Source organism: Nicotiana tabacum, chromosome 21, assembly GCF_000715075.1.
Source record: "Nicotiana tabacum cultivar K326 chromosome 21, ASM71507v2, whole genome shotgun sequence".
Taxonomy (NCBI): Eukaryota; Viridiplantae; Streptophyta; class Magnoliopsida; order Solanales; family Solanaceae; genus Nicotiana; species Nicotiana tabacum.
The window spans coordinates 33864936-33937024 of NC_134100.1; the positions used below are offsets into that span (position 1 = coordinate 33864936).

A 72089-nucleotide genomic window follows, 5' to 3' on the forward strand; every position below is an offset into this window, starting at 1 on the left:
AATTCAAGCTTAATGAACTCATGAACTCCTAACTTCTACATTCGACGCTGAAACCTATTAAATCAAGTTTGATTGACCTCCAATTTTGCACACAAGTCATAAATGACACAACGGACCTATTCCAACTTCCAAAACCAAAATTCTAGCCCAGTAACCATAAAGTCAACTCTCGGTCAAACTTCTCAATTTTCAAAATTCTAATTTTCCAACTTTCGCCATTTCAAGCCAAAATCAACTACGGACCTCCAAATCACTATCTGAACATACTCCTAAGTCCAAAATTACCCAACAGAGATATCAGAACCATCAAAACTCCATTCCGGAGCCATTTACACATAAGTCAACATTCGGTCAACTTTTTCAACTTAGGCTTCCAACCTTGAGACTAGGTGTCTCATCTCATTCCGAAATATCTCCGGAACCAAACCAACTACTCCGGCAAGTCACATATCAATAATTGAGCATAAAATAAGTAGTAAATGGGGGAACGAGACTACAACACTCCTATAGCAATAGTATAAACCTTATTAATTATAAATCAAAACCCTTTTAAAATATTATTGTCTATAGATACCATTTAATTTTTATAGAAAAATAGGTATTTATGGTATACACTACCATTAAGGTGTTAAATATGCTATTTATGTTTTTCTCTCTCACTCCTTCAGTTATTTTCTATCAAAATCTCAGCAAAATACTTCTTCATCTCTTCACGGTCTCTCTCTCTCATAGCAAGATTTTGCCGATTGTTAAAGCACGATTCTCTCATAGCACGATACTCTCTCTCACTTTTAACGTTTTTGGTCCAAAAATTGGTGGTAAGTGTTAAAGTTCTTGGGTTTTTGGTCGGTTCACGCTTCTTCTTTTTCTCTTCACACTTATTTTTAAATTTTTGCCATTGTTAGGTTTTCAGCATAAAACTTCAAATTTCCTCTTCAATGGATTATTCAACAACTCTGAAGAGGGTTACAAGAGGTATACCCACTAAAACACTCAATTTTGATGGGCCATCTTTTGATTTGCAAATCACTCAAGAGGAACCTGTATTTCCAGGTTCATCAGCAATAATGGAAGCCGAAAGGCGAACAAAAATATGCAATGACCCTATGAAACAACGTCAATGTCACGACCTTAATTTTCCTCTAAAGGATGTTGTGATGGCACCTAGTCTCTATGACTAGGTAAGCCTAACAAATAATAACAACTGAACAGATATATATATATATATATATATATATATATATATATATATATTAACAATAAATTAAAAGCGACTGAATAATAGATAAAACCATCTGAAAATAGAATCTCACAATACACACCCCAAAACTGGTGGAACTAAGTCATAAGTTCTACAGAATACAACCAGAGTACTACTACATCACAGTCCGAAAGAAAATGCAACAAAAAGTAAAATAGGGAAGGTGACTCTGAGGCCTGTAGACGTGGAGCAATGTATACCTTGAAGTCTCCCAAGTAGCAGTTATAACGACCGGTACGAGCAAACGTACCTAGATATGTACAAAAAGATGTGCAGAAGTATAGTATGGGTACACCACAACAGTACCCAGTAAGTATCAAGCCTAACCTCAGTAGAGTAGTGATGAGGCCATGTCAAGACACCTACTAATATATAAAATAGATAATATGAAATTGTAATACGGATATGCAATGGAAAACGAAGAAATAACTGATACGGAAAGATAATAGCAAGAACTAGTACCGAAAATCAACAATGGAAATAACATGAAAGAAGAAACTAAAGTACTACAATGATTATGTACGGACAACAACTGCTAAAACAAATAAGGAATGATACAGTAAGATATATCTTCCACCAAAACACCTTGCAACATGAAACGAATAGCAAGAATCACAACGAGGTGCCGCCTCGTGTATAATGAGATCAAAACCGAGGTACCGCCTCGTTTAATCAAGAATCACAACTGAAGTACCGCCTCGTATTCACTTTGCTCAATTTCAATCACAATCTTTCCTTATACCGTCGCATGAGTCTTACATTTGAAAATAGGTTTCGAAAACAGTTTTCCCGAAATAGCTACATGAACTTTATCCCACCTTATGATGTCGCGTGGCTTCATGTAGTTCCCCTTCAAGCAACATGTACATAAGTCCCACCTTATACCGCCGCATGCACTTCAACCCAAGCCTTATACCACCGCATGCGCGTCAATATCATATCACAATAATAATTCGCACCACAAGTACCCACATATCACAACTTGCCAACAACAATAATATCAATGTTTCCACAATAATAGCTCATGGCTCCACCACAATGTATACAAGAATATCAACAACAACAACAACAACAACAACAATGGATGAAAAATGCTCAATAAGATAGATGTTTCAATAATAACCAACATCGCCTCAACGTATTAGACTTCCACAACTTCAATACCAAATAACTCAACAATAAGAGAAATAATGTATAACCACAATATTAGATAAGACTAACTTCACAATAAAAGAGATAATATTCAGCAATGAGTCTCAAATAATAGAAATCAACAAGTAAAGGGATAACATGAACAATTACTTCAAGTAACGAAAATTAATATGGAAAGAGATAAAACGAACAATAAATTCAATAATGATAATTAACAGTGAAGATATAGCATGTGAAAATAAGGGAGACCACATGTTCAACTAAAGCATGGGAGCAATTTAGCAAGTAGGATGTAGAACAAATACTAAACAAGTCAACGAAGGCATTTAAGGATAGTCTACCACAGTTAAGGATAATTTGACTATGAGAATTTAGAACATAATATGACATTTCAATTAAAGCATGAAAATAGTCTATGTAGCCTAAGCCGGTCAAATACTATGTACAACCTGTGTACCCACTCGTCACCTTGCGTACACGGATTTCACTTAGCACAATTGAATCAATGTAACTACCCGGCCGGTCGGTTTGAGTATCATAGCCCCGTTCTCCCATTTACTGCTCACTTTATGTTTTACAGTGGTTGTGTGACTTATCGGGGTAATTGGTTCGGGTCTGGAAGGATTTCGAAAAGAAATAAGACACTAAGTCTCATAATTGAAAACTTAAGTTGGAAACATTAGTCGGATGTTGACTTATGTGTAAACGGCCTCGGATTTGAATTTTGATAATTCCAATAGCTTCGTATGGTAATTTTGGACTTAAGATCGTGTCCGAAAATTTATTTGGAGGTCCGTAGTGGAATTAGGCTTGAAATGGAAAAAGTTGAATTTTTGGAAAGTTTGACCGGGGGTTGACTTTTTGATATAGGGTAGGTATCCGATTCTGGAAATTGGAATAGCTCGGTTATGTCATTTATGACTTGTGTACAAAATTTGAAGTCATTCCGTATTGGTTTGCTATGTTTCGGCACGAGTTATTGAATTTGAAAGCTCAAAGTTCATAGATATCGATTTGAGGTGTGATTCATCATTTTGATGTTGTTATGTGTGTTTTGAGGCCTCAAGTAGGTTCGTACTGTATTATGGAACTTGTTGGTATATTCGGACGGGGTCCCTAGGGGCTCGGGTGAGTTTTAGACGGGGTTCAGATCATTTTCATTTCATGTTGCATTGCTAAAGATTTCTGGTTCTGGTGTTTCCACATCTGCGGAAAAATGGGCGCATATGCGAGTACGCATATGCGGACAATTGGCCACATAAGCGTAGCAGGCTTGGCTGGAGGTCATCGCAGATGCGGAGGAGGAGTCGCACCTGCGAATGCGCAGAAGCGGAAATTGTTGCGCATGTGCGAGGGGCCAGCTGGTTAGTTCTGGTCGTAGAAGCGAAATAGTTACCGCATATGCGGTGGTCGTATATGAGACTATATGTCCGCAAATGTGGAAAGTGCTGGGCAGAGGCTATAGAATCGAGGGTTTTGGTCTTTCTCCATATTTTGAGATGAGGGACTCGGATGGAGGCGATTCTTGGAGCAATTTTCATCACAAGATTGGGGTAAGTGTTCTTTACTCAGTTTTGGTTATATTCCATGAATTTATCTTCGATTTTAGCTTTTGGTTGATGAATTTTAAAGAGGAAATTGGGGGTTTAGGCCTAAAGTTTTATAATATGAATTTTTGAGTTTTGAACATAAAATTGGAGTCTGATTTGAGTAAAACTAGTATAGTTGGACTCGTAATTGAATGGGTTGTTGTATTTTATATATTTATTTGGGTTTCGAGATGCGGGCCCGTGTTGGGCTTTTGGCCGATTTTGGACCTTTGATTTAAGATTTGATCTTTTTCGATCGGGATTGGTTCTTTTAGCATTATTTGATGTATTAAAGTTATTTTTGGTTAGTTTCGAGCCGTTCGGAGGTCAGAACGCGCGGGATGGCATTTTGGAGCATTGCTTGGCTTGCTAGGAGTTGGAATTGGCTTGTTCGAGGTAAGTAACTCTTCAAATCTTGGAGCTGAGGGTATGAAACCCCGAAATACGTGTTATAAGATTAGTATTTAGGTGACGCACATGCTAGGTCACGGGCGTGTGGGCATGTACCGTGTAAGTTGTAATTCTATTATTTTTGTGGTAATGTGTAGCTACTTGATCATATCTATAACCATGAAATTTATGTACTAGAGCTATTGAGCTGTTATTCATGTTAGAAACCATGTCTAGGCTACGTGCTTATCCTGTTGGGACCCACTGAGGTCATTTCTGTTGTTGAGTAATCTGCTTTCATTGCATTACATACTCAGTCATACGCATTCACATGCATATCATATCTCAGTCTCTGTGGTTATTTATTCATACATCATATCATTATTGTCGGGCTAGTTTCATGACATTGTTAGCCTGTGAGTGAGACTGGAGAGATTAATGACTGGGTGAGGCCGAGGGCCTGAGTGAGAGTGATATTTTGGGATCGGACTACACGTCGCAACATGTTATATTGATTACATTTTTGGGATCGGGCTGCATGCTGCAGCGATATATTGATTATATTTATGGGATCGGGTTGCATGCCGCAACAAGCCTTAGGGTTGTATATATATATGGATCGGGTTGCACGCCGCAATGAGCCTTATGTATAGTTATATATTATGGGATCGGGTTGCACGCCACAATGATATAGCGCTTGGGCTGAAGGATCCCCTTCGGAGTCTGCACATCCCTAGTGAGCACAGTCAACTATAAATACGGATCAGGTTGCACGCCGCAGCAGGTATTGTACAGCGCTGAGTGATTGAGTGTGCTAAGAATAGTGAGAGAGAATCTAAGACAGTGAGATTGAGTACTCGTATAGTGTGAGTACATGAGCTCATCATCGAGATGCATTGCATTTGACATGCATACTTGAGATACATGCATAGAGGTGCATTTCCTTCTGCTACCTAGTTTTGGGAACATTATGATTTTACCTGTATCTTGACATGTAGGCATAGAGAAGTACTTTCCTCATGCTATCTGAAAGTGAGATATCTTACTATTTGTTGAATGGAGTTTTGGGAAAAATCATAGTTTTCAAACTTACTCGTATTTTGGCTTTTTCGATAAAAGATTTGGATTTTCATTGAGGTACTTGAAAAGAAATGCCTATTTTTATGGAACTGTGAACGGACTGAGATTTTTATTTTGAGATACTTCTTTTGTTAATTGTACTATGCTGTTATGAACTGTCGTGAAATATTTGTGTTGGACCCGACCCTTTTGTTAGCTCGTCACTACTTTCAACCTAAGGTTAGGTTTGTTATTTATTGAGTACATGGGGTCGGTTGTACTCACACTATACTTCTGCACCTTGTGTGCCGATGTTGGCTATTGATGTTGTTGTGTTCGATAGGTGCTGGATTTGAATATGTACCTGCATCCCGGTTGTAGCTGCCTCTTGTTCGTGGTAGCCTTAGATCTATAAAACTTTGTTTATGTACTTTTCAAACATACGATGTATTTATTTCATTTTCGCTTTGTAAACTCTATTCTTAGAAGCTCGTGATTTGTACTACCAGTTCTTGGGGAAAGTATCATATTCAGATATTTCTTTACTTAATTGCTTTATAAATTATTATTGGAATTGGTTAGTGGTTAACTAGCCTACCTAACGGGTTGGATTAGGTTCCATCGGACTAGTTGGATTTTTGGGTCGTGACAAGGTGGTATCAGAGCTCTAGGTTCATAGGTTCTACAAGTCATGAGCAAATATCTAGTAGAGTCTTGCGGATCGGTATGATGACGTCCATACCTATCTTCGAGAGCCTACGGGGCATTTAGGATATACTTCCCATCTTTCTTTCCTTATCATACGGCATTGATTCATCTTGAAGCGCAACTCTTTGAATTCCTTCCACGCATTTGTATGCGCATGTGAGCGCTCAGTATCGGTTGTGTGTCGGCGGCTTATGATTCTATGAACGAGGTTCGAGATGTGTATTCTATGTTTTGGTAATGGTCCAGTCTGGGGGACTTGAGGACATGGTTAGACCGCAACTTGAGCTTGGTAGCTTCAATGTTAACTTGTATAATTGGACTCATATGTCTGGTAATGTCCCTACGAGTGGAATTTGTGGCTCGATGAGCAGTGAAATGACTAGGTGGTAAGTATGGTGTGACTATGAGATGTGTTCAGATTGTTTGAATGTGACGAGAAGGATTTATTTGAAATGGAAAGGAAAGGACATTGGGTGCTTGATTTTTTGTTTTGATGTGGCGTACAGTCTCGAGTATTAATATTTTGAAGGATCTTTCACGTTGTTAAATTTTGGGACAAATTAAATTCTCATGTCTGGTTAATGAGTTTGGACTCAGAAAGATTAAGTGATTTCATAGTAATTGTAACTGTGAAAGAGTATAACAAGGTATTAATCTAAGGTTAAGCAGGTGGGTTATCCCCTGCGGAGTAATCTACATATGTGTATTCCTTATGATGTGAGTAGAGAGTTTTTTTTTTCTGCTGACGGGATGTATGTGTTGGGATTTAAATTTGAATCTGGTAGAGGAAGTTTACTGGAGTATTAAGAGAATGAATGCGAGCTTAGCGGACGATTGAGGAATTTTTATGGTTGGCGTTATATGAGCTTGAGAAAAAAATTTGTTGTTCAGATTGCAGTATTATGGAAGTAACAAAGTATGGGTATTGTGAATTATGGAGTGTTTTGATTTATGGCTTTGAGCCAAGTGGGGGAGCCTACTATTGACAATTTGATTTCATGGTTATGTGTTAAATTTTAATTTGGTCTGAGGCATACTTGTGGATTAGTTATGACTTGCAGAGGTTGAGTCGAGAATGACTCGAGTAAGGAAATTTTTGGATACGGGTTATGGTACTTTAGGAGTATATGAAAATCATGGGAATCATAAAATAATTGAGTGGTTATTCGCGAAGGAGGTAGTGTACACAGAGTATGAATTTGATCGGTGGTATTAAGGCGGGGTTACTTCTTTGGGTATTGTTGTGCTAGTGTGGCACGTGTCTTTCAGCCCATTTGGGGCAGTGCAATATAGATTTGAGCAAAGTGGATGACTCTCGAGAATGGTTTTAATGGATTCAAGATTTATATGTAGCGATTGGAAATTTTCAAAATATGCATATGGCTAGAAACTGAGAGTTACATTGGATGGTGACGAGACTTACGATAATTTTGTATGACTATGGATTTTACATTTTAGTATAAGAAAAGGGAAGAGCAGCAATTTTAAATTCACATAAGGTCTTTCGGAGTGGATGTCTGAGTTGCGGTGCTTTTGGGGTACTTAAAAGGGAGCTCGGCGGCTTATGGGCCTTAGGGCGCTGTGGTTTTATACTAGGGGCTCTTGTGTGGTGAATTTTGGTTAAGGATCGTGGTGTTCTAGCAAGGAGAAGTATCAATTTGAAGGAAATTTGGAAGGGACTTGGAGAAATAGGACAGCGTGGTAGAAGGTTGGATCAGCACAGTAACAGATATAATCGGTCCTTTGGGTACTTATGATGTGGCTAGCCTCCACAGGTGTTTCGTGGCAATGCTCTTGGGTTTGGTGACCTGCGTGGCTAGGTTGAGTTAGGGAGATTCGGTTCTGATAGCTTGGTTGTGCACAAATGGATTTTGAAGAGTTCTCAATGGTTTTTACCACGGTTCGAGGAGTATATTTCCTACCGGCGTGAGGAACATGTTATGTATTGGGATTTCCTCCTAGGTGAGATCAAATGGAAGGTTTCTGACTGATCGCGTATGTATTCTGCTTGTGACTTAGAATGATTATGAGGTTCTCGTATTTTTCATATGACGACATAATAGATGCGGTGTGTTGTGGGGGATTGAGATTTGCATGTCCAAGGTCACAGTTCAGTTTTGCATGGAAGGACATAAATTCGTAGGCAACATGGACGGTTTCACATGACTAGGTAAATGATATTACTAATCGGTATGGCCTGATGAGAGTATACATTTCAGAAGGGGCAATGTGTTTTGATTTATGGATACTTCATTGGTATTGCGGCACTCTCCTGGTTGATCGACTACTGATATTCAAATTTTTCTATGTGGCACGGAAGAATTTTAAGAGTATTCCTCGTGGGATGATCATGTGTGAGAGATGTGTTAGATAGTCTGGCGGTAGAGTTGGGATCAGATATCGTGATTCGTGTGTTCTATGGATTTGGAGACTGGAAGTTCTCAAAAGCATGTTGTTTTCAAGGTTGTGAACGGTGAAGTCATGGCCGAAGCTAGCTAGACGATAGTATGTGTTATGATTCAGTCATTGTGGGATTTCGGAGGGTTATTTGTCCATGTTTGGGTGCCCGGAGTTGATTTAGGGGTCCATTGGTAGGCCCAATTAGGATGTGTATTTTATACAGAGTCGGGTTGGTTGGCTCCATACTGTTATTATTGAGGGATGTGCCATTCGGTTGTTGTGGAGCTTATTCGTGTTCTGATATGTTCGGTGAGTTACTCTTCTATGCTACGAGGGGTTGTGATTCGTTGGTTGTATGCACCACGGTGCAGTTCTATTAGGTCCTTATAGAGAAATTTGCGCGTGGTTATTGATTTTGAGCATGGTGGCTGAGGTATTTCATATGGATCAATGTTTGGATGGGGTCGCGCATTTGCGGCAGAGTTATGTTGAGATATGATCCTTTGTGTTGTGTTAGATTCGTGTGTTATGGTTCTACGGTGTGTGATGGGTTCTTAGCATTGCGTTGGGGTGGTACTCATCGAGCTTGCGGGACGATTCTCTTGTTGAGTCATTTTCGTGATTGAGTACAATTGGAATGTTGCTTATTGGTGCACGGATTGCACAGTTTGTGGCTTTAGATAGTATTGGTGTGGCATGTCAGTAGAGTACCTAGTATTTGATAAAATGAAGTCTTCGGATCTAGGATGGGTGTTATCAGATTTGATTGTGGTATATCTGGGAGGATAATATCAAAAGTCGGCTTAGAAATTTGCTAAGGTTCTTGTCGAAGGAGATGGAGCTCCATGACTGGTGGATCTGATGAATGATTATGTGTTTCTGCGTATTTCTTTCGTCATCAGTAGTGTACGAAGGTTTTAGAATGGAGTCTTGTTTGATATGAGGTTTATTACTGGCATTGGGTTATTTTGAGCAGCTACTGTGATTAGAAATCGTTGCTTCGAGCATTTGAGCTATGTGGTATTTGAGTTTTGAGTATTTGAGTTATAGTTACGCCTTTTGGTACAGCTTGTTTAGACTTATGCAGTGTGTAGGTTGCGGGATTCAGATCTTATAAGAAATTCCGGATGGTGGAAATTGGGTTCTAAGGCTTGTGGTCTAGGTTGAATTAAGAAATTTCAGTTATGTGGTGTTATCAAACCTATGTGGGATAGGGTAACGTGAGATCACCCCCGTGCACGTGCGTGGTAAGATGGAATAGTTATTTGGTGGCTTGGAAACAAATCTTGGCACGTTTGAGGACGAACATATGTTTAAGTGGGGGAGGATGTAACGACTCGGCCGGTCGTTTCGAGTATTATAGCCTCGTTCCCCCATTTACTGCTCACTTTATGCTTTACAGTGGTTGTGTCACTTGTCGGGGTAATTGGTTTGGGTCCGAAAGGATTTCGGATAGAATTGAGACACTAAGTCTCATAATTGAAAACCTAAGTTGGAAAAATTGACCGGATGTTGACTTATGTGTAAACGACCTCGGATTTGAATTCTGATGATTCCAATAGCTCCGTATGGTGATTTTGGACTTAGGAGAATGTCCGAAAAATTATTTGGAGGTCCATAGTAGAATTAGGCTTAAAATGGCGAAAGTTTAATTTTTGGGAAGTTTGATCGGGGGGTGACTTTTTGATATCGGAGTCGAAATCTGATTTAGGAAATTGGAATAGCTCCATTATGTCATTTATGATTTGTGTGCAAAATTTGAATTCATTCTCGATTTGTTTGTTATGTTTCGGCACGAGTTATTAAATTTGAAAGCTCAAGTTCATAGATTTCAATTTGAGGTGTGATTCGTCATTTTGATGTTGCTATGTGTGTTTTGAGGCCTCGAGTAAGTCCATACTGTGTTATGGAACTTCTTGGTATATTCGGCCGGGGTCTCGAGGGGCTCGAGTGAGTTTCGGATGGGGTTCGGATCATTTTCATTTCATGTTGCATTGCTGAAGATTTCTAATTCTGGTGTTTCCACATCTGCGGAAGAATGGGAGCAGATGCGTGTCTGCAGATGCGGACAATTGGCCACAGAAGCATAGCAGGCTTGGTTGGAGGTCATCGCAGATGCGGAGGAGGAGTCGCAACTGCGAGTACGCAGAAGCAGAAATTGTTCCGCAGGTGTGAGGGGCCAGCTGGTTAGTTGTGGTCGCATAAACGAAACAGTTACCGCAAATGTGGTGGTCGCAGATGCGACTATTTGTCCGCAAATGCGGAATATGCTGGGCAAAGGCTATAGAATCGAGGGTTTTGGTCTTTCTCAATATTTTGAGATGAGGGACTCGGATTGAGGCAATTCTTGGAGAAAGTTTCATCACAAGGATTGGGGTAAGTGTTCTCTACTCGGTTTTGGTTATATTCCGTGAATCTATATTCGATTTTAGCTTTTGGTTGATGAATTTTAAAGAGGAAGTTGGGGGTTTTGGCCTAAAGTTTCATAATATGAATTTACGAGTTTTGAACATCGAATTGGAGTCGGATTTGAGTCAAACTGGTATGGTTGAACTCGTAATTGAATGGGTTATTGAATTTTGTAAATTTTGTCGGGTTCCGAGGTGTGGGCCTAGGTTGGGCTTTTGATTCAAGATTTGATCTTTTTCGATCGGGATTGGTTCCTTTAGCATTGTTTGATGTATTTGAGTTATTTTTGGTTAGTTTCGAGCCGTTCGGAGGTCAGAACGCGCGGGATGGCATTTTAGAGCATCGCTTGGCTTGCTCAGTGTTGGAATTGGCTTGTTCGAGGTAAGTTACTCTTCAAATCTTGGAGCTGAGGGTATGAAACCCCGAAATACATGTTATGTGATTAGTATTGAGGTGACACACATGCTAGGTGATGGGCGTGTGGGCGTATACCGTGTAAGTTGTAATTCTGTTATTTCTGTGGTACTGTGTAGCTAACTGATCATATTTGTAACCATGAAATTTATGTACTAGAGCTATTGAGCTGTGATTCATGTTAGAAACCATGTCCAAGCTACGTGCTTATCCTTTTGGGACCCACTGAGGTCATTTCCATTGTTGAGTAATCTGCTTTCATTGCATTACATACTCAGTCATACGCATTCACATGCATATCATATCTCAGTCTCTATGGTTATTTATTGATACATCATATCATTGTTTCTGACTAGTTTTCATGACATTGTGAGCCTGTGAGTGAGATTGGAGAGATTAATGACTGAGTGAGGTCGAGAGACTAATTATGAGTGACATTTATGGGATCGGGATGCATGCCGCAACGGTTATACTAATTTGTGATAGCGCTTGGACTGTAGGAGTATATATATATATATATATATATATATATATATATATATATATATATATATATATATATATATATATATATATATATATATATATATATATATATATATATATATATATATATATATATATATATATATATATATATATATATATATATATATATATATATATATATATATATATATATATATATATATATATATATATATATATATATATGAGTCTTATGGCTATTTATATATTATGGGATTAGGTTGCACGCCACAGCGATAAAGCGCTTGGGCTGAAGGATCCCCTTCGGAGTCTGCACACCCCTAGTTAGCGCAATCAACTATAAATACGGATCGGGTTGCACGTCGCAGCGGGTATTGTACAGCACTGAGTGATTGAGTGTGCTGAGCATAGTGAGAAAGAATGCAAGACAGTGAGATTGAGTACTCGTATAGTATGAGTACATGAGCTCATCATCGAGATGCATTGCATTTGACATGCGTACTTGAGATACATGCATAGAGGTGCATTTCCTTCTGCTACCTAGTTTTGGGAACATTATGATTTTACCTGTATCTTGACATGTAGGCATAGAGAAGTATTTTCCTCATGCTATCTGAAAATGAGATATCTTACTATTTGATGAAAGGAGTTTTGGAAAAAATCACAGTTTTCAAACTTACTCGTATTTTGGCTTTTTCGGTAAAAGATTTGGATTTTCATTGAGGTACTTGAAAAGAAATGCCTATTTTTATGGAACTGTGAACGGACTGAGCTTTTTATTTTGAGATACTTCTTTTGTTAATTGTAGTATGATGTTATGAACTGTCGTGAAATATTTGTGTTGGACCCGACCTTTTTGTTAGCTCGTAACTACTTTAAACCTAAGGTTAGGTTTGTTACTTATTGAGTACATGGGGTCGGTTGTACTCATACTACACTTCTGCACCTTGCGTGCAGATGTTGGCTGCTGATATTATGTGTTCGATGGGTGCTGGATTTGAATATGTACCTGCATCCCGGTTTTAGCTACCTCTTGTTCAGGGTAGCCTTAGATCTATAAAATTCTGTTTATGTAGTTTTCAAACAGATGATGTATTTATTTCATTTCCGCTTTGTAAACTCTATTCTTAGAAGCTCATGATTTGTACTATCAGTTCTTGGAGAATATATCAGATTGAGATATTTCTTTACTTAATTGCTTTATAATTTGTTATTGGAATTGGTTAGTGGTTAACTGGCTTACCTAACGGGTTGGATTAGGTGTCATCACGACTAGTTGGATTTTGGGTCGCGAGAATCAAACAATACCAATCCTAAGGGGTAGTTTCCCCATACGAAGTTAGGTAAGAAACTTATCTCAACTACGCCAATTCAACACTCGGAAATAGCTTTTCCCTTAAAATACGCTTCCACACGGCTTAAATCTAACCAAAATCGACTCAATATCATCAAACAATGCTAGGGAACTCAATTACAATAGATAAAGTTAAGAACTTTACACTTTTTTCAAAAAGTCAACAAAAGTCAACCTAGGGCTCGCCCGGTCAAAACCCGAGTCCAATGGTAGATTCCGTATACCCATGACCCCATGTGTTCATATATGTGATTAGTTTCAAAATCCTAGTCCAAATCGACTCTCAAAACTCAATTTTTTATTTTTCAAAAACATGACAAAGTTTCACAAATTTCTACTTTGATTCACATGATTTTGATGTTAAAATATAAGATATGTTGATGGGATATGATTAGAAATAGATTAGAATCACTTACCCAAGGTTTGTAGATGAAACTCCCCTCTCCAAATCGCCTCCTACCGAGTCTAGGGTTCAAAAATGTGAGAATGAGTTCAAAATCTCGTCCCTCAGCTATTTATCCAGTCACAGATGTCGCAAATGCGACCTGGGGTTCGCAACACAAATGCGAAGAATCACTCACAAAAGCGAAGACCCTTCCATCTCTGTTGTCATCGCAATTGCGATAAAAAGTTCACAATTGCGAACCTTGGACCTCCGCAAATGAGACCTTGTAGATCGCAAATGCGAACAAGCTCTCCCCAGGTGCTTATCGCAAATGTGAACCCAACAGAGTTGGCCTACCTTCCCAACTGCGAACCAAAAACTCGCAAATGCGAGATCTGAGGCCTATGCAGAAACACCAGCAACCTTTAATTCCAACAACACTCCGCTAAGCGTACAAAATTCACCCGAGCCCTCAGGGATCCAAACTAAACATCCACACAAGTTTAAAAATATCATACAAACTCCCTCGCGCAATCAAAACACAAAAATAACATCCTAAACTACGAATTGAGCTCTAAAACGCATGAATTTCAAAGAAATTTTCAAGAACTTCAAGAATTACAACTAAACGTCCGAATCCTATCAATTCAGCTTCAAACGGCACCAAATTTTGTAAACACGTTTTTAATGCCATAACGGACCTATTCCAAGTCCCAAAATTCAATTCCAAGTTAGATAGCTAAAATTCGACCTACTGTCAAATTTTTCAACTTTAAATTGCCAAATTTTGGCAAATCAACACAAATCAACATACGGACTTCCAAAATCAATTTCGGGCACACGCCCAAGTCCGAAATCACGATTCAAAGCTATCAGAGTCATAAAAACACAGTTCTGGGGTCATGTTTTCACAAAAATCAAAGTTTGGTCAACTTTTTCAAATTTAAACTTCTAACTCAAGAATCAAGGTCCAAATCAATCCGAAAGCTCCCCGGAACGAGACTAATCAACCCTGCAAGCCGTAAAAGCATAAACACTCATATGTGAAGAAATAAAAGGTAAAATGGGGTTCAATGACACAAAATGACCGATCGGGTCGTTACAGTCAAGATGAGAAATCTTCGAAAATTTCAACAATTCCTGATGTTCCTCAAGTTTCTGTACAAAACATAAATGTGGAAAAGAGAAGAAAACTTATTGATGTTGCTTCTTGGAGCAAGGTAAAATAGGTCGCTAAAGGAAGTAGCTCGGAAACACGGATGGACAAGGTATTCTTAGATGTATTTATATGTATTTGATTCTGCATACAATGATTTTAGTTTGTACAATGATTTTTATTTTTTGTATTTAGATGTTTTTATATGTATTTGAGTTCATAAAACAACAATTTTAAATACATCAACAGTTCTATCATTATTTCCAAAACTCAAAGTTATTTTTTGTCATTATCAGTATTTTTTATGTATTCATGTCTTAGTTCTATATTCATATATTCACTGTTTTGTATGTATTGTATTTTGTATACAATGAAAATAATGTATTTAATATATAAATGTATTTATACGTATTTGAACTCATAAACAACCTACATTAAAAATAATTAAAGTAATGTACCAACCTAACTGTATTCATCTGTATTTTCAAGCATGTACTTATCTTTTTAGTTGTGTTTGTATGCAGGAAATAAAATTCTTTGTTAAACACCCGCCTACTTTATCGTCGCATATCAGTTCCTACACTAACACCGACATAATCTCTGATCTCAAAGAAAAACTTAGTCAAGAGCAGTACAAACTATTTGGTACTACTTGTTTTGGTATATTCCTCGGTATGAAGCATTGTGAGGTTCAATATCAATTGTTTAGGTGCTTCATGGTTCTAGAGCTTGAAGAAAGTTCTATGGACTCATTTTTAATTTACTCCGGCTAAGATATGGTGCACTCCTTTGGGACTATGCTACACGGAAGATAGACGTCAATGCGATAAGCGACAATAGAGCACCGGCAAAGATTGTTAGGCAAATCACAGAATCGGATACTTCTCTGAAGATAGTTATAGAATAGTTTTCTGTTTTATGGATTGTATTTTCAGTTTATTAATGAATTGGTCATGGTTTTACACAACCTTTTTGTTTAGAATATGAATGTATTTTTTTGTCTTAATGCAACTGTTGATATGAATACATTCGTTTTTTTATATACTTCTGTATTCAAATTCTCATGATTCAAGAATCCATTTTAACATTACTGTTTTTTTAAAAGTGCTGAAAATAATGTAATCAAATATAGTTATATTAACAGTATTTTAGTTATGCTTAATACATGAATTTTTTTAGACCTTTATGTAATCAATGTATTCATATTTAGTTGTATTTATCTATTTTTGAAGTCTAGTAAAATCTTTAATTAAATACACTGAATGTAAAGGAACCACTTACAGTATATACATGTTCCATGTATGTATTTTGTTGTATTTCTGTATGTATTTAGTCATCTACCTTTAAAAAATTCATCCAGGTGTAATCAAATACATGTAGAAACCAATAACTAATAGAAAATCTTACAAATCCAAAAACAATGATTGAAGGAATTAAAATCAAAACATCAACTAATTCCTACGTGGGGCATTTCTACAAGTACGCTTATTATGTCCACCCTCCCCACATATACTACACAAATGTTGACTCTTATTCTAAAGCAATTCACTTAATGGCTTATCGCGCTTCTTTTTTGGCCTTCCAGGAGGTTTCTTCCATTTGGGTGGTAAGACAACTTCCTCTGATATATGTGCTAGTATATTCCATTCACTTCGGTCAGGGAGAGGATACACAGAGACCTCGTATGTCATTACAAAAGACCTTGAATGTAATAGTCCGAGCAATAATCATCTGGCATTAGAAACTTGCTTTTCAAGACAGCTCAGGCATGTGGGCATGGTAGCTCGTTCACTTGGAACCTTCCACAACTATAATTTTTCTTTTGGAGGAAAACGGTGTAATGCCTTCTTTCATCATTCACCATGTGCAAGTGTTCCGTCCATGGTACAATCTACATTAAACGGAGAAACATAATTTTAGACATATGTACAAAATATGTATTTGTCCATGAATACATGGAGTACATATAGTATGCATGAATACATGATATAAATATTGAAATACACTGAATACAAACACTGAAATAAACATAATATAAACAGTGAATATATTTAATTTTGAAATATATTGAATATAGTAAAATACACTAAATATAAATAGAAATACAGTAAAGTCAACCAATGAAATATATTTAATACAGTAATAATAACATGTATTATGAATAACTAAAATCTTATTAATACAAATACAATTTAATACACTGAATACAAAATAGTAAATACAGTGAATACAAACATTGAATATAATGAATGCAACAGTAAAAAATAAATATTGAAACACATTGAATACAACAGTTAAATACATTGAATACAAGAAGTAGGTTGATTACATACCTTATGCATGAATATATGCTTTCAATAAATATTCATATTACAGGCTATATTCATACATGTATTAAGGTATCACATTGTAACTTTCTTATACATTACACAATAATTTAAAATAACATATATATTATACTGATTGAATACATGTTTTCAATAAATAGGGAATATTCGATTTACTTTATACTTTCAATATCCTCTCAATTGAATAATCGACATAACAATTTTTATTGTTCCACTTCCCATAATGACAAATTAGCATTGTTAAGCTTGCCATATAGTAAATCGAATTACTAAATATTTTGTAAATAATTGTATCAATGAATGTCGGGCAAAAAAAATTCCTATCAATGACGGTCAAATCAAAACCTCAAACTATACCAGAAATAAAAATTGACTGAATCTCTGAAGCTCTGCAGATTGTGTTATGTTGAAGCTGAATTGACAATGCTTTGTTTTTTGTGCTTAGCGTCTGAAAAATCATTATAATTAATTGTGTTGATAATGAGACGAGTTAGAATTAATTTTGTTGAGTTATATTAGGAGTGTAAAACATTAATTGATACTCTTTCCATTATTAGACAGCTGAACATACTTATTTTTAAGGTGATTGTCGTTACTGTATTCATGAATGCATGGCGTGAATACATCTGAATACAGTCTCTTACAGCTGGAATCCTCTATTTTTAGGCGATTTTTGCTACTGTATTCAGTAGCACGAATAGAGCGAATACACTACCGTAATAACTGAATAGTAGCTATAGGAAGCAATTATGTATATGTTAGCTATATGTCACGACCCAAAATTCACTAGTCGTGATGGAACCTAACTCGTCCCGCTAGGTAAGCCAACTAACAGTCAATACAATACAAATGAGATTTATAGGAAAATAGTGACGAATTATCTGAACATTTATATATTAATCCAAGGACTGGTAGTACGAATCATGAGCTTCTAAGAATTTGAAATTTACAAAGGTGGTACAATTAAACACATCATCTGTTTGAAAGTTTACATAAGCAGATTAGCAAGATCTAAAGCTACCAAGGATAAGTGGCAGCCATAATTGGAACGCAGGTACATCTTTAATGCCAGCTCCCGACATACACAGCAACACCAGCTCCAAAATCTACACGCAAGGTGCAGAAGTGTAATATGAGTACAACCGATCACATGTACTCAGTAAGTATATTGTCTAACCTCGTCGACATAGTGACGAGAATTTTTAGTTTAAAAAGATACTCACTATTATAACCTGTACAGTAGACTAATAGTAGAAACAGTTATAGAACATAATAGATAAGGGTACCATAAACAACTATGCGAGACAGTAAACGATTACTAGGAGAAATCTCAGTAGTAAATCCATAATTTTCCTAGTGTGAGAAGTATATTCAAGATATCAAATCAAATGGCAAGGGAACACTATTCGTTCTTTTATCTCTTCCTCACCATATATATAAATATGTGTAAACTCAATTAGCACGGTAACACCCTTCATGTATTTATCTCATCCTTGCCAAATGTGCATGTAGCAGTACCAATCAGGTAGAATAATTTACAATATTAATGTCTACTAAGTAGAGAGTACCTAGGTAGTAACAAATAACAAGTCGGAAACATATAGAAAATAGAAATAGACGAGATAGAGGGCACAAAAGTAATGACAGCAAGTATGGTAGAAGAACATAAATTTCACTAACTAACATGATGGAAGGCTTAGATGTAAATAAAACAAACAAGAAGAAAGAGCTTGATATTTATAAGCTAACAAGTAAAGGTATGAATGACAAGCATGGTATAAGTTTTGTACTAAAGTGCAACAAAATAGTTACGACATGGATGTAAATATAACAACAGGAAGTAGGCATGATATTTCCAAGTTAAGCAAGTAGAAGGCATGGGCAACACAATAACAATTGAGATAGAGAATAAAAGATAGGACAATAATGATAAGTCACATAGGAAACATAGGTACGACAATGACAACTCAATATAAAGGCATGAACGTATACACGAAGAAAGGATATCACAACATAATGCATGCCCCCATCCTCGCCTGCACGGAAACACCCATCGTGCTGTGAACTCATGATAATATAAAATCATGATAATATAAATGAAATGGCACGGCATCACCCTTCATGCTTTTACTCTCAAATGAAATGGCACAGCATCAGCCTTTGTGCTTTACACTCAAATGAAATGGTACGGCATCACCCTTCGTGCTTTATGTTTTCCTTCACATGATAAAATATATGAAAAGGAACGGTATCACCTTTCATGATTTACACTCTCCCTCACATGATAATATATATATACAATGGCACGGCATCACCCTTCGTGCTTTACACTCTCCCTCACATAATAATATATATATGCAATGGCACGGCATCACCCTCCATGCTTTACACTCTTCCTCACCAAGTATATGTATATCAAAGACAAGCAAAGTAGGATGCATAAATAACATCAAACACCCCAAAATAAGCCCCAAAGGCTATTTATCAAAATGGGATCGGGTTATAAAAATAGAAAAATTAACCCTCCGAAATTAGGTCTGCGGTCTCATAATGGACAGCAGAATGAGTATGCGGGTCGCACAATTGACCATGAAACTGGTGCCCAAAACTGGGCTGCACTGGTCCATTCTGCATCAAGTTTTGCGGTCCGCAGACCACTTCTGCACAATTGATAGCCTTCTTGTAGGAGAGTCCAAATGATGAACGGTTTGAAGCTTTAGAAACTAGACTCGAAGATCTTTAATTTTATAGGTCATCCATCACATAACTCCTCACATATACGTAGATATGCTCGTCTAAAATTTGGTCTTGTGCATACCCATTCGAAATTTTAGTCTATCATGAAATTTCCAACTTGACTTGGACTTAGGGATCTCCTTAGACCCCACATCACTTATAATATGCTCCGTACACTTATTAACATATCCAATTGATATCATCATATTAATAGTCCTTGTTTGCACACAAAATAATATAATTAGCGCACATCAACTTTCTTACTAGAGCTAAAGCAATTCAAAAATTTTCGGGGTGTTACAGCGAGGTAGGCTAATATGTTTGGTCATGGTGCGGTACTGACATTTTGGGTCGAACAGTGAGCTAGGGAGTTAAAGTAAAATGTTGGCAGAAAAAGACATTTATGCGGCCCACTATATGGTCGCAGAATGACCACAGAGTGAAGCAGGAACTTGAGCAAAATTTGTGGGCCATTGTGTAGTCCATTATGCGGCCGCAAAATTTCTTTGCGGGATGTAGATTGCATCGCAGGATCGACATGAGGAATTTTGGGAGGAGATTTTACGGTCCGCTTTGCGACCGCATAATCGATATGCGGACCGCATAACGGCCGCATACCCGGGCAGGGCTACCCAGTTCCGAAGGGACATTTCGCGGCTCCTTTTGCGGATCACAGAAGCATTATGTGGTCACATATGCGACTGCATATTGGGTTCCGGAGCTTCATTTTTCTGGTTTTTATAACCCGTCCATATTCCATTATATAGATGTTATGGACCATTGCTTAAGTAAAAACCTAGTATTTTGAGAGTGAGAGAGTGCTCTAGAGTGGGAGAGGGTTCCTCAACAATTTGTTATTCAATTCTTGCTCAAATCTTGGAAGATTAACAAGGGAAAATCACTAGGTCTTCATCCTATAGGTAACATTCTATACCCTAACTCTCAATTTCGAAATTCAACTAAAAATAGGTAATTAGTAAGGAAATTCTTGGGTATGGAAGTTGTTCATTTTGCATGCATGTGTTATCAAGGGGTGTAGGAAAATTATTGAGCTAAAAATGGTAGATAGTGGCTTGTGGGATTATGGAATCCACCATAGGAGGAACTTTAAACCTTAATGCGCACCTAGTGTTTGATAAAATACTCAAATGAGCTGGAACCATAATCATCCTCCTAATTTTTGGTTCAATTTGTTATATTTCTGAAATAGATCGAAGTTGCAAAGATTTATGAAATATTATAGAGTTTAAGAAATCTCAAGCGATGTATGAAGGCTAAACTCTTCTTCTAGTATCGAAATTCCTGAACACTTGTAAAATGCTATCATGTGTAGTCAAAATTGAAACGCTATTGATGTGGGGTGTTCAAGCTAGTAAATTGATTCTCAAGTTTCATAACGTGTCTGAACCCTAAATGCTATCATGTGTAGTCAAAATTGAAACGCTATTGATGTGGGGTGTTCAAGCTAGTAAATTGATTCTCAAGTTTCATAACGTGTCTGAACCCTCATGTGTTAAAGATTGTATATTGTGACTTAATTATGTTATACCCTTTGTGGGATGAAGGTATGGTATGAAATCAATGTGATTAAACATTTATTTCTCATATGATGAAACCTTATGAACGTACACTGCAAAGTCCAAAGGAGCCAAATGGTTGATTTGAAAGGGAACTCTTTTGTACAAACTATTATAGTTTTGGGACCCTACAATATGGTATTGTGAATACACCTCCACCCGCATATATTGGGGTGAGGTGGCGGGGCCGCTTTGTGTATTGCTGTAGTATTATAAGTATAACACCCCAGAAAATTTCGAAGTACTTAAGCGCTATTAAGAAAGTTGATATGCGCTAATTATATTATTTTTCTGAAGATGAAGACCGCTAATAGGATGGATATCAATTGAATATGATAATAAGTGTATGAGGCATATTATAAGTGATGTGGGGTCTAAGGTGAGCCCTAAGTCTAAGTCAAGTTGGAAATTTCATGATAGACTAAAGTTCCAAATGAGTACGCACAAGACCAAACTTTGTAGCATATATTAAGGTTAGGCGGTAGGGCCGCTTTGTGTTGGGATTATGGTATTGTGAAACACCTCCACCCGCATATGGTGGGGTGAGGCGGTAGGGCCGCTTTGTGTTGGGATTATGGTATTGTGATACACCTCCACCCGCATATATTGGGGTGAGGCAGTAGGGCCGCTTTGTATTGGGATTGTGGTATTGTAATACACCTCCACCCGCATATATTGGGGTGAGGCGGTAGGGCCTCTTTGTGTTGGGATTGTGGTATTGTGATACACCTCCACCCGCATATATTGGAGTGAGGCAGTAGGGCAGATTTGTATTGGGATTGTGGTATTGTGATACACCTCCACCTGCATATATTGGGGTGAGGCGGTAGGGCCGCTTTGTGTTGGGATTGTGGCATTGTGATACACCTCCACCCGCATATTTTGGGATGAGGCGGTAGGGCCGCTTTGTGTTAGTATTGTGGTATTGTGATACACCTCCACCCGCATATATTGGGGTAAGGCGGTAGGACCACTTTGTATTGGTATTGTGGTATTGTGATACACCTCCACCCGCATATATTGGGGTGAGGCAGTATGGCCACTTTGTGTTGGGATTGTGGTATTGTGATACACCTCCACCCGCATATATTGGGATGAGGTGGTAGGGCCGCTTTGTGTAGAGATTATGGTATTTTGATACACCTTCACCTGCATATATTGGGGTGAGGCGGCAGGGCCGCTTTGTGTAGAGATTGTGGTATTATGATACACCTCTACCTGCATATGTTGGGGTGAGGCGGCAGGGCCTCTTTGTGTGAAGGTAGTTATAGAGGATCCTCGACTTAATATCTATAAATGATTAATGGAAGCTCTTAGTAAATTTGCTCGACGTTGATGGCTATCTAAGCCCTTTTATTGTTACCATGATTTATCATATTCATGTTGTATTCCAAGCCCTTGAATAGATGCATTTGTATTGTCTAAGTAAACATTGTGAACGATCTATGAGACGCATAGGTTTATAATATGATATGTGAACACTAAGGACGGTCTATGAAATGTATATGTGTAAAATAAGAGAGGAAGGTGCCACTTTCATTGGCCTTGTTTGTACATGTTGTTACAATTACAATGTATTCCACGTATAGTTCATATGGCTCAGTTGATCCTAAAAGAAGTTTAGAATGATACAAGTATAATAAGACTTGAAATGTGATTCTATGGGATATTTCATAGTTTCTTGATATATTTTATTTGCCTCTTATTTGAGTTACCGTATTTTTTATATGTTGTTTTGATTGCCTTACATACGAGTACTATTCCACATGTACTCACATCCCTTTTGCCGGGGGTGCTGCATCTTTTAATGGATGCAGGTATACATCTACAGGATGATAGGGATCTTCTTCACTACTCAGATTATAGTGAGCCCGCTACAGTTCTAGTGGGTATTTGGGTCTAGTTCATATTATGTATTTAGGTATCTATTGTCATAGAATCTCCACGTACACCGTGGGTCATGTAATTAAAGATTTGAGTTTTGTTATGTATTTATGTTCACAGTATTTACAGCTATTTATAAAGCTGTGTAACCATCATGAGAAAGAAATTATGGGCCATTGAGCCAAATGTATTCAATATGAAAGTCAAGATCTAATTATGTTATGGTAAATCATGCATGAGTAATGATGAGAGGTTAATGTAAATTAGGCTTGCTCGACTGAGTTTACTCGGTTGAGCGCCGGTCGTGCTCCCTAAGTTTGGGGCGTGACAAACTTAGTATCATAGCGTGGTTTAGGAGTCCTAAGGTGTCATAGTGTTGTGTCAGTAGAGTCCCTCTTATCGGTGTGTTACCGGCCAAACTTATAATAGGGAGGCTACAACGACATTTAGGAAATGTTTCTCTTCTTCTATCCCTGATCGTACGTTAAGGTTCTGAGTTAGTCTCGGAGTTTCCTTGTTAACATCAAGGAATGTTTGCATATCGTGCTACAAAATGAGAAAGGCCTAAGGATTAAAGGAATGATGCACATAACAAGCATAATATGTGAGGTGCCCAATTGTCCTCGTAATGTAGGAAGGAAAAGTCAAGGATACGACCAAGGTAAGGAAGGTCATAGAGTTGGTCTCGATAGTCATGGTTGTTGTTTTCATGTATATGGTGCAATGTGGTGTTATCTATATGTTGTTTAGGATTGATTTCTGAGATTCTCTGACAGGTGGATAGGCCCAGTTATAGGGGAAACTCTGCCAAAACTTTTATGAATTTGTAAAGATAGCCAAATTTTAAGGGCCATAAGTAAGTTAAAATTTTGGAAAGGAAGTATGAGATCAATGTAGTCATAAGTGCCTATGTATAATGGTAAAGGATAACTCTATTATTAGAAGTGACTTGTAAACCATTCAAGGGCGAATGTTCTTAAGTGGGGGAGAATGTAACACCCCGGAAAATTTTGAAGTACTTAAGCGTTATTAAGAAAGTCGATGTGCGCTAATTATATTATTTTTCTAAAGACGAGGACTATCAATAGGATGGGTATCAATTGCATATGATAATAAGTGTACGAGGAATATTATAAGTGATGTGGGGTCTAAGGAGATCCCTAAGTCCAAGTCAAGTTAGAAATTTCATGATAGACTAAAGTTCCAAATGAGTACGCACAAGACCAAACTTTGTACGAGTATATATTGGGCTTAGGCGGTAGGGCCACTTTGTGTTGGGATTATGGTATTGTGATACACCTCCACCCGCATATTTTGGGATGAGGCGGTAGGGCCGCTTTGTGTTGGGATTGTCGTATTGTTATACACCTTCACCCACATATATTGGGGTAAGGCAGTAGGGCCGCTTTGTGTTGGGATTGTGGTATTGTTATACACCTTCACCCGCATATATTGGGGTGAGGCGGTAAGGCTGTTTTGTGTTGGGATTGGGGTATTGTGATACACCTCCACCCGCATATATTGGGGTAAGGTGGTAGGGCCGCTTTGTGTTGGGATTGTGGTATTGTAATACACCTCCACCCACATATATTGGGGTGAGGCGGTAGGGCCGCTTTGTATTGGGATTGTGGTATTGTGATACACCTCCACCTGCATATATTGGGGTGAGGTGGTAGGGCCGCTTTTTGTTGGGATTGTAGCATTGTTATACACCTCCACCCGCATATTTTGGGGTGAGGCGGTAGGGCCGCTTTGTGTTAGTATTGTGGTATTGTAATACACCTCCACCCCCATATATTGGGGTAAGGCGGTAGGGCTACTTTGTGTTGGGATTGTGGTATTGTGATACACCTCCACCCGCATATATTGGGGTGAGGCAGTAGGGCCGCTTTGTGTTGGGATTGTGGTATTGTGATACACCTCCACCCGCATATATTAGGATGAGGTGGTAGGGCCGCTTTGTGTAGAGATTATGGTATTTTGATACACCTTCACCTGCATATATTGGGGTGAGGTGGCAGGGCCGCTTTGTGTAGAGATTGTGGTATCGTGATATACCTCTACCCGCATATGTTGGGGTGAGGCGGCAGGGCCTCTTTGTGTGAAAGTAGTTATAGAGGATCCTCGACTTAATATCTATAAATGATTAATGGAAGCTCTTAGTAAATTGGCTCGACGTTGATGTCTATCTAAGCCCTTTTATTGTTACCATGATTCATCATATTCATGTTGTATTCCAAGCCCTTGAATAGGTGCATTTGTATTGTCTAAGTAAACACTGTAAATTAGGCTTGCTCGACTGGGTTTACTCGGTTGAGCGTCGGTCGCGCTCCCTAAGTTTGGGGCGTGACAGTGAGTACACCTTCACTCGTATACATTGGGGTGAGGCGGCAGGACCGCTTTGTGTAAAGTTCCTGGTATTGTGATTGCACCTCCACCCGCATACATTGGGGTGAAGCGGCAGGGCCGCTCTGTGTAAAGAAAGTTATAGAGGATCCCCGACTTGAAATTTATAAATATTATTGAAAGCTATTAATACATTTGTTGTGTATTTAATGGCTAGTTAAGCCCTTTTATTGTTACCATAATTCATCATAATTCATATTGTATTTCCAAGTCCTTGAATAGGTATTTGGTTTTCATACTAGTACTATTCGACATGTACTAACGTCCTTTTTTTCCGGGGGCGCTGCATCTCTAATGGATGCAGGTGGTTCCACAGTGGAAGGCATTGACCAGTGATAGTGGTACACTCTTCTCTCAGCTGACTTGGTAAGCCCCACTTCTTTCCGAGGTTGTGCATCTTTTGTTTCGTGTGTATTATATTTTGAGGTATTGTCGGAGCCTTGTTGCCGGCACTATTATCGTACTCTTTTATATCTATTAGAGGCTCCGTAGACATAGTGTGGGATATGTATTAGTGTGGAAAAGTTAAACTAATAATGTCGTAATCGTATCTCATGCTTCCACTGTAAAACTATGGTTGTGAAATGTATTGTTTTGGAGACTTATAAATGAAGTATCTAAAGGAGATGGTGTTGTTCATGAACCCTTGTGGAATTAATCAATGAAGTTTATATTCTCTTTATTTATGGGTGAGTTGGGTAGAAGAAAATCTAGTAGGCTTGCTCGGCCAGGTTATCTCGGTTGAGCGCCGATCGCGCTCCCTGAAGTCGGGGCGTGACAAGTAGACTAATAGTAGAAATAGTTATAGAACATAACAGATAAGGGTACCATAAATAACTATGCGAGGCAGTAAACGATTACTAGGAGAAATCTCAGTAGTAAATTCATAATTTTCCTAGTGTGAGAAGTATATTCAAGATATCAAATCAAATGGCGCAGTAACACTCTTCGTTCTTTTATCTCTTCCTCACCATATATATAAATATGTGTCAAATCAATTAGCACAGCAACACCCTTCGTGCATTTATCTCATCCTTGCCAAATGTGCATGTAGCAGTACCAACCAAGTAGAATAATTTACAATATTAATGTCCACTAAGTAGAGAGTACCCAGGTAGTAACAAATAACAAGTCGGAAACATATAGAAAATAGAAATAGATGAGATAGAGGGCACAAAAGTAATGACATCAAGTATGGTGGAAGAACATAAATTTCACTAACTAACATGGTGGAAGGCTTAGATGTAAATATAACAAACAAGAAGAAAGAGCATGATATTTATAAGCTAACAAGTAAAGGCATGGATGACAAACATGGTATAAGTTTTGTACTAAAGTGCAACAAAATAGTTACGACATGGATGTAAATATAACAGCAGGATGTAGGCATGATATTTGCAAGTTAAGCAAGTAGAAGGCATGTGCAACATAGGAGTGGAAAACGGGAGGGCCGGGTTGGATATGGTTCGGGTCGAAAATGGGTAATGAAAAAATAGATAAATTATCCGACCCGACCCTTATTTAATACGGATAAAAAATGGGTTAACCGACGGATAATATGGGTAACCATATTATCCATGACTTCTTGAATATGAACACTTTTAGGAGAATTCTTAGTCTCCCAAATTTGAGAAACCCCCAATTTGAGACTTTACAAATGTAAAAGTTAAACTCATTAGTTATCCATTGGTTACCCATTGATTATCCATTTTCTAAATGGATAATATTGTTTCTATCCATATTTGACCCATTTTTAAAAAGTTCATTATCCAACCCATTTTTTAGTAGATAATATGGGTGGTTAACTGTGTTCTTTTAACCATTTTGCCACCCCTGGTGCAACACAACAATTGAGATAGAGAACAAAAGACAGGACAATAACGACAAGTCACATAGGAAACATAGGTATGACAATGACAACTCAATTTAAAGGCATGAATGTATACATAAGGAAAGGATATCACAACATAATGCATGTCTCTCGTCCTCGACTGCACAGAAACACCCATCGTGCCATGAACTCGTGATAATATAAAAGCATGATAATATAAATGAAATGGCACGGCATCACCCTTCGTGCTTTTACTCTCAAATGAAATGGCACGGCATCACCCTTCATGCTTTACACTCAAATGAAATGGCACGGCATCACCCTTCGTGCTTTACACTTTCCTTCACATGATAAAATATATGAAAAGGCACGGCATCACCCTTCATGCTTTACACTCTCCCTCACATGATAATATATATATACAATGGCACGGCATCACCATTCGTGCTTTACACTCATCCCTCACGTGATAATATAAATAATATGGCACTTCGTGATTTACACTCTTCCTCACATGATAATGTAAAACAAAGGCACAACATTATCCTTTGTGCATAATAATGTATATGAAATGGCACGACATCACCCTTCGTGCTTTACACTCTTCCTCACCAAGCACATGTATATCAATGACAAGCAAGGTAGGAAGTATAAATAACATCAAGGGGAGTGGTTAAATGAATGTTCCAAATGAATCTCAATCACAACCTTCAAGCCGACAATAATTCAATAACCCTCAGGAACCTTATTGTTCAAGTATTTCAACAATTCTCAAGAATGATCCACAACATGAGTATAAAATCTAATATCTCAAGTATATCGATCGTAGCAATGTATTAATGATTAAGCACAATGATGACCGAATTAGAGACATAAATATTTCTCAAAATTCCGTCAAATTTTAATCAAGTTATAATAAACTAAATCTTGGTTTCTAACATTTAATTCCATATTCTTAGTGATCTAGAAGTCAAGTAGGACATGAAGCAAGAATGATCACATAATTCTACAAGGCACAATTTATAGCATAATTTACCCCCGAGCATGATTAACCCTGGCACATGCATATACGCTCGTCACCTCATATATGTATCACCCCCGCATGTAGCCAATAATGTCAAATAGTAGGAAAAATTTTCTCAACAAGGTTAGGCAAGACACTTACCTCAATTCGGTCAACTAAATACTTAATTTAGCTTCTTCCTTTACAAATTCGCCTCCGCCCGGCCCAATCCAGCCAAAGACGACTTAAATACATCACACAATGCAAGAGAAAACAATTTCAATTAATAAAACTATGACCTTTATACAATTTCCAAAAAGTCAACCCTGGGCCCGCCCGGTACAAACCCGAGTCCAAGGGTTGATCTTGACCACCCATAGCCCCACCAGTCTATATACGTGTTTTGTTTCCAAATTCGGGTCCTATTCGACTTTCAAATCCCAAATTTTTATTTTTTTTAAAACCTAGACAAAATCCCCAAATTTTTCCCTGGATTCTCATGAATTTGATGTTAAATCTAATGTATAATCATAAAATATAATTGAAAATCGATTAGAGATGCTTACCCAATAGTTTGGTATGAAAATCCCTCCACAAAACCGCCTCCCATCGAGGCTAGGGTTCAAAATATAACAAAATGAAGCTAAGTCTCGGAATTACCCAGCTATATGCAGGCTGCAAATGTCGCATTTGCGAAAGCGAACCCCGCAAAACTGAATAATTCATCGCAAAAGCGAACTAGGAGAATTTCTGCTAAGGTCGCATTTGCGACCCAATTCTTCGCAAATGCGAAGATAGTTGCTCGCAAAAGCGGCAGGGATCCTCGCAAAAGCGAACAGCCACACTTTGCAAATGCGAGGGATTTCTTCGCAAATGCGAATTTTTCCCCAACAGCCCACTTTCGCAAATGCGAGGGCCACTTTGCAATTGCGATAGTCGCATTTGCGAGAAAAATATCGCAAATGCGATGAAACCAGTACCAGCACTCAAAAATCATAAAAAATTATTCTGAAACCAATCTGAAACTCACCTGAGTCCCCGAGGCTCCAAACCAAACACCCACACAAATCCATAAATACAACACGAACTCGCTCGCGCGATCAAAACATCAAAATAACCTCTAAAAGCACGCATCAGACACCGAAACGCATGAGGATCACAACAAACTTCAAGAACTTCTAGAATCGCAACCAAGCGTCTGATCCATATCAAATCAACCCCAAATGACGCCAAATTTTGCAGGCAAGTTTTATATGATGAAACGGACATATTCCAAGTTCCAAAACCAAAATCTAAACCCGATAGCCTTAAAGTTAACTTCCGGTCAAACTTATGAACTTTCCAAACCTTCTCATTTCCAACTTTCGCCAATTAGTGCCGAATCCTTCTAAAAATATCCAAATGCAAATCCGGGCATACGCCCGAGTCCAAAATCACCATCCGGGCTTAACGGAATCATCAAAACTCCAATCCGAGGTCAAATGCTAAAAAGTCAAACTTGGTCAACTCTTCCAACTTAAAGCTTCAATCCTGAAGTTCATTCTTCCAAATCGATTCCGAGTAACTTGAAAATCAAAACCGACGATTCACACAAGTAATAATACATCATGTGAAGATACTCGTGCTCTCAAACTGCCGAGCGAAGTGCAAATGCTCAAAATGACCAATCGGATCGCTACACTATAGGAAGTTAATAGTCAATAAACGATAGTGGTTTCTGAAAATTTAGCCTTAGAAGCGGCTACTGGTGCAAATCGTCCGAATAAACCATGCAAAACGCCCATCATTGTCCCGTTCCATATAATATAGCGCAAAGTTTTCCCATATTTTACTTAATGGTTTCTCTGGGATTTGTAGTTCACACTTGACACTTCACAGGTTGTCAAATATGCAACTTTCTGGAGGTGTCGCTTGTGGTTGTGGATATTACTGATAGCAGAAGTTTAGCATTCTTTCAAGAATTATCATGATTATCATGTGAAAACAAGGAATTAACACATTATTGTAAAATCAAAAATTATCATTAGAAAATGCTTCTTCAGTAACCAGCCATCTTGAGGATAATTCATCCTCCCAACAAAATATCAGATCTTACTGCAAAGCTTGAATTAATGCAAAAACTTTCCTACACTGTTCAAACAAACTTTTAGATGGAAAAACATTTCCATTTTCCCTCTGCCAGTAAATGAAAGAGATATTGAGTACTGGAGAAGATTTTTCATCATTAATTATTTCACATTTTCCTCTTCACTTGGCAGGGGCAGGTGAGGCTGCACCACCGGTCGTTGGCCTGCAAGAGCAATGGGTGGCAACATCATTTCAAGAAATTAATTATAACTAGTCATAAGATATTCTTTTATCTGATTATGGTAGGGAAATTTTCTCATATTAGAAAGGAATAAGCTAGTAAATACAGAAGTTGGAGGAGCGCGGTGGATGATTTTGAAAAAATATGAAGTGTGTTTGGTATGACGAAAGTTATTGTCCATGAAAGATATTTTCATAGAAAATGATTTCAAAAGTTTGGTTGGTGAATAAAAAATATAATTTGAAACAAAAAAGAATATATGTTAGATGTCAATAATGATATTAGCAAATCAGGGAGTACTTTGATGAAATTCTTGAGTACTAAAGATTAGTGATAATGGATAAGTGTTAGTTGAAGATATGAAATTATAAATTAAGATAGTCATAAGAAAATGACTTGCCCATAAATGGAGAACGTCATTTTCTTGACTTTCGTCAAATCAAACAAACATAACATTAGACAACTGAACTGAAAAGAAAAGAAAAGAAAGGAAGGAGAAACTCACAGGCCAACAAAAACTTTGAAAGAGTCATAGATGCCCCATTGTGCTCCAGTGAGTGTACCAATCATGACTATACGAAGAGGAAGACCGCGAGTACAAAGACCCATTACGCCTAGCTTGTTCACAGCCTGCAAAAATGCACAATATAATATAGTTAAATATGAACAAATAACTTTAAAGGATGCAACCAATTTATTAATCTGTCTACTCACATCGCCGACAGTTGCCCCCTTAGCATTGTTGAGGAAAGAAACCAGGTTATCAGCAGGGTGTGACACAATAGCACAAAGAATACCAGCTAAATATCCACCAGCAAAGCTCACACCAAGCTGCGTAGATTTACTGCACTGCTCTTTTGATGTTGGGATGACATGTTTGTATAGTTGTTCCACAATGGTTTCAAATGATGCAAACTTCATCATCGTGTCTGTACAATAATTCCATGTGAGGTAGAATGTCTAGGGCAAAGATTATATAATTGCGATAGAAACAGGATATTAGACAAATGATGTAATCTCTTCCTAGAGCAAACAAAGTTTTAAAATCCAAGCTTGCAAGAAAGTGTAACACTTCAAAAATTGACTAAAGAAGCAATATGCGGATGCTAACGAAATAGGCATTAACAGTGTTGGATGTTAGATTATAACGCTTATTGTAATAAACGGAATGTAATGCTATAATTGACGAGAAGAATAGCAGTAATTTTTCTTATTCACTTGGTGTATCATAGAGCGTGATTGTTAAAGTTGGTATGTCTGAACATTCTATGCAAAGTATGAACTTAAAATAGCTAAATAAAATGTTCACAACAGCGAAAGGGGAAAGAAAGAGTGAATCAGTAAAACTCAAATTAAGTAGTGGTTGATTCAGCTTTGAGTGTGTGTGTGTGTATAAAGCTTGAGTTCTTCCAAATAAATTGGAGAAAAGAAGATACGTAAACTTACATGGTATCTGTCGTCCCCAGAGAGGAGCAAGCCCCTTGTATAACCTGTATACATAAAATTCAACAGCCAAATTTCCATTAGCAAAATGCAATACATGTAGTAAAAGAAGGATGAATTCATGTGACATAATAGGCATTACCCTGCAGCTCCTTCAGCCTTAACAAATTTAGGAAGCCCATCAGACAAGCCTCGGGCAAAACCAGGCTGAGTTTGGACGCGAACTTTGACAGCCTCGAAAGGGCAGAGAGCAACATCAGCAATAACCTCAGCAGATGCAGAACCAGCAAGGTATATCAAAGTCTTGTACTTGACAGCATTCTCAGGGCCGGCAAGATCTGAGTAATACTTCTTGAAATATTCATAGAATCCATATTTGCAAGCTCCCTGAACACTGTAACCGAGCAGGGTAGGAACCCAACCCCTAAAGAAGCCTCTAACACCCTGCTCCTTGAGCAGAACTCCAAAACCAGAGGAAATGCTCTTGTACTTTGCAGGATCAATCTAGCAATTCAAACAACAATAATAAGTACATCAATAACCAAAAAACAACAGTAGTAAAAGCAACATAAACTGTTCCAAAGGATTCTGCAGAATGGTATATAACAGTACTCTTATACTTACATACTCCATCCGTGACACTCTTTCATTTTTAGTCTGTCCCAAAAAGATGTCACATTTTTATATTTGCAAATAATTTAACTTTAAAATTATTCTTTTATCCTTAACGAGATGATTTAAAGTCTTCTAAGACTTGTCAAGGATTTTACAGAATGGTATAAAACAGTACTCTTATATTACATATAAGGAAAATACAACAGATTTGTACTGAGACATACCATCGTCTACATGCGCAAATCTATAATTTAAATATTATACCGTTTATAACTTTTTTTGCGCAAGTACACGCACACATATGTAAAACTCGTTCTAGATTCACCTCAGACTATCTACATAATTAAAGTGTCATCCAATAATTCAAATTAACAATCAGCAATTTAATCAAAAATTGATTATTTAATATTCTTCACATTCTTAGATAGTTCTTCAAGAATCATATACAACTCAAAAACCTTATTTCTCGTGATTTTGATCTTCAACATAGGGGTAAAATTAAGCGTTGTTTGACCCAAAAGAGTGATTCTTGGTTCAAATAATTAAATCTATGTATTAAGGGGTTAAACCTAATTAACAATAATATTTCTAGATGCGGGTTATGAAAGCATGATTAATGTTGAACAGATCTGGTAGAAGAATAATAATAGTGCGTGACAATCATCCTAAATAGCGTGAATAATAAATGAGCAATAAATAGCAATGAACAATAATAAATGGTATTTGAGTAAATAAAGAAACGATTCACCCAATAAAGGAGAAGATAGATATTATTCCTTCTGACAATGATGTTCGAATTATCTTCCGATCTGGTGGGAAGTATGCAATAATGTGGACATGAATCTTGATAAAAAAAAGGTGTTGTTTGTCCCTTGGTAAGAGAGAGAAAATCTTTTTATCAAAGTGTGTTCTTACAAATGAAAATCACATGTCTTACATCATTGTCTCTTTTCCTATACATATGAGACATATTCCTAACAAATCCTAATAGTACAAGTGCAGAGAATATTCACTAGATTCTCTATAATATCCTATTTTGAAAAATAGTTGTTATAGCTCTATTAATGGTGCTCGACCTCGACCATTGTTGACATCTCGACCACGAATCTCGCAGCTTCCTGGTCGACCTCGACTAACCTTTTCCTTAGTGCTATCTTGCCCTAAATATTCTAGGGCAGAGTTTGACCTATATAGTTAGTCCCTCCATTTATTGAGGTTGACCTTAGACGACCTTAATGAGCGAATTTCGTTTGTCGTGGTCGAGAAGATTGGACGAGATGGCGACGTGGCCTTTTGTGAGCCGCAACTTTTGGGGTTGCGTCGTTTCTGGATCAAAGTGACGTCATGACATCATGCATCATTATGATGCATTTTCCTGATGATTTGTGTCATTTCGCGTGCGTCTGTTGATTGGATCTGCCGCTTCGATACCTGTGCTAGGTAATGATGGCATGATTTCTTGATTTTGATGCCCGAATTCTTATAAATAGGGATGTGAGGGCACATACTCGTGTTTTACAGATTTTCCATATCGAAATCTTGTGCCTTCTTGTTCCTATTCCATTGATGCGTATCTTTTTTTACTACTCTAGCGATCCTCTTTGTGTTTAACTTTTCGTTACTTGAATACCCTCTCTTTCTTTAGAACTATGGTTAATGTATCTTCTGGTCCCAGTGAAGAAAATAACCTGGTTCCCTTGGCGATGGTTTTGCCTCATCAGGGGGAGGGCGTCTGATATAAAAGAAGAATCTATGTTAAATTTTATTAATTTTGGCCAAGATCATATTTTAGAGCTCAAGTTCAAATATATGGACATATTTTCAAGAAGCACAAGAAGCCCAAGAAGCCCAAGATTGATTTCAAGAAGCCAAGACCCTTTCCTTCTTAAAATAGGATTTAGTTTATTCCTTTTAGAATAAGGATTTTCCTTTTAGTAGGATTCTAGTTTCTTTTCCTTGTAGAATATGGATTTTACTTTCCTTGTCTTTAGTTATTTTATTTCCTTATTAGAATAGGAATTGTAGTCATCAAATAAGAGACTATAGGCCTATATAAAGGGTTCTCTTGCCTTGTAGAATGAAATTCACGTTTTTGAACTTTACCCTAATTTGCAATAGAGTGTTTTTCTCTATTTTGTCTTCTTTATCCTTGTTTTTGGTTCCAAGCAAGGTTGTGATAGTCTTTATCTTATTTTCAATTACGTGCGGTATTTTTTTATCACGTTAATTGATTCCAAGTGGTTACTTTAGGAATTGTTTGAGTTCTTGATCATTCAAGAACACGTTTCTTGATCTAAATTCGTTCTTATGATATCATAGAATCATAACTTTCATTGAACTGGTGCAGCATCAATATTTACTTATTTTGAACGAGTAAATAGTCTTTCTTATATTTTAAATCGTCATCTTTCACCTCGTTTTTGAATCATCAGATTCCGAGTTCCAAAACTTGAGATACGTTGTTTCTTGAAATCCACCCACAAACCACATTTTCGTTTCAAGATCTTAATCCTGGTCGGTTGGTTCTTTGTTAACTCGAAGAATCACATCAATTTGGTATCAGAGCAGCAGATGGTGAACCTAATATGCAAGCAATAAAAGGTCGTTGGGTTCAAGAAGATGAATAAACGAGACAACGTGAAACTCTTTTCCACACTAGATGTACCTCCCATGGAAAAGTTTGTTCGTTGATCATTGATCGTGGGAGTCACATAAATATCGTTTCTGAAGAGATGGTTATTAAACATGGTTTGTCAACCAAATTTCATCCTTATCCTTACAGCATTAAAGTTGAAGATGATGATGGTTTAGAGGTAACTCATCAATGCCTAGTATCTTTTTCTATTGGTAAGATCTATAAAGACAAGATTTGGTGTGACGTAGTGAATATGGATGCTTGTCACTTATTACTTAGAAGACCATGGGTGTATGATAGGTGTGCTAAATATGATTAAGACCTTAACACCTATTCTTTTACAAAGAATGGACGTAAGATTATTTAAGTACCATTGAATTCAGAAGAAATTGCTAAAAATCTAAAGCTCAATGATGATTCGTTTCTGAACAAATTACAAATAATTAGTCCAATCAATGGAGAAAAGTCTTTGAATGTTGGTATTACTATGGAAGAGTACAAGGAGGAGGAGCATGCACTAGATCCACAAGTTGATGATTTACCTCAAAAGTTTGATGATGATCAGTTGGAGCATCCCATATGTGAGCTTAACTTTTCACCTAATAGAGATGCTCAACATAATATTGATTTGATAATTGATTCTATCCTTCCAAACGAGGCAACATATTGCATTAATCCAAAAGTTCATGAAATTTTGCAAACACAAGAGGAAGGATTTCTTAAAAAGGAGTCTATAATGGAGGATTTGAATTCAGATTTTGTTCCAACTTTTTTAGTGCCTCCAAAGAATAAATATTTTCAAGCATATGTAGGAATAGGGAATCTGAACACAAATTCCATCAATGGTTATGATCTAGTTAAATATGAGAGCGTTGTTGCTGATCAATTCTCAAGAAGATATACTTCGATCTTCAAGCCCATTGAATTTGATTCTTCTATGGGCTTTTGTGGTGCTAAATCGAATTTTCTTGGCATATCCCATAAGCACTACATTGACATGGAGAAGTTCAAGATTTCTGAAGATCAAAAGAATATAACTTATGATTGTGGACAAGTGTTTAAAATCAATTTAAGAGGATTCATTACAGCAATATTGGTACAAAGTTACTATTGAGAAAGTGGGATTTAGTTCGGCCACATGCTAAGCTTTGTTACAACACGATAAAGCTTTTTGACAAATTAGAAAAATGCAACTTAGAGCATGGTAAATATGAGTTCAACTAAAGTATAGAAGTTGCCAAGCTTGTGTCATTTGTGGAGCCTTTAGACTCGAGGACGAGTCTTTTTCAACCAGGGAAGAATGATGTAAAAGAAGAATCTATGTTAAATTTTATTAATTTTGGCCAAGATCATATTTTAGAGCTCAAGTTCAAATATATAGACATATTTTCAAGAAGCACAAGAAGTCCAAGAAGCCCAAGATTGATTTCAAGAAGCCAAGACCCTTTCCTTCTTAAAATAGGATTTAGTTTATTCCCTTTAGAATAAGGATTTTCTTTTTTGTAGGATTCTAGTTTCTTTTCCTTGTAGAATATGGATTTTACTTTCCTTGTCTTTAGTTATTTTATTTCCTTATTAGAATAGGAATTGTAGTCATCAAAGAAGAGACTATAGGCCTATATAAAGGGTTCTCTTGCCTTGTAGAATGAAATTCACGTTTTTGAACTTTACCCTAATTTGCAATAGAGTGTTTTTCTCTATTTTGTCTTCTTTATCCTTGTTTTTGGTTCCAAGCAAGGTTGTGATAGTCTTTATCTTATTTTCAATTACGTGCGGTATTTTTTTATCACGTTAATTGATTCCAAGTGGTTACTTTAGGAATTGTTTGAGTTCTTGATCATTCAAGAACACGTTTATTGATCTAAATTCATTCTTATGATATCATAGAATCATAACTTTCATTGAACTGGTGCAGCATCAATATTTACTTATTTTGAACAAGTAAATAGTCTTTCTTATATTTCAAATCGTCATCTTTCACCTCGTTTTTGAATCATCAGATTCCGAGTTCCAAAACTTGAGATACGTTGTTTCTTGAAATCCACCCACAAACCACGTTTTCGTTTCAAGATCTTAATACTGGTCGGTTGGTTCTTTGTTAACTCGAAGAATCACATCAATTTGGTATCAGAGCAGCAGATGGTGAACCTAATATGCAAGCAAGAAAAGGTCGTTGGGTTCAAAAAGATGAATAAACGAGACAACGTGAATCTCTTTTCCACACTAGATGTACCTCCCATGGAAAAGTTTGTTCATTGATCATTGATCGTGGGAGTCACATAAATATTGTTTCTGAAGAGATGGTTTCTAAACTCGGCTTTTCAACCAAACTTCATCCATATCCTTACAGCATTAAAGTTGAAGATGATGATGGTTTAGAGGTAACTCATCAATGCCTAGTATCTTTTTCTATTGGTAAGATCTATAAAGACAAGATTTGGTGTGACGTAGTGAATATGGATGCTTGTTACTTATTACTTAGAAGACCATGGGTGTATGATAGGTGTGTTAAATATGATTAAGACCTTAACACCTATTCTTTTACAAAGAATGGACGTAAGATTATTTTAGTACCATTGAATTCAGAAGAAATTGCTAAAAATCTAAAGCTCAATGATGATTCGTTTCTGAACAAATTACAAATAATTAGTCCAATCAATGGAGAAAAGTCTTTGAATGTTGGTATTACTATGGAAGATGTTACAACCCAAATTCGCATACCATAGATCATGCCGTAAGTTAGTCGACGTAAATCCAAGAAGAGATTATCTTTGAGATGATAAAAAGTTAATCCTATTGGTCTTAAACGATACAAGGGTGTATAAGAGTGGTTAACAAGTATTTGAAGTTAAACGAATCAAGGATGTTGTAACCCGTATTTTCGGGTAACACTAGAGGTGATTAATTGTCCCAAGAGGTCTTGTTTTAATGTATTTGAATCATATAATATCCGCATCATAAGTCTTGAAGTCAAGCGAGTTATGAAACAAAAGTCGATAAAAGTTGTCGCAACTTAGGTTTATAATTTTACTTAAACTTTAGGTCAAATGTTACTGCATTTTTCTCCCAATGTGCTTGGAATTATGGGGTGATCTATCTATCAAATTGAAGAACTATGAGTCTAGTTTCCAACGTATGAAACCGTTCGTCGATACGATCTCGGAATAGAGAGATATTCGCGTTTTTGCGAGAGTGCGCCAAGCTGCTCTCTATGGGGCCCACAAAGGCGGTTTAAGACATATGGACATATATAAGATACCTCAACCCCGTTTTAAGTCATTATTTTTCAGTATATTCAGACCTTATAACCCTAAACACAGTCTCTCAAGGTTCTCTCATGATCCAAGACCCAAACAAAGGGCAAACAACACAAATCAAATGTCGGGAATCCCGTGGCGCTAGTAAGTTTCTTGTTCTTCTTGTTGTTGCTGATTTTTGTGTTGTTCCAGCTCGTGTGGGAGGTTTTTTTAAGTGTTTTATGTCCTGTAAATACACCTTCAAGTTTTTAATATCAACCCTAGGTGATTTCAAGTCTTCTAAAGTAATTCTAGTGCCGAAAAACCCGAATTAATTGCTAGTTTCGCTTCCTTGTTCTTGTGGCAGAATTGAAGGGATATTTCGTGGAAAATTAAGGTCAAATTGGAGTTTTTCTTTCTGTTTAAAGGTAAGGAACCTCTTACTCTATATATATTTAAGATTATCCAAGTTGCAGCTAAGTCGTTGAAGCTAGAACTTGTGAAATATATATCGAAAGGCTTGGTAGTAATGTTGTTGGTTGGTGGACTATTTTGGAGGCTCAATATGATTATTAATGATGTTGTTGGGCTGTTTGGTGATTGTATTGACTTGTGGGAAGTCATATAAATAGGGGAGGTGCTGTCCGTTTCATCGTAAAATAGGTTGTGGTCGATACATAATAGTTACGACGCTTAAACGATAATGATAGTGTCATTTGTTTTATTGTAGACTAAGGAGTCATGACATTTACATAGCTTGAGGTTGGGCAGTATATACAAGGTATGTGAGGCTATCCCCTTCATTCTTTTGCATGACTCCAATTGTACATAATGTAATGAACGAGCTCCCAAAGATACTCTACTCTTAGAAGCTAGCAGTACTTACATTGCTGCCCTTCTTATGAAACGATTGATATTGATGTTACTTCTCTTATTCTTATATTATCAATGTTGTTGGTAGTTCCTGATTCTTATAAGATTCTTGATGAAAAGTTAATCCTAATAACGTGTACGAAGGATACCAACCTTATGTCACTCCGAAAGGTTCAAAATGTGATTCCAATGAGTCCAGCATGCATCATATATATGTATCTATTTTACTCTACCGAGCCGCGCTATAGTCGGCCGGGTACGGCACCTATTGTGCAACCACTGATCAGTTGGGTTTTACCGAGCTCTACGTGGCCGGGTACGATTCTACCGAGCCCTATGATGGCCGGGTACGTTTTACCGAGCCTATTATGGCCGGGTACGATATGATGATGGTGATGCCCACAAAGGCGTATGTTTTAAAAGTTTATGTATATATATGTATGTATCATGTATTTCATGTCAGTAGCCCTCAAAGGTACCCAGATGTCACAGGTTGTATATTCTCTATCCATGTTTACATTACTGTTCTTACTTATGCTTTCTTGCCTCACATACTCAGTACTTTATTCGTACTGACGTCCTTTTTATTTGTGGACGCTGCATGTCGTGCTGCAGGTCCTGATAGACAGGTAGACGTAGCTCCCCCACCACAGTAGGCTGTCCAGTTCAGCGGTTATTGGCGAGATCCCTTCTCCAGACTTGCCGTGGTCTTGGTATGCATTTTTGTTATAGACATTATGGGTATGTCAGGGCCCTGTTCCGGCAATGTTGTAGCACTTATGTTCCTTTAGAGGCTCATAGACAGGTGTCGACTTATGTATGGTTTAGAATGCCTTTTCGGCTGATTTTTGTTGTATAGTCTTTCATGGCATCATGATAGCTCGTACCTTATATATAGTTTCTTGACAGTCTTGTCGTCCCATGTTATGTATGTTCATGACATTATCTTTCATTGTTGGATGTTCATGATCCATGTCTACTATTTATATTGATCTTGTCGGCCCTTAAAGATAATAAGAAAGGTTAGATAAAATGTACGTTGGTGCTCGGCAAGTATGGCCCGGGTGCTAGTCATGACCCTCCAGTTGGGTCGTGATGGAAGAGTACAAGGAGGAGGAGCATGCACTAGATCCACAAGTTGATGATTTACCTCAAAAGTTTGATGATGATCAGTTGGAGCATCCCATATGTGAGCTTAACTTTTCACCTAATAGAGATGCTCAACATAATATTGATTTGATAATTGATTCTATCCTTCCAAACGAGGCAACATATTGCATTAATCCAAAAGTCCATGAAATTTTGCAAACACAAGAGGAAGGATTTCTTAAAAAGGAGTCTATAATGGAGGATTTGAGTTCAGATTTTGTTCCAACTTTTTTAGTGCGTCCAAAGAATGAATATTTTCAAGCATATGTAGGAATAGGGAATCTGAACAAAAATTCCATCAATGGTTATGATCTAGTTAAATATGAGAGCGTTGTTGCTGATCAATTCTCAAGAAGATATACTTCAATCTCCAAGCCCATTGAATTTGATTCTTCTATGGGCTTTTGTGGTGCTAAATCGAATTTTCTTGGCATATCCCATAAGCACTACAGTGACATGGAGAAGTTCAAGATTTCTGAAGATCAAAAGAATATAACTTATGATTGTGGATAAGTGTTTAAAATCAATTTAAGAGGATTCATTACAGCAATATTGGTACAAAGTTACTATTGAGAAAGTGGGATTTAGTTCGGCCACATGCTAAGCTTTGTTACAACACGATAAAGCTTTTTTGACAAATTAGAAAAATGCAACTTAGAGCATGGTGAATATGAGTTCAACTAAAGTATAGAAGTTGCCAAGCTTGTGTCATTTGTGGAGCCTTTAGACTCGAGGACGAGTCTTTTTCAACCAGGGGAGAATGATGTAAAAGAAAAATCTATGTTAAATTTTATTAATTTTGGCCAAGATCATATTTTAGAGCTCAAGTTCCAATATATTGACATATTTTCAAGAAGCACAAGAAGTCCAAGAAGCCCAAGATTAATTTCAAGAAGCCAAGACCCTTTCCTTCTTAAAATAGGATTTAGTTTATTCCTTTTAGAATAAGGATTTTCCTTTTAGTAGGATTCTAGTTTCTTTTCCTTGTAGAATATGGATTTTACTTTCCTTGTCTTTAGTTATTTTATTTTCTTATTAGAATAGGAATTGTAGTCATCAAAGAAGAGACTATAGGCCTATATAAAGGGTTCTCTTGCCTTGTAGAATGAAATTCACGTTTTTGAACTTTACCCTAATTTGCAATAGAGTGCTTTTCTCTATTTTGTCTTCTTTATCCTTGTTTTTGGTTCCAAGCAAGGTTGTGATAGTCTTTATCTTATTTTTAATTACGTGCGGTATTTTTTTATCACGTTAATTGATTCCAAGTGGTTACTTTAGGAATTGTTTGAGTTCTTGATCATTCAAGAACACGTTTCTTGATCTAAATTCGTTCTTTTGATATCATAGAATCATAACTTTCATTGAACTAGTGCAGCATCAATATTTACTTATTTTGAACGAGTAAATAGTCTTTCTTATATTTCAAATCGTCATCTTTCACCTCGTTTTTGAATCATCAGATTCCGAGTTCCAAAACTTGAGATACGTTGTTTCTTGAAATCAACCCACAAACCACGTTTTCGTTTCAAGATCTTAATCCTGGTCGGTTGGTTCTTTGTTAACTCGAAGAAACACATTGGCGTCTCTATTGCCGTGGAGGATGAGAACTTTCCCACGGTGAAGGAGATAATTCTTCGTGGTGAGAAAGTCAGGTCTGACTTTACAAAGGCGCTTGAGGCTGAGCCCGATATCTCCGAGTCGGCGATGAAAGAGGCCGATTTATTAGAGCTTAGGGATAAATTTGACATTCCCGCTCACATCGAGTTGGTCCCTGCAGGGCAGGACGTGGTATAAGTCCACTGCTCCAGGTATTGTGCATTCTATGCCTACCCCTTTCATGTTGGCTACACGCTTCCCCTTCTCCCCTTGTCGGAGGAGCTCTGTCGTTTCTATGGAGTTTGCCCGGCTCAGCTCGCGCCATATATATACAAGCTCATTAGGATGTTTACTAAGTTTGTGGAATTTGCCTGGGTCGAGATCACGCTTCGACATTTGATGCATCACTTCACCCTTAGTTTCTATAGGGGGGCAATGATAAACATTCGACATCGAAGGGGCAAGTGCCTGGTGGTAAAGATGCATGATAAGATAGCCGGCAGTTCTGGCACAATGTTTTCTTCGTTAGAACCCAGGATGTGGTGGCTAACGTAGACGGCTTCCCTGAAACTTGGAATTATACTCGTAAGTTTCTAACTTCTCTTCGTCGAGACATTTGATTTACTTTCTTAATCGTGAGTTCTAATCTCTTGCTTACCTCTTATGCAGCCAAGACTACACCCCCTCCTTTGGTCGGGGACATTTCTGATTGGGTCAGCCGGCTCCTCCCTCACATCGTGGGAATTCGCGAGTGGCCGGGCTTTTTTAGGAAGTTTGGGCCTACTCCCTCCTTAACCGGTGAGTCTCTTCGTTTTGGCCTCTTAGTCACTTACCATTTTATAGTTTGTGGCGGCTGACCCTCTTTTCTTTTGCGCTTCTTTTAATTCCAGCCCGAGGACTTTCGAGGAGGCCGAGAGCTCCCCCACCTGCATTCCGTAAGAGGAAAAATGCTTCCTCTTTGGCGTCTTCCCCCTCTACGACCGCGGCAAGATCTGGTCGCTCTTTGGTTCCAGTTACTGCTACTTCACAATCAATCTCTTCTCCATCTGTGGATATTCCAACGGCGGATCCTCCGGCTTCCCTTTTGTATCGTCTCGTGGACGCGGGGGAGGAATTATCGCCAAGTGATGGGGATTTGGTGCCCCGTAAGAGAAGGTCAGTGGACGTTGGCGATGGGGCCGTCCGGACCGTGGATTCCGTGATGGATGATTTTACTTTCCGTGAGACGGCGACCATAATTGTTGAAAGCAACATCGAGCTGCCGTACGAGGTTCCGAGATCGGCGGAAGACGTAGAGAGTGTATCTCTTCCTTCCGCAATGATGGAAGTTAAAGGGCCGGCTTCTAGGGTTTTCGATACTTCGCGACAAAAGGGGCCATCGACCTCGTGGCCAGCTGACGGTTCTTCTTCGCTAGCCGATAAGAGAGGCAAAGGCTTTGATGAAGACGGCTATGAGACGGGCTCAGACCTTGACGCTGCAGAGTTGAGGATGATGGAAGAAGATTTTACTCAGCTCGAGGTGAGGTTGGAGGGGTCTACGCAGACCATCGTGATCCCCATGGATCATGATCTGTTGAAGAAAATAGAGAACGTGGTCCCTGCCCTTGGTCTCCTTTGCTCCAACGTGGAGGGTGAAACCCTCAAGGTGCTCGATGATATTACCTTATCGAGGAGCATAGCTGGCCTCGCTCTCAGGGTAAAGTTTTCAAGGCTTCTATTTCCTTGTCTATTATATTCAAAGTTTTGGGCTTCGTTTTAGTGCTTTGCCCTTGTCAGCGTAGGCGTTCTAATTTTGATTCTCTTTCTTTTTATGACTGCAGACCATGATCTTGGAAATTGAAAGCCCCGAAGGGAGGAGAGGCGTAAGGCTATATTGAAGAAGCTACAATGCAAATACTTCGAGTACTACGACAAGTACCGAGAGATCCGCAGGCGGTTTGGCGAGGACGGCAATTTACAGGCCCTTCGAGACGAGCTAAAGCAAAAGGATGATGAGCTGGTGAAGGTCATCGAGAAGTGTAGTGTCCTTGAGGGGACATTGAGAAATAAGGAAGAAGAGCTCGAGGTAAGCAGGGCCGTGGAGGTCCAATGCGGTGACCTCGAGACGCAGGTGGTCGAGTTGCATAGGCAATTGGAGGAGTGTCGCTTGCAGATGGACGTTCTTCATGGCGAGATCACCAAGAAACAGAACAAGCTGGATAGGGCGGAGTCCGCTCGGTCGGAGGCTCCAAGGAAGATGGAGGCCCTTGAGATGGTGATTCGGACTCTTCGTTCTAAGTAGGAGAACGACTTGGAAACGTCAAGGCTAAAAGAAGAGTGGCTTGATGAGAGGGTCAGAGAGTTGGAGAAAGAAACTTCTGACCTCTATGACCGAGTTGCTGCTCTTGAGCCCGAGAAGGCCCAATTACTTGCGCAACCGTCTTCTTCCCATATCTCAGACTTTCCTAATGTTCCTCAAGAATTGTACGAGGAGTGAATTCATGTCGAGGCCCAGCTAGACAGGTTTCGAGATTCGCATACGGCGGGATCTGTTTCTAGGACCGCCCTTGAAGATGCTCGTGTTAAGGCTCGCAAAGCTCGAGTCGCTTGCAGGTACGACCCTTCTACGCCAGAGACCGGCAAGGATAAGGGGGACAAAGGTGTAGATCGGCTTGAGAAGAATGCCCGGTATGATGCTGCATATCCTGAGGGCGAAGGCGAAGGTGTTGAAGGTCAGGAGGGCGACATTGTTGAGGGTCAAGTCGGCGAAGATGTCGCAGACCGTGATGGCAGTGGCTAGTAGTTTTCTTTTTTGACTCTTTGTTTATTTTTGTATGTAGTTGTTGGCATCTTCATGAGCCTTTGTAAAAAATACGAAAAAGGGTCAAATATAGCCCTGAACTATTGAAAATAGAGCAATTATGCCCTCCATTTTCATTTGGGTACAAAATTGCCCTTGCCGTTAATAAAGTAGTTCACTTTTGTCCCTCCCCACTAACAGACTCCACATCAAGGACAATTTTGTACCCAAATACAAATAGAGGGCATAATTGCTTTATTTTCAATAGTTCATGGGAATATTTGACCCTTTTTCATATAAAATAATACTTTTTTGCTGAGTTGAAAATCCATGTTGGAGAAAAAGTCTTCTCTGTAAAAAAACAAAAAGAAGGAAAGGAATGTCTTGCCATATCTTTTACATAGTAATTACTACAATGACGAGAAATCTCACCGAAAAATCCCTCCGGCCAGCTGATCACAACCTCCTGCTTCACTTTTTTTACTTATTATTTTCTTACTGGATCAAATTCGTGTGATTTGATTTTTATATTTTTTGAACTCCTAAATCCTAGCATGTAAGATAACCAAACAATACCCCATTAGAGGGACTCGAATCCGGATCTGCTCAAAGGATACAATGCCATTGTTCATCATTGATGTATCTGTAATAAAATGACCTTTTATATTGTAATATCAATTCTTAATGCAAAAGTACCGAGTAATTAATGGTGAAATTTTTTTCGTTTCTTCTTCCTATTTTAATTTGCAACCGCATATCGATACATCCATAAGTTACTATCACAAATTCCACTTTTACATTTCTCTTATGTGGGTATTTGGGTACAAAATTATACCCTCCTTTTGTACCCCAAATGTAAATGAGGGTAGCATAATTGCTCTATTTTTAATAGTTAGGGGCATATTTTGACCTTTTCAACTCAGGAAAAAAGTATTATTTTATACGGAAAAGGGTCAAATATGCCCCTGAACTATTAAAAATAGAGCAATTATGCCCTCTTAAATATGCCCCTGAACTATTAAAAATAGAGCAATTATGCCCTCCATTTATATTTGGGTATAAAATTATCCTTGATGTGGAGTCTATTAGTGGGGAGGGGCAAAAATGAACCACTTTATTAATGGCAAGGATAATTTTGTACCCAAATGCAAACTGAGGGCATAATTGCTCTATTTTCAATAGTACAAGGGAATATTTGATCCTTTTCCCTAAGAAATATTCTAAGTATGAAATGTCAATTTCATTATTTGTATCTGATTCTCTTCTTGTGGTTCGTATCTGTATGTTTTTTAATTTTGTCGCTTGGTTGCCTTGATTTTCTAGCCGTAATCACTTAGTTCGAACAAGGTCGAACATATCCTGAGTTTAATTATGGCCGAGGACCAGTAGGTGTTAATTCGAATGAGGTCGAATTAAAACCTAGGTTTGATTATGGTTGATGGCCAGTAGGTGTTAGTTCGAACAAGGTAGAACATAAGATATGTTTAATTATGGCCGAGGGTTGGTAGGTGTTAGTTCGAACTAGGTCGAACGTAACCTATGTTTAATAATGGCCGAGGGCCGGTAAGTGTTAGTTCGAACAAGGTCGAACATAACCTATATTTAATTATGGTCGAGGGCCGGTAGGTGTTAGTTCGAACAAGGTCGAACGTAACCTATGTTTAATTATGGCCGAGGTTCGGTAGGTGTTAGTTCGAACAAGGTCAAACGTAACCTATATTTAATTATGGCCGAGGGTCGATAGGTGTTAGCTCGAACAAGATCAAACATAACCTATGTTTAGAAAGATATGCCTCTAGGTGCGGAGCTTGTCGACATCGTAAACTCTAAGCATTATTGCTTTGATTGTACACTTGGAGAAACAAAAATAAACTTCATGCATTGCTGCTTTGTTCATACACTTGGAGAAATTTACAAATTTTCGGGCATTGGCTGGCGTTCCTGCCCCGGTCTTTCTAGTCCCTTCATTGGTCGAACTGAAGAGTACTTAAGGGGTCGAGCAATGAACTAGCCGTCCCATCTCTCCGTCTTTGCATACTTTGACTTAAAGTGTTCCCTTCGTCGCCTCGTTAAAAACCTCCTAAGAAAACCCAATTGGGACAAAACTCAAGTGAGGGAAAAAAGAGTACGACTTGGGGGACGCTTTATCTCTTAAAAGTTGAAGTACTTGAGGTGGGTAATATTCCAGTTGTTTGGTACTAGCTTTCCTTCCATTGTTTCTAGTTGAAATGACCATTTGTTCGTTGTTCGCGATTGATATGTGATATTGTGCTTGCTTAGTTCGATGGCCTGTTTGGCCAACTTTTTCGACAGCTCGGGTTTATGCAAAATGCTCCTTAGGGGAAAAGTCGTAACGACCGAGATGGGGTGGCACTGGAAATATGGTCTAAGCTTTCGCGAAGCTAAGACTAAGTCCAGGGCCAATTTTTCGAGATGAGGTTACCTCGTCTCGGCGTCGACTAGTATTTTGTTAATGTAATAGATGGGAGACTGCGCACCTTTATTTTCTCGAACCAAGATTGCGCTCACAACTACTTCGGATATAGCGATGTAAACGAGGAGACGTTCCCCTGGCTCCGGCTTTGAAAGCAGTGGTGGTGATGACAGGTACGCTTTTAACTCCTTCAGGGCCTGGACGCACTCAGAAGTCCATTGGAGGTCGTTATCCTTCTTGAGTACGCCGAAGAATCTGTGACACATGTCTGATAATCATGAGATGAATCTTGAAAAGGCGACGATAAGACCTGTCAACCTTTGAACCTATTTTTGGTGGTCAAGTGTTCTGGTATCCCCTGGATGGCTTTGATTTGATCAGGATTGACCTCGATTCCTCACTGTGATACCAGGAAACCCAGAAATTTTCCCGAGGCCATGCCGAACGCATATTTTTTAGGGTTTTGTTTCATTTCGTATTGTTTGATTATGTCGAATGTCTCTCTCAGATGGTCGATGTGATCTTCTTTTCTTTTTGACTTGACTAGCATGTCGTCTATATAGACTTCCATCATTTTTTCGAGCTAGTCTTTGAACATCCTCGTCACCAACCTTTGGTAAGTTGCCCCTGCGTTTTTCAGCCCGAAGGGCATGACCCTGTAGCAGTACGTCCCCTGATGGGTGATGAATGTGGTTTTCTCCTGATCTTCTTCTTCCATGAGGAATTTATTGTAGCCTGAATAGGCGTCCAAGAAGCTCAGTAATTCATGCCCGGTCGTTGAGTCGATGAGTTGGTCGATGTGGGGTAATGGAAATGAATCCTTAGGACATGCTTTGTTCAAATCTATGAAAATCACGCACATCCGCCATTTCCCATTCTTCTTTTTCACAATCACCACGTTAGCGACCCACCGGGGATACTTCGACTCCCTCATGGAGCCATTTTCCAATAGTTTTTCCACCTCTTCACGTACCGCGTCATTAATGGCGGAGTTAAACTTACGCCTGACTTGCCTCACCGGGGGGTGCATGGGTCGACATTCAGTTTGTGCGTGGCGATTTCCTTTGGGATACCCGGCATATCTGCATGGCTGAAAGCAAACAAATCTGTGTTAGTAGTTAAGAACTGATGGAATTTACTTGGTTCCTGAAGTTTGCAGCCGATGTAAGCTTTCTTATTGTGATCGTTGGTGTCTAATCGAACGGGGTCTAGGTCTTCTATGGTCGATTTTGCAGCTTTGACCATGTCGGGGTCTTTGATGATGTGTGCGCTATCATCACATATCGACCTCGACCCAGTTGATTACTATGCCTTTTTTTCTTTGTCCTTTGCTTGTTGAGTGACCGTGCAGTCTAGGGCGATGAGGTAGCATTCTCGGGATATACCTTGTACCCAAATGCAAACGGAGGGCATAATTGCTCTATTTTCAATAGTACATGGGCATATTTTACCCTTTTCCCTAAACAATATTTTAAGTATGAAATGTCAACTTCGTTATTTGCATCTTATTCTCTTCTTATGGTTCGTATCTGTATGTTTTTTAATTATGTCGCTTGGTTGCCTTTATTTTCTAGCCGTAATCACTTAGTTCGAACAAGGTCGAACATATCTTGAGTTTAATTATGGCCGAGGACAAGTAGGTGTTAATTCGAACGAGGTCGAATTAAAACCTAGGTTTGATTATGGACGATGGCCAATAGGTGTTAGTTCGAACAAGGTAGAACATAACCTATGTTTAATTATGGCCGAGGGTCGGTAGGTGTTAGTTCGAACAAGGTCGAACATAACCTATGTTTAATAATGGTCGAGGACCGGTAGGTGTTAGTTCGAACAAGGTCGACTGTAACCTATGTTTAATTATGAGCGAGGGCCGGTAGGTTTTAGTTCGAACATAACCTATATTTAATTATGGCCAAGGGCCGGTAGGTGTTAGTTCAAACAAGGTCGAACGTAACCTATGTTTAATAATGGTCGAGGGCCGGTAGGTGTTAGTTCGAACAAGGTCGAACGTAACCTATATTTAATTATGGCCGAGGGTCGGTAGGTGGTAGCTCGAACAAGGTCAAACATAACCTATGTTTTGAAAGATATGCCTCTAGGTGCGGAGCTTGTCGACATCGTAAACTCTAAGCATTGTTGCTTTGATTGTACACTTGGAGAAATAGAAATAAACTTCATGCATTGTTGCTTTGTTCATACACTTGGAGAAATTTATAAATTTTTGGGCATTGGCTGGCGTTCCAGTCCTAGTCCCGGTCTATCTAGTCCCTTCATTGGTCGAACTGAAGAGTGCTTGAGAGGTCGAGCAATGAACTAGTCGCCCCGTGTCTCCGTCTTTGCTTACTTCGACTTGTAGTATTCCCTTCGTCGCCCGTTAAAAACCTCCTTGAGAAAACCCGATTGGGACAAAACTCAAGTGAGGGAAAAAAGAGTACTATTTGGGAGACGCTTTATCTCTTAAAAGTTGAAGTACTTGAGGTGGGTAATATTCCAGTTGTTTAGTAGTAGCTTTCGTACCATTGTTTCTAGTTGAAATGACCTTTTGATCGTTGTTCACGGCTGGTATGTGATATCGTGCTCGCTTAGTTCGATGGCCCATTTGGCCAACCTTCCTGACAGCTCGGGTTTATGCAAAATGCTCCTTAGGGGGGAAAGTCGTGACGACCGAGATGGGGTGGCACTGGAAATATGGTCTAAGCTTTCGCGAAACTAAGACTAAGGCAAGGGCCAATTTTTCGAGGTGAGGTTACCTCGTCTCGGCGTCGACTAGTGGTTTGCTAATGTAATAGATGGGAGACTGAGTACCTTTATTTTCTCGAACTAGGACTGCGCTCATTGCTACTTCGGATACAGCAAGGTAAACGAGGAGACGTTCCCCTAGCTCCGGCTTTGAAAGCAGTGGTGGTGATGACAGGTACGCTTTTAACTCCTTCAGGGCCTGGACGCACTCAGAAGTCCATTGAAGGCAGTTATCCTTCTTGAGTACGGCGAAGAATCTATGACACATGTTTGATGATCGTGAGATGAATCTTGAAAGGTGGCGATATGGCCTGTCAACCTCTGAACCTGTTTTTGGTGGTCAAGTGTTCTGGTATCCCCCCGATGGCTTTGATTTGATCAGGATTGACCTCAATTCCTCACTGTGATACCAGGAAACCCATAAATTTTCCCGAGGCCATGCCGAACGCACATTTTTCGGGGTTTAGTTTCATTCTGTATCGTCTGATTATGTCGAAGGTCTCTCTCAGATGGTCGATGTGATCTTCTTTCCTTTTGGACTCGACTAGCATGTCGTCTATATAGACTTCCATCGTTTTGCCGAGATGGTCTTTGAACATCCTCGTCACCAACCTTTGATAACTTGCCCCTGCATTTTTCAGCCCGAAGGGCATGACCCTGTAGCAGTACGTCCCCTAATGGGTGATGAATGTGATTTTCTCCTGATCTTATTCTTCCATGAAGATTTTATTATAGCTTGAATAGGCGTCCAAGAAGCTCAGTAATTCATGCCCGGCCATTGAGTCGATGAGTTGTCGATGTGGGGTAATGGAAACGAATCCTTAGGGCATGCTTTGTTCAAATCTGTGAAATCCACGCACAACCGCCATTTCCCATTCTTCTTTTTCACAATCACCACGTTAGCGACCCACTGGGGATACTTCGACTCCCTCATGGAGCCATTTTCCAATAGTTTTTCCACCTCTTCGTGTACCATGTCATGAATCGCGGAGTTGAACTTATGCCTGACCTGCCTCACCGGGGGGTTGCATGGGTCGACATTCAGTTTGTGCATGGCGATTTCCTTTGGGATACCCGGCATATCTGCATGGCTGAAAGCAAACAAATCCGTGGTAGTAGTTAAGAACTGATGGAATTTACCTGGTTCCCGAAGTCTGTAGTCGATGTAAGCTTTCTTGTTGTGATCGTTGGTTTCTAATCGAACGGGGTATAGGTCTTTTATGGTTGATTCCGCAACTTCGAGCATGTCAGGGTCTCTGATGACATCTGCGCTATCATCACATATCGACCTCGACCCAGTTGATTACTATGCCTCTATTTCTTTGTCCTTTGCTTATTGAGTGACCGTGCAGTCTAGGGCGATGAGGTAGCATTCTCGGGATATGCGTTGCTTCCCTCGTATGTTGAATATCCCCCAGGAAGTCGGGAATTTGATGACCCGGTATAAGGTGGAGGGGATGGACCTCATGGTGTGTATCCATGGTCGCCTTATTATGGCATTGTACGATGTGTCTTGGTCCATGATGTGGAACGTGTTCTCCAAAGTGATGCCACCGGCCAGAACGAGGAGTGTGATTTCGCCTAATGTTCGCTCGACTGCATTGTGAAAACCAGTTAGCGTGATGCAATGTGGCACTATCTTATCTTCGAGTTTCATTTGTGCAAGTACTTTAGGGTAGATAATGCACGCACCATTCACATCGTTTACCATAATGCATCTCACATCGGTATCTAAAATTTGTAAAATAATAACAAGGGCATCATAGTGAGGGAAAACCAAACCGTTGGTTTCTGACTTATCGAATATGATACTTTCTTCGGGTTCATTGTACCGTTCGCGGGTGATTGACCGTTTGGGCTTGTGGGTAGTGGTTAACTTTACGCTGTTGATGGAAGCATCTTCGCCACCACCGATGATCATGCGGACGGTGTGGGTTGGTGAGGGCAGTTTCGGTGGTCCTTGATGTTGTTACCGTCCTCTGGCAATGTTGGTCCTTCCCCGGTAGATCAGCAACTCTTTGAGGTGTCCCTGTCGTAACATGTTTACGACCTTCTGCCTTTGGGCGATACAATCTTCGGTTTTTTGCCCTCGTTCTTGATGGAACTCGCAAAGGGCATCCAATTTTCTGGTACTCGGGTCTGAACTCATCTTTTGTGGCCACTTCACCTTTGGTCCGAGCTTCTCCAAGGCATAGACTATTTCTGTAGGTCACACACAAAAGTTGTGAGCAGATAATAAAGGAGGTATACCTCTTTCGTTCTTGTGAGTCCCTGTCTTTAATCTTGGTGAGCCTTTTTCGTGGCTAGAGAAGGGCGCAACGGTCGCTCTGAAATATGGTTGATGTCATTCCCTGTTGGGTCGTGGAGCTACGAGGTCCCTTCTAGTATCATTTCTTCGATCTTTTCTGGATTCGGCATGTACCGAGGTCAGTCGATGAGTTGGTCCATTGAGGTCGTCCTTGTCTGCTCGGACCTCGGCACAATATGCGTTGTGTATTTCATCCCAAGTGGTTGGGGGATACTTTATCAGTCGACTCAATAGCTTTCTAGTCACCCTCGAACCGTCCCTGCTCAGCCCGTTCTGGAAGGCTGCGATTGCCATCCCTTCTGACACGTTCGGTAGGGTCATCCTTACTCGGTTGAAATGGGCGAGGAAGTCCCTCAGTCCATCTCTTAGAGACTGCTTAATAACAAATATGTCGTTAACTCTTGCCTCGACTTTCTTGGCCCCAGCATGGGCCGTTACGAACTAGTCAGCCATCTCTTCGAAAGTTTCAATGGAGCGCGCAAGTAGTTGTGAATACCATGTCAACACTCCTCATGTGAGGGTTTCATCGAATTTCTTCAACAAAATGGAAGATACTTGTTCTTTGGCGAGATCATTGCCTTTCACGACAGTGACGTAGTGAGTCACATGATCTTCAGGGTCAGTCGTGCGATCATATATTTTTAGGTAGGGCGGCATTTTGAAGGTTTTCGGTATGGCATGTGGGGTTGCATCGTCACTGTATGGCTACTCGACGAAACGACTGGCGTCCCTCTTCGGTAACAGTTTGGGGGGCCCCGATATTTTATCGACCCTTTCCTGGTGTTCTTTCATTTGATCTCGGAGTACCTTGTTCTCATTCTCCATTTCCTCCATTCTTTTCAAAATGGTTACAAGAGCGTTATCACCTACATTATCATTAACATTGTGAGTAATACCTTCCGTTGGAGGTGGAGGGAGTTGGTTACACTGTTCGTTCGCCTGTTGTACAGTGCAAATCCTTGCATTTTCTACAGCCACATCTCGGGCGGACTTGTTGAGGACGCCAGTTAGCGCGTCGATTAGCCATGCTTCGAGGAGCTTTTTTTACAGCTGGGGCATCTCTTCCCCCACAGATGTGGAGACTCCCTTACCGAGGGATTTTGTGATGCTGCAATGAAGGGGTGGTGACCCATCTCGCCTAGGGGAGGCATTGGCCGTTGCTGCCTTTACCTGTTGTGTCGCAGCTTTCGTTGATGACGTTCATGAGGTTAGTTGGGAGGTCGTTGATTATCCTCGCCCTTTCTTCCCTGTTACCTGCCATGTTGGGATTTGTGCACATAAAGAAAGGAGATCTTGCATTTTTTTTAGCGTTCGGGATCCGCGTCAGTGATAGATCTAGAAGAAACTAAAAATTTAACTAGAAAATCCCCACAGACTGCGCCAAATTGTTTGACCCAAAAGAGTGATTCTTGGTTCAAATAATTAAATTTATGTATTAAGAGGTTAAACCTAATTAACAATAATATTTCTAGATGCGGGTTATGAAAGCGTGATTAATGTTAAATATATGTGGTAGAAGAATAATAATAGTCCGTGACAATCATCCCAAATAGCATGAATAATAAATGAACAATAAATAGCAATGAACAATAATAAAAGGCATTTGGGTAAATAAAGAAAAGATTCACCCAATAAAGGAGAAGATAGATATTATTCCTTGTGACAATGATATTCGAATTATCCTCGGATCTAGTGGGAAGTATGGAATAATGTGGGCATGAATCTTGATAAAAAGGTGCTGTTTGTCTCTTGGTAAGAGAGAGGGAGAATCTTTTTATCAAAGTGTGTTCTTACAAATGAAAATCACATGCCCTGCATCATTGTCTCTTTTCCTATATATATATGAGACATATCCCTAACAAACTCTAATAGTACAAGTTTAGAGAATATCCACTAGTATATTCTTTTTAATATCCTATTTTGAAAACTAGTCGTTACAGCTCTGTTAATGGTGCTCGACCTCGACCATTGTTGATATCTCGACCACGAATCTCGATGCTTCCTGGTCGACCTCGACTAACCCTTTCCTTAGTGTTATCTTGCCCTAAATATTCTAGGGTAGATTTTGACTTATACAAGCATCATTGCCTAAAACAAGGACAGGAAAGGTAGAGCGGATCTAGGATAGGTTTGGTGGGTAACAGAGCACATTGCTTTTGGCTCAAGCTATATATACATGTGCAAAAGAAATTTAAAGCGTATAGGTATGTCAAGATTGCACTCATTCTATACTCACTGATTCCATATCCTAGATACGGCTCTAAGTAAAGGAAATGGTCATATTATATGGTAGAAAAAAGTACCTGCATGTTGCACTTGACAAGATCGAGGGGGGTGACGGCCATGTGGGTGAGACCGCAGCTCATAACACCTCCGAAAGTACAAGCAGCGTAATAACCAGGTGAGAACATCTCTATCTTACCTGAAGACTCCTTTGGTGCCGGAACCATAAAAGGCTTCTTCGCCATCGCGGATGAAGATGTGTTCATGTCATGATTCTCCAAGTCGGTTATGACATTTCTGTATACAGAGAATGGTGACGAAGAAGCCGTGTTATAAAGAAAAGTGGGAATCAAAGGTTTCCGGGAAGAGTTATGTGTGTAGGCCATTGTAGTAAGGTAAGATAGAGAAGTTCAACACACTTTTGATGTGTACGTGTTGAGTAAATAATGGAAATGGAGATCAAGAAGAAAAAAATTGATATGATACAAAGATGTTTTTGAAGGTGGAGGAGGAAAACAAGGACCGTTAATTAAGTTTCCTACAAGGAAGGAGAATCAAAGAATTCAAGGGCTGTCCTTAATTGCTTTTCCCCTTAGCTTGGCTTTTGGACCATATTTGGCTCCTACTTGTTTTATGAAATTAAGGGTGGCTGTGGCTCTCCTTTCATTTGATTTTTTTGGATGCCCCTGCCTCTTGGTATGCGTTGAATTATATTGAAGCGGTTGACCGTTTCTCCCTTAAAAAAAAAAAATTATAGTCTTAAGAGTTTAACTTATATACAATGATAAATTATTTTGTAATATCAAGTCACCAGAAGATATCTATATATAACCCTCCATAAAAGCTGAAATTTGTAATCTTGAAAATAAAGCATGTTAACATACTATATATATATATATATATATATATATATATATATATTAAACTCTAAAATCTAGTTAGTAGAAAAACTTCAATTAGCACAGGCAAATCAAAGATTTTAGTCCAGTGAATGCACACCATCGCATGGGCTACTTCTTTGTGACAATAAATTCGGCGTGATCCATCTCTAACTATATATACAACTTGAGTCGGAGATAGTGGGTTGAGTCGGAGAGAGTGGGTGCATCTACACTAGCTAGTTTTACTTTACATCTGCATTTGTCAATGGAGCCACTGATATTTGAATTTGGATATTGCGATTCGAAGTACGGCCTCTACTCCTCTGGATGTCTCTTTGTTATTACTCCATATTTTTTGCTCAATCAACGAGTGAGGATAGGATCTCAACCATCAGTCACGTAAGAATACAAATCACTTAACGGATGTATGTGTGTGTGTGTATATATATATATATATATATATATATATATATATATATATATATATTTATCATACTATTACCACAAGCCATTCTCAACTAAGGGCACCTTGCATGGGGGATTGGCTTCGACGAATACCAAAGAAATGCTTTGCGGTACTTCTGATAGAAGCACGCTGCAAAAATAGTCGTCCTTGTTAATAAGGAAGATGCCACAGAAGACCAAGTAACTAGAAGTATCTTCTACTATATGATTATGCTCGTTCTTTCAAGTGGCGCAAACCTGTTATAGAAATCAACAGTTCAATGTTATCATTCAATGAACAAGATTCAAGCAATGGCACAAACGTAATTGTAGTTTTCCTTCAAAAGGCGTGTTATTCAATAGAGGCTTTTATGCTCGATACGCTATTTGGCCCCAGATGTGGACTATACAGGAAAAGCTTTAAAGAAAAGTATCACAATGCATGGAAACAGCAAAAGGCAAGCATATATAAAGAACATAAAGACAGTGATGGTCCTGATGAAGAATAAATAGTACAAGTTGTTATGTTCGGCAAATACACCGAATAATTGACTGAAAAATGCTTAAGGCCTGATAATCAATTATGATCGGAGATCAATAAGAGAACTAGAACATAATGCTACTTTAGCAACCATTCGCTCTGCAATTTCTATTAGATAATTCACATTATGCTACCTCTTCACAGGTTTCATTATCGTCAAGCTGACATGCTAGAACTTTGTAAGATGCTTCGCAGGACGGATTTTGAATCACCTTGTACTCAGTTATCTTCACCCCTTCATTGGACAGAGATTTTAGAGAGAAAAAAAATAGATAATTTGTCAGGAAATTGCGCCTATAATCCTAAATGATTGTGCACTTCATCTATCCAATAGGATAACACTGTGCATTTCATGGAAATGAACCAGTGGCCATACATATGACAAAACAACATCACCAAGAGAGAAAAAGAGAATCTTCGATCGTTGAACCGAAAAGAAATTACAGAACTGGAACCTTGACCATAACATAGATTGTAGTTTGTTCCATTTGAGAAATTTCATCTGCGTCATTCAGTAGTTTTACATGTATTCAGATTTAATCCACATGAGTGTCTAGTAACTGATTAAATGAGGCAACAACTTTTTAGAAAATTTTGGCATAATACTCCTACAATAGAATTTAGGCATTACAAGTTGATACAGTAAAATGCATGAATTCTTGGAGAATTTTGAGTGCATATGAGATGTCAATCTTATTCGAGAGTTTGATATTTAATACAAGGAAAAAGGGATTGCACACCTCTAGTACAGCTTTAGCTTCATAATTAAATGACTTGCAAAGAATCTCATAATTGGACTGTAGCCCCATCTGCAGTACCAAACAAGAAGAATGTAAAGCTTAAGCAAATTGTGATGAAAACTGAATTTTTGCAGACAGTTGATCTACCTGTGAAGGTGACATGATAGATATCAGGTACCTGCAGAACATTGACGTACAAGAGTTATGGTAACAGGCCATTGGTATATTTCAGGTTAGAGATAAGCATCGGTTATCTAATAATGAGAGGAAGAGACACTGGAAGTAGATTAAGTAACAGGCCATTGGTATTTTTGACTTGTTGAGTCATCCAAAACATATATAAGCATGTCCAATACATCAGTTTGGAATAGTTAACCGTAAAATAATTTTGTCGTATATTTATATGTTCATTCCAACAAGCAAGAGTCAAAGATACAGAAATCTCCTGAAACTTCAACAATTTTTCTGTTAGCATCTTCCCCTTTAGCATGATACCCCACATCTTTTGCCAAGATATGACAAGCAATGTTCGATTAAAGAGGATATATCTTTTGGCGAATTTTACATATGGAACCACTTAATGATAAATATTGATTCCAGATGACAGTGAATTTGATTATTGGTACATGCAGTGATGCATAAAAAAAGAGGATGAATACTATAGTTTTCTATAAAAGTAAAAAAGTATGATTTACTTATACTCAAAGTGTAGCTACCTAAGGTTATTATAATTTTGTTGCTTCACATATTGATATTTCAATACCATCATCATGTAAATGGCATCTGCTAAATGGAAATAAAATACTAATCTAACATATTGATACATCACCTTAGCTTATTCCTATAAAAGTTCATTGCCGTCATGTTTGCTTTCTGAACAGTTAGCACCACGGCACTCATTTTGCTCTGCAAAGTGATAGCTTTTGTTAGCACTTGAAAATGTCCACTCTACTGCAAGACAAGTATCTCCATGAGTGAAGAAACATACTACAGAAATTTTCAGCAGTGCTGTGACTAGAATGAGGAAAGATTAGTATGTTAGCTTCTCCACCACCATAATTTTAGGAATCAAACTGAAACAACAAATATTTATAATACATGGGAATGAGGAAAGATTAGTCCATCACCTTCTGAGCAATCAGCTCAATTAGCAGCATTAAGAACTTTCCCAGCCCCTTCCCCTGAACACGGTGCTCAAGCTGTAATTCATACACATAAAGAACAGGAATTTCTTCCTCGATGGTGAAGCGATAATGTACAAAAGCCACAAGATGACCCTTATCATCTGTACCGTCTGCGTTACTCCTTCCTTTCTTTGATAATTTGAACATAATGTTGGCATCCGCATTTACGGTCTCATAGACAAATATATAACGAGCTTCAGAAGAAACCATCTGCCTGCGCTTTACTTTCTCTTCTTCAGGCCATTCTGTTCCATATGCCGGCTCCATATTCACCTGTAAAAGGCATATACCTTCAGAAAAGAGGAAATATCCCTATCATCATTGATTTGTTGTTGCAGCTAAGCTCGAATATAATAAGATAGCCAAGTTTGATACCTTGAGAAGGTTTTGAATATACTGCTTTACTGAAGAAGAGAGGTTATCTCCGCGTCCAGAGTCCAAGTACACAGACAAATCTAGTGATCAAAATCAACTATACATTACGCATACAAAAATTGAATAGAGTATAACAGTAAACAACTATAACAGACTATAATTACATAGTTTTCCTGGCCTTGATCAAGAATTATGAATTTAAAAATGCTTTATTTAATACATGAAATTCATTATTTTTCACATATTTTAATCATATTTGATGATACTATATGTATAGAGTGCAAATATAAGTTCATAAACATTCAAAAAAGTTATGTTTCTTAGATTAGTATCATGTGCAAATACATACTCACATAACCATCATTAATTGATGGAGTAAAATTTTATGTAAAAGATTGACTACATTGGTGCAATGGGAGCTCCCCCCCCCCCCCCCAACATCCACCCCCACCCCAAAAAAAAAGAAAGAAAAAAGAGAAAGCATTTAATAGGGAATTATGACATTCTCAATTCGCCAAAATAATACAGTATCAATAGATATAATTAAAATACAAAAAATGCGAACCCTTTGTGTTGTAATGGTGAAAAGATGGAAATGAAGAAAGAGGGTCTTTCTTAGAAACAGCAGCTTTGGTTATCTCTTGCACTTTCCTCTTCTTTTCCAGTATCTGCCTTCATAAAACAAAAGGAGTATGTTGAACTGTTAATAAATTGGTTTGTATTTTTTAGCTTTTCAAAAATTGAAGTGTTTGGGCAAAATGGGCAAAAGTTATTTCATGTTACCTCTTTCCTCGTCATCTTCTTGTCTCTGTAATTTTCGGCTTTCTTGCTTGACGCAACCCTCTTCTCCGCTTCCATTGCTGCCTGCAAGAGGATCCTCTGAAGCCTCTTCTTGGAAAGTTTTACACTTCGTACCCACGATTTTAGCAAGTGGTATCACTGTCTCCACCCCATAATTCTTGAAAATTCTAAATAGGCCCTTAAAGTTTGAAAGACAGTAACGTACTACTCCTTCCAGAGTTGGGAGGTTATTTGGATTGATATCGTGAGACTGCTTCCAGTTTGATCGTTGAAGAATATAAAGGTGGACAATATAGAAAGGAAAGGCAATGGCTTCACTTGGATTAATAGGTCTATCACAACTATTCTGTTCCAAAATATTGCTCAGTAAAATTCAAATTAAATGAACATTAACTAACATGTTAAAATGTATTCTTTCATCATTATTACTAATGGTTTAAATTGTTAATTTTCAATTCATCGTCTTAAAATATACTCCCTTGTTCCAATAACATTTTAAAATATATACATAATATTTTCATCTTGATAATCTCACGTCACGTGAGTTCTATAGTTCTTGGGTTTGGGATAAATCATCATTATGGCTTAGTGGCCTAGGAGGCTGATGATGGTGACAGAAGATAACTCGAAATTCTTCGCTTAAGATTGATTTGGACAAGTGACAAATCTTTGGGACACTAAAATCCCTATTCTTGTAGGGATACAAGTGTTATTAAATCTTGCAACATAAATAAGGAAACCTTTCCTAGACGCTGAACCAAGAGCAATGAAAAGACAAGCAGCCACTATTCGCTATTCGGGTTTTGCTTGTCTCTTGTAGCAAATTAGCTTATCATCATAAAGCTGCAGGGCCCATTAAAAAAATTAACATTCGTAGATCGTTTGTTGTGTATTCACTAGACTAGATGGCTTTTCATAGCAATCTCTAATCCCTCAAATCCTATCATCAGTTATAGCAGTTCCTGCAACCTCACAATCTCAGCAACACAAAATAAATCATAGCCTGCAGCTGTTCCTTTATCAGCCTAGTTGAAGACTCGAAGCCCGTTTTAATAGAAAACCATCATTAGGCTCCAATATCTCACTAGTACGCATAAGAATCTATGTCCCCCAATAAAGTATTTAAAGATTTCTTAGCATAAAAACGATATCTTAATTTCTGATGAATGTTTAACATCAAACGTAACCAAAGAAAGATAATCCAATATTTTGTTAGGTCGCGCCTCACACCTCAACTAAAACAAATTCAGAAATTTAGAAGACAAGCACCATATTCAGACAGAATCCAAATCAAACAAGTCTAAGCTCCAGGAATCTCGGGTTCTGCCTCAACGGTCTCATCAGCTGGTCGATCCAACTTCACGCCAACATCTTCTGAATAGTCGCCATGAACCTGTAAAAAGAAGACTCTCATTATTAGGTTCAAAAACAGATGTTACTTGAACTATCCACGCATGGTGGTCAATGTCATGAACGGAAACAGAAAACAATGCGATCTTACCTCCATCAGCTTGCCAATATCAAATTTTGGGGCCTTAAGGATCTTCACTTTGCGAATATAAACATTTTGCAGTGGGAAGATGCTTGAAGTCGCTTTCTCAATCTCTCTACCAATTGACTCGGGGATGAATTTTGCGACCAACTCCTTCAGGTCACAGGAACTTGCTTGGTTTCTCATGATCTCAACCATTTTCCGACGGATCTAACACAATAAAACAAACATGTCAATAAGTAACTGAAAGTGAACTTGCAAGATAATATTAAATAAGTGAGATCAAGTAGAAGCACCACAAACCTGACGGATCTGGCTGCTCTGAGCATAACATGTCCGCTTCTGCTGGTTTGGACGTTTCTTTGTAAAAGCAATGCAGAACATCCTGAGAGTGTAGCTATCTGTAGTCTTGACATCCACATGAGCCTCAATCAATGTCTGCCACTTCTTTACCAGAGACCTCAACTTGTCTGTTGTGAAATCCATTCCCTGAAGTTACTCAACAGCAAGTTAAAATTCAGTCCATAAAAGAAAAGGCTATTCTACAGTCATGAAGAAATGATAGTCTAAAACGGATCTCTTCTTACCCAGAAGTTTGTGAGGACATTCTTCCCTTGCACATCTTCTGCCCTCAAGCGAATCTTCCTGAAAGATTGATCCTCATCCTTCTGAAGATCAGCCAAACTGACTTCAAATACTCTGTGTTTTAGTCCTTCCGAAGCAATCTGGAGGCACAAGGGGATAAATGCACTTTTTAAGTGAAATTGCACTTGCATTCATATACATCTATATTTAAAAGATGAAAAGTTCCACCATACCATAGGATGATCAGACCATAATCGGCAAAACACATACTTTATGAAGAGGGGGTTTCAGGAGTTAAAAGTCATCCAAAACAATCTAGACTACAAACTACCTGGAACAGTTAAAATACAGTTTAACCAAATCAAAGGTGAAGGGACTAAAAATTAGAATCCCACACATCTATGTTCTATAGCAAACTACTACTATGCTTATGCCTCATTTTCAAACTAGTTGGTATGCGAGTCTATTACATAAACCATCAATATCATCATTTGCAGCCTCAAAATGGTCAAAGCCAGTGATCTTTTGACGCTTTAAGCATAAGGAGCAATTAACACGTGGGGGTGCATCGATCAATAGATAAGTATAAAGACAAACAACAATTATGTTAGCAAAGGCATTAAAAAAACTACTGCCAATTTATGAAGTAGAAAACTCATATTAATCAAAGATTAAGAGCCATAGTAAAGTTCCACTGAATGAAAAAAATACAGTTCTAGGTTTCTAGTACATATTCAGTGACTTGTTTTGAAACATCTAATTTCTCATTCCTAATCACCTATATACTCATTAATAATGCTTTCTTAACAATCAATACATGGAATTCTCAACTACATTTTGTTTAGTGTGCCCCTCTTCAAGATATATATGCTCCAAGGGGCCTAGAATGCAGCCTCCTTATGCAAGCTGAAGAACCCTCACTAAGCTTCATGGACTGAGCCTTACGGGCACCTTTAATGACACACTGATTTGGACACTGTTTCCTTCCAATACTGCGTCCTAACACATTCAACAGAGGACTCATCATAAATTGACTAGTTTTATTTGACAATGAACCAACCACAGCCCTCTTCCTTTATTATTTTTTTAGGAACAACACTCTACCTTTATCCAAAATGTAGCTCATATAGATGGAAGGAACTAGAGAGCTAACTACATGTTCAATTGTTCATTATGTTTAGAGTTCGTAACAATCTCATCAATTTTTAAATCTACGTATGAGATAGAACCCATTGTGCAGCAACTTCATTTATATTTCCCCAACATTCGGGAAGTCAAGGTGTAGATATGGGCTCGCCCACATTTCACAACCGAATTACTCCAGTTTGCAGCCTAGAAACTCCACTCAAGTTTGTTTTATATTAATTAATCACATTCCTATATATTTGTTATCTAATTATCCTTGTACGCCATAACAACTACAACAACAACAACAACAAAATACCCAATGTGATCCCACGAATGGGGTCTAGGAAGGTTGGGGGTGTACGCAGACCTTACCCCTACCTTGTGTGAAGTAGATAGATTATTTCCGATAGGCCCCAGCTCAAGAAAAGCATTTTCAAATAAGGTTTGAAAAATACAAGAGTATAGAAAAAACTAAGGTGAAAAATAATGAAGAAGAAAAAATATTGTCATCAAAAATAGTAAAGATAACCAAAGCAAAAGAAACAATAGTAATAAATTTGAAGAATAAGATAATAATAATAATAACAACAACAACAATAATAATAATAATAATGACAATAATAAGGCAAAAAGGGAGCAAATAAGGTAATCTAAACTATAGCCATGCTCTCCCACAAAAAAGAGATAAATTGCTCGACTACTTACTAACTTTCTACCCTAAAGCTCGACCTCCATGCTTTCCTCTCTAGGGTCATGTCTTCGATGAGCTGAATATGTGTCATGTCCTATCTAATCTCATCTCCCTATTCTTCCTTGGCCTACCTCTACCTCTCCTTGGATCTATCGTTGTCAAACTTTCGCATCTCACTCCCACCTAGCCCAGAACCATCTTAGTCACTCCCACCTTGCCCCCTATATCTTCGTTCTTAATCTTACCTCTCCTAGTATGCTCACATATCCATCTAAAGAAATAACAAAAAGAGGCTCCTAAAACGGGTATAGAGATGAACTAGTCCAGAACTACTATAAATGATAACCAAAATAATCCAAAACCAAAAGCAACAGGCATAAGCTTAACAGAATAACAGGAGAAAAAAGAAGTAGAAAATGAGGAAGATAATAAAACCTTAGTACCCTGAGTCCTAGTGACCAGGGTCTTGCCAACGTTCTTGATATCAAATACTGATGGTGCCTTTATGTCATACCAGTCCTTCTTTGCGTAAGGATCCGCCCTGCCCACATTTTCACCACACCCAATTTAGTACGTCGACATTTACACCCAAAAACTAAAACAGAATTATTCAAAAACTTACGCCTTCTTCTTTCCTCCTTTCTTTCCCTTTGAAATCCTCTTGTTCTTACTGCACAAGAATGTAACATCAGAATCGAAAAAAAAACAAAATGATAAAAATAAATCAGTAATATGACATAAGAGTTAGAAAAAGTGGAGCGGGCGAGAGATACCCGACAGCCATCTTGGGAAGGAGATGTTGCAGCTGCTTTTGGACGAGGTGTGGGGGGTTTGGGAGAAGGGGAAGCTGAGGCTATAAGGCTGCAAAACCCTAGTTCTCTTTCAGCAAGTACTGCTTGACTTTTTGGGCTTAGTTATAAGCCATAGGCTACAATAATGGGCCAGAAAGTTATTGGATGCCCATTGACTTTTATGAAGAGTATCACATTACTTATTTGGCCTATAAACATCTAAATCGATTTGGCCCATTATCAAAGATTTAATTAATGGAATACTTGATTTTGATTTAGGCCTAATACGTTTGTGGCCACTTAAAGTTGCCATGACTTTTTATTTTCACACTTTAACTAGAGTTTGTTCCTGTTAGACACTTTAACATGATTGAAAATGGGGGCAAGTGCACAAATAGCCATTCTCAGGGATGTTATTTAAGGATTAGTCAGTACTTTTTTTGTCCTAAAATTTTAAACTAAAAATCTTAAATTCAGGACAACTCATGATATTTTTGAACTAAAAAAATTGAAATCCAAAACGTACTAGCTAATTCTTAAATAGCAGCCCTTTAAAGAGGCTACCTGATGTCGTTTCTACTTAAAAATATACCTATTAAACACAAAATGCTGACATTGCAACAAAAAAAAAATATTGCAAATATATCTTAAGCTAATCAAAATAATATATTTTCTTTCCCCTTAAAAGCTCTTTATCTTCTCTCCATACTACCTATCACCCTTCGTCGCTGCCTCCCCACTCTTCTGCTTCTTCTTCCTTGTATTGCCACCATTTTTCATAAAATTTTATTTTCTTAAAAAAGGAAAGACAAAAAAGTAATAAGAAGAAAATAGTTGAAGATAAGATATGGTTTTCTTTTACAGCAAAAAAAGAATGGACTCAAAATAGTAATGGCAAATTGAAGCTAGATAATTAGTTAGTATACTAGACCCTAATCTATATATGAAATAGAAAATTCTCGGGAGTACAATGATCATAGAACTCCTTGCCCTCAAAATTAATATTAATTATCTTCTTGGGTCTTTTTTCCCAACAAGCTATGAGATTCTTTCCAGCAAGCTATGATAGTACCTATGTGTAAATAGAGAAAAAAGTAAATACATAGACAGTCTGTTACACTTGTCACTATTTTTCATTTAGACGCTTCAATTGCAACTGTGACCTCTATATTGGAATTGTGTCTATTGAGCACCTCACATAAACTCTCACAGAAAAATAAACCGCGTGATTGTCAATCGCTCAGAAATAGCATACCAACGAATCAGTGAATAACATGTGAAAAATAAAAGAAAGACAAAAAATATACCCTTCTCTGATTTCCTTCCTCTCTCCTCATGTTGCGTCTTCATCACCCTTCTATGTTACTTTTTTCTCCCTTCTATGTTAATTAGTTTGGGGAAGTTGTCGATCTTAGTCCTGTTAGGGGCAAAAATTGACAATCATGGGTTTGAATTTCTTGCTTATGAGGATCAGAGAAGCACAAATCTTGATGCGGGTTTGTCTTTATCTCTAAGTTTTTCTCTTTCTTTATTTTTATTCTGGTATTATTTAGCAATTTTATACTAGGTTTTGAAGGTAACTTAAATGGCGTTCAAATTTTAGTTGAATAATACACAGAGGAAAAAATGAGAAGAGTGGGGTGTCTGAGTGCTTTCCACAAGGGTGAATGCGTTTGTGGTGCTTCGTACAAGTTCTATGATGTCGTTTATTAGCATTAAGCAGTTTCTTTCTTTAAATTTCATCTGCTTTTACATTGTTGTAGTTAGGAATATCACTTCTTAATGTGAAGAAATTGTATTAGTTGGTCTATATAAGAGAACTTATGTGCTTTGCTGTTCAAACGTAACATCTAGAACGAATAATAAATAATGCATGTAATTAATGGTGTTAATAAGAAGAAAGAAAAAAACACAGGGGGTCGAAAATGGTGGAACTAACCGGAGATAAGGTTAGATAGAATATAAGTGTGGATAGAGAATAAGATGCTAGGTAATTTTTAGACATTCGCCATTATTTAGTCCACTCACGCGCTCAAACTTGGGTGAGAATCACACTTTGTGCCAGGTCAACATGAGGTGCTCAATAGGCATAGTTTGAATATAGTTCGAGTGTCTAATAGATCACTGCTGCAATTGAGATGTCTAAGTGAAAAATAGTGACAAGTTTAAGGGGTTGACTATATATTTGGCCAGGAAAAAAGTATCTGATAGTTTTGCTGGTATGTATGTTGCTGAAGACCAAAAATAGCGGAGAAGATAAATAGAAAAGGGATGACAAAACCAGTGGCAGGAGGGTATTTGATAATAGGATTTCTGTTTTGTTTCTGGGTTGAAACATTTTTATATTACTAGGTTGCGCGCGTACCCCGTGCAAATATATATACACTACTAGAAAAGATGAATTACCTTGGGATTAAATTTTCAGATTTACCTACGGATTTTCTTGCCAAAATTTAAAATTCTTAAGTTTGTAGAATATTATACATACGAATTTAATTTTCCCCGATAAATCTGCAGGTAGTTTTGGAGCCATTAGGTGCAAACGTATTACCTGGGAATTTACATGGAAAAATAATCGGCAAGTCCTCTATCCGTAGGTGAATTTGTAGGTAGATGAACAAAAAAATAATTTTTGTTTGTTTGTGAGTTGGCAGAAAATTTCCCAGATAATTGTCATGCGGAGTTTGCTGCGGATTATTTCATGGGGATGTACCTGGGGATTTATTTTTTCTAAGGAATTACCTGGGGTTATTTTTCTACAATTTTACATGAAAAATATTTTTTGGGGAATTACTAGGGAATTTATGTACCAAGGGAAATACTTGGGGATATATTGTTTGGGTTTCACCTTCGAATATTTTCGTGAGGATTTATATGGGGACTTATATACATGGGAAAATTACCTGGGGATTATCTATTGTTGTATTACTTGGGAATTCTTTTATAGCGATTTACCTGTTGATTTATTTACCTAGGAAAAATTCCTGGGGATTTACCTGAGGATTTCCATCACTCTGGGATTTATCTTTTTTTCTTGCATAGGGATTTACTTGCTCCGAGCTTGAGTCAGAATATTGTCTTTGAAAATTACAGATGTTGTTTGAGAATTTTATAACTTACTGAATTATTTATGCATCGATTTAGCTGAAAATTTATTGTCTTTTTGTGGTTAAGTTTATTATATAATTACAAATAAAAAAATGTACCACAACACTATTTGTTAAATTTTGTGAGTCAGACAATGAAATAAACCTAAATATTGATATAAAGCGTAGAGATCATCGTTGATAAGTTTCCAAGCTAATCAGAGGGCATGGGAATAAGTTACAAGTAATAGTAAAGAATTATTTTACCTTAAGACTAAGATAAATTAAAATTTATGTTTGGAACACAATTATCATATTGAAGAAGTTCGATAGTAGAGAAAGTGTATAAGTTTATTCTATGTGCATATTTTTTATACGTCCCCATTCTTTTTACATGACCCTAGCTAGATTATATTAACCAGTATGGACGATAAATGATCATCGTTGTGTAGTTAATGAATGTGGGGAAGATAGAAACTGTATAAACATAGGGATTTTGAGAAAATCATGGGGTACACACAAATTTAAGAAACATTTCAATTTGATTTCATAGGGTTTACAAAATATTTTTTGTGTGAAGAAGTTACTAATGACTTAGTGTATACGATAAAATTGGTTGGTGATAGTTAGATGAATGAAGAGATGACACGTAGAGTTGAAGGCAGGTAAGATGTGAGTCAACAAGTAGTCGACGTCGGCTGCCAACATGTGGACAACGCTGGATGAGACCCGAAGGCAGAGTAGTCGACGATAAAGGTTCAACATATTGTATCGGGTAGCATTCCATGAGCGGGCCACAGTTCATAGGTTCCAAAGTCACAAAGTTTTTGGAAATATTGAAGATAAAATGAATTACATCTTCACCATACCACCGGAGTGCTAATGGACAAGCGGAGTCGACCAACAAGGTAATTATTTAAAACCTTAAAAAAAGTTAGAGGATGCTAAAGGCAAGTAGCCGGATAAGCTACCGAGTGTATTATAGGCATACAGGACCACGACGAAGTCGAGCATGGGTGAAACACCCTTTTCACTTGTATATGATTCAGAGGCTTTGATACCGGTGTAAGTGGGGGAACCAACCTTGAGTTTTTTTCGAGCAAACGAAGAAGCAAACAATGAAGCATTGCTAGTTAAATTGGATTTACTTAAAGAGCACCAGGATCTGGCATATGTGAGGACGGTGGCACAAAAGCAAAGGATGAAAAGATATTACATCCGCAGAGTGAATCTCCGATATTTCAAAGTCGGGAATTTGGTTCTAAGAAAAGTCACTCAAAGTACTCAGGAAGTTAATGCCGGGAAGCTGGGACCAACATGGGAAGGCCCTTACCGGGTTTCAGCTATAATCGGTAAAAGTTCGTATGAATTGGAAGATTAAGTGGAGTCAAATTTTCAAGAAATTGGAACGTGACCCACCTCAAAAGGTATTATTGCTAAAGATCCTTGCTGGTACTGAAAGTATGCGCTGCACTCTTTTTTTCTTCGATCAGTTTTTGTCCCAATTGGGTTTTTCTCGCAAGATTTTTAATGAGGCAGTAATGTAAAGCATACTACGAAGGAAGGATCGTCGGCAAATGCAGGACTTCCAAAAACAGTTCTGTGTAGATCAACTCGTATGGCAAACAACCTGTGGATGGTTAAATAATCTTTGGCTCGTTAACATCTGGAAACAAATTATTTTACCATCCCCAAGCTATTTCTATTAATGAAACAACAATGTAAAGCATACTACGAAGGAAGTGTCATCGGCGAATGCAAGACTTCCTTTGTTTGATAATATATGATAAGGCACTAAAGGTGTTACAATGACTGGGGACTGTTAGAACCGTGATCAATGTCTTATCAGGACTGGGGACTGCATGATCATCCCTGTAGTAAATTTTAGGAATCTTCCAAATTGGCAACTTTATTTATTTAAGCAAATGAATATTTATGTAAATTTACTTTTAAAGATAAAGGGAATAAATCAAAGTCTTGTTATTTTTATCTTATTTCATGTCCAAATAGTAAGTTAGTTTATTTTATCTTTTAAAAATTAACATAAACTTCAAATACTTGTGCAGGAATGAACATGAGACGTCTTCTTCAAGAGAACCGTAAACATAAGGGGCCTCTCTTATGATACCCTCATAATAAAGAGTAGATTTCGAAAGTGTTTATGCCCGGAATCAAAAGCTATCGGATTTGAAAAGATTCCCGAAGCTTTGTCAGTTAAATAAAAAAGAATATTTTTATACAACACTTAAGCAAAAAGTTTTTTCCATTGAATAAAATGCCGAACTTAGTAAAACATTTCGACATAATTACCAAAAGTAAAGAAAAATATATACATCAGTTCTTGCTGCCAGAACCCGAAGGAAGAGAATAGTCTTCATTTTCTCTAGTGGGGAGAAGGGTAATCCGCTTCCGGTTCGAGGCCTTCATCTTCTTCAATTTCTCCCTCAGTTCTCGAATACTCGGAGTTAGTGTTCGAAGAATCAGAAGCAACGTGCCGAGCATGGAGATTCTCATGAGCAGTTGTCTCCAGCTCCCCGACCTTTCTTCTTCGGTGTGGTTGCAAGATCTCGCTTTCAGTTCAAAAATGTGTACGTAGCTTCCTTGTATAATAACCTCTCTCTCTCTCTCTCTCTCTCTCTCTCTCTCTCTCTCTCTCTCTCTCTCTTTCTCTCTCTCTGAGAGAGTGATCGGGAAGCATTCTCCCCTCCGTATCTGACCCTCAATACATTCATCAATATTAGCAATGCCCTATTTGGCCTCCTCTAAGGTCTTCCTCTTCGTATGATAAATGGCATAGGTTTTCATGAAGACGATTGAATCCTCTTGGTCTTGGAGTGTGGCTCGGAGTTTTTCAATCTTGGATTGAAGCTTTTCATTTTCAGCTTTCATAATGTTGATTTTGGAGTCAAGCTCGACATTGGTTCTTGAATGGAGTTGATTTTTCTCCGTGACCCTTTTGAGTATTTTCTCCATTCTTGCCCTCCTCTCCTCGGCAGTATTGGCCTACTCGGTTTTGGAGCGTAAGCTAGCCTCCAAGTTATTAACTTGTTCCATGAAGTCAGACTCACGCTCGGCAGCAAGAGTCACAATATCATGAAGTTCATCCTACTTACCCTTTGCTTCCTTAAGGTTTTCATGTAGCTGGGAAGCTTCCTAGCTATGAGTAATCCTATCTTGTTCAGACTGCTGCAACCGAGCATCGAGGTTATCCATTTGAGCAATTCTTTCCTCCAGCATCGGGAGGCGCTCGACAAGCTGATTTCTTTTGGCCAAAAGTTGATCTCGTTCTGAAGTAAGCTTTTGCTTTTCCAGAATCAACCTTTGCAGGACCTCGGAAGCAAGAAGGTTGGCCTGAGAAAGATCAGTGGTAAGGTTACTAATACGTAGCACAAATTGAAAGGAGATAGAAGGCAATTGTATTTTTACCCTCATCAAGCAACGCATGCTATTGTTTATCAGACACTCCGCAGAAAGAGAGTCCATCATTCTCCAATCTTTCTCCGAGGCCATAGACTTCAGATAATTAGCAAGCTCCAACGACTTGGAAAGTATATGGAACTCCTTCGAAACCAAAAGAATGACACTTCATTTTCTATGAGGGTCTTGAGAGGGTACCGAATAAGTATTTCCTAAGATTCCGTGGTCGGGAGACCGTGGAGAAGGGGCATTTCCTACTTGTTCAGTTGGGGCCGGTAGAGAAGAAGTAGCTGGCATAGATGGAGAAGAAATACCTGGTGTAGATGGATATGAAGCAGCTGGAGAAGAAGTTGTTATCGGCCCTGAATTTGGCGGTGGAGGGATGTTAGGAATTGAAATCCTTTGACCAGAAACAATTGTGGGGATTCGAAAACGGGATGAAGCGTTTTCGACTATGTCCATCCCCCCTCCCCCCCATAGTTCTTGGATGACCTCTGGTGGGGGAGTTTGAAGCTCTCCCGCCTGAGCATCCGGTTGAGCTGATGAAGATCTTTTCCTTCTTTGAAGAGGAGCTTCTTCATCATCGCCTCCTTCTTCATCATCTAGGACTACTGTGGTCGGTCCAGTTGGTGTTTTCTTCGATTTCTTCTCCTGAGTCCCCGCCGAAGAGATACATTTTCTCTTTGGTTTTTTATCCTTAGACTGGGGACTCTAAGAGGAGGCTCCTTCACGAGAAGGTAGAGCGGATTCACGAGTTCTCCTCTGGTTTAAGGCATTTTACAACACCTATTAAGCTTCCTCCGGGTCATCGAGAGCCTCAATATCGGGGCAAATAACTGATCCCTTCAGAAGTGATGTACAGTACAGAAAGGGTAGTCAGTGAATTATTTCTAAGTTATTCGGTAAGATAGGAGGAAGGAAGAATATTTGTTTACCATGATTTTTGGCTTTCCACCCATATTTGAGAGCTATCTCTTTCCACCTTCGGAATTCTGGTGTGGTGATATCCAGAATTTTCTGTATCCATCGGTCGAGATCTTGAAC

The 72089-nt window shown here is 38.3% G+C and overlaps 3 protein-coding genes across 8 annotated transcripts; all 3 read right to left on the reverse strand.

The window, feature by feature from the left end:
- Positions 1-30553: 30553 nt before the first annotated feature.
- Positions 30554-55399, reverse strand: LOC107808402 (mitochondrial phosphate carrier protein 3, mitochondrial-like). The gene is made up of 6 exons (XM_075242473.1): positions 54970-55399; positions 32445-32806; positions 32306-32349; positions 31574-31788; positions 31365-31489; positions 30554-30841 (listed from the first exon to the last, which is right to left on the reverse strand). Exons 1-6 carry the CDS (start codon positions 55273-55275, stop codon positions 30799-30801), a joined length of 1095 nt encoding a protein of 364 aa, XP_075098574.1. The 5' UTR covers positions 55276-55399; the 3' UTR covers positions 30554-30798.
- A 429-nt stretch (positions 55400-55828) lies between these two features.
- On the reverse strand, positions 55829-60282 carry LOC107766384 (uncharacterized). Of its 6 annotated transcripts, none has more exons than XM_075242355.1 (8): positions 59838-60248; positions 59620-59722; positions 59055-59134; positions 58623-58952; positions 58325-58401; positions 57643-57673; positions 57496-57564; positions 55829-56472 (listed from the first exon to the last, which is right to left on the reverse strand). In XM_075242355.1, the coding sequence occupies exons 1-8, from the start codon at positions 59910-59912 to the stop codon at positions 56458-56460; spliced, it is 780 nt and encodes a 259-aa protein (XP_075098456.1). In that variant the 5' UTR covers positions 59913-60248; the 3' UTR covers positions 55829-56457. The 6 variants fall into 6 exon arrangements, with proteins under 6 accessions (XP_075098456.1, XP_075098459.1, XP_075098458.1 ...); XM_075242358.1 differs by lacking the exon at positions 55829-56472 and adding an exon at positions 56660-57257 and having other exon boundaries at positions 58623-58969; positions 59620-59726; positions 59838-60282; XM_075242357.1 differs by lacking the exon at positions 55829-56472 and adding an exon at positions 56660-57257 and having other exon boundaries at positions 59620-59726; positions 59838-60260.
- A 702-nt stretch (positions 60283-60984) lies between these two features.
- On the reverse strand, positions 60985-64674 carry LOC107765835 (small ribosomal subunit protein eS1-like). The gene is made up of 7 exons (XM_016584532.2): positions 64525-64674; positions 64374-64421; positions 64187-64292; positions 61935-62072; positions 61651-61836; positions 61357-61557; positions 60985-61248 (listed from the first exon to the last, which is right to left on the reverse strand). The coding sequence occupies exons 1-7, from the start codon at positions 64533-64535 to the stop codon at positions 61156-61158; spliced, it is 783 nt and encodes a 260-aa protein (XP_016440018.1). The 5' UTR covers positions 64536-64674; the 3' UTR covers positions 60985-61155.
- Positions 64675-72089: the final 7415 nt, after the last annotated feature.

Excerpts from the sequence above, each read along its gene's own strand:
- LOC107808402 (XM_075242473.1), bottom strand. The coding sequence starts at position 55,275 with ATGGCCTACACACATAACTCTTCCCGGAAACCTTTGATTCCCACTTTT. Across the intron at positions 32,807-54,969 it reads TTGTCAAGTGCAACATGCAG|ATTGATCCTGCAAAGTACAA; the intron begins GTACTTTTTTCT and ends TTGAATTGCTAG. Across the intron at positions 31,789-32,305 it reads CTGGGGACGACAGATACCAT|ACACGATGATGAAGTTTGCA; the intron begins GTAAGTTTACGT and ends ATTATTGTACAG.
- LOC107766384 (XM_075242353.1), bottom strand. The coding sequence starts at position 59,912 with ATGGAAGCGGAGAAGAGGGTTGCGTCAAGCAAGAAAGCCGAAAATTAC. Across the intron at positions 59,135-59,619 it reads TCACCATTACAACACAAAGG|ATTTGTCTGTGTACTTGGAC; the intron begins GTTCGCATTTTT and ends TTTGATCACTAG. Across the intron at positions 58,402-58,622 it reads TTGAGCTGATTGCTCAGAAG|AGCAAAATGAGTGCCGTGGT; the intron begins GTGATGGACTAA and ends ATCACTTTGCAG.
- LOC107765835 (XM_016584532.2), bottom strand. Across the intron at positions 62,073-64,186 it reads CTAGGACTCAGGGTACTAAG|ATTGCTTCGGAAGGACTAAA; the intron begins GTTTTATTATCT and ends TTGTGCCTCCAG. Across the intron at positions 61,837-61,934 it reads ATGTCCTCACAAACTTCTGG|GGAATGGATTTCACAACAGA; the intron begins GTAAGAAGAGAT and ends GAGTAACTTCAG.